The 71,767-nt window shown below is 43.7% G+C and overlaps 4 protein-coding genes and 1 pseudogene across 29 annotated transcripts; 3 read left to right on the top strand and 2 right to left on the bottom strand.

Annotated features, from left to right (window-relative positions):
• Positions 1–23,331: 23,331 nt before the first annotated feature.
• Positions 23,332–28,627, bottom strand: LOC125532406 (uncharacterized). Of its 26 annotated transcripts, none has more exons than XR_015610185.1 (9): positions 28,606–28,627; positions 28,324–28,494; positions 28,153–28,247; positions 27,909–28,041; positions 26,749–27,772; positions 26,620–26,655; positions 25,530–26,513; positions 25,382–25,448; positions 25,106–25,285 (listed from the first exon to the last, which is right to left on the bottom strand). XR_015610185.1 is itself a non-coding variant. In XM_087534258.1 (7 exons), the coding sequence occupies exons 5-7, from the start codon at positions 27,377–27,379 to the stop codon at positions 26,407–26,409; spliced, it is 774 nt and encodes a 257-aa protein (XP_087390384.1). In that variant the 5' UTR covers positions 27,380–27,772; positions 27,909–28,041; positions 28,153–28,247; positions 28,324–28,494; positions 28,606–28,627; the 3' UTR covers positions 25,106–26,406. The 26 variants fall into 26 exon arrangements, 3 of the variants coding, with proteins under 3 accessions (XP_087390384.1, XP_087390385.1, XP_087390386.1); XR_015610184.1 differs by having other exon boundaries at positions 25,382–25,427; XR_015610197.1 differs by lacking the exon at positions 28,606–28,627 and having other exon boundaries at positions 25,382–25,427; positions 25,530–25,636; positions 26,442–26,655; positions 26,744–26,963; positions 27,041–27,772.
• Positions 28,628–35,303: 6,676 nt separating this feature from the next.
• On the top strand, positions 35,304–37,223 carry LOC147959072 (uncharacterized; annotated as a pseudogene).
• Positions 37,224–37,958: 735 nt separating this feature from the next.
• Positions 37,959–38,576, top strand: LOC147959071 (uncharacterized). The gene has a single exon (XM_087532448.1). The coding sequence runs from the start codon at positions 37,959–37,961 to the stop codon at positions 38,574–38,576; it is 618 nt and encodes a 205-aa protein (XP_087388574.1).
• Positions 38,577–42,470: 3,894 nt separating this feature from the next.
• LOC125530584 (damage-control phosphatase At2g17340) lies at positions 42,471–47,773 on the top strand. Its single transcript, XM_048694967.2, has 12 exons — positions 42,471–42,846; positions 42,926–42,991; positions 44,956–45,022; positions 45,095–45,163; positions 45,276–45,416; positions 45,640–45,768; positions 46,344–46,430; positions 46,802–46,876; positions 46,945–47,022; positions 47,123–47,200; positions 47,278–47,340; positions 47,476–47,773. Exons 1-12 carry the CDS (start codon positions 42,677–42,679, stop codon positions 47,548–47,550), a joined length of 1,098 nt encoding a protein of 365 aa, XP_048550924.1. The 5' UTR covers positions 42,471–42,676; the 3' UTR covers positions 47,551–47,773.
• A 1,488-nt stretch (positions 47,774–49,261) lies between these two features.
• Positions 49,262–50,410, bottom strand: LOC125530586 (uncharacterized). The gene is made up of 2 exons (XM_048694969.2): positions 50,227–50,410; positions 49,262–49,971 (listed from the first exon to the last, which is right to left on the bottom strand). The coding sequence occupies exons 1-2, from the start codon at positions 50,324–50,326 to the stop codon at positions 49,526–49,528; spliced, it is 546 nt and encodes a 181-aa protein (XP_048550926.2). The 5' UTR covers positions 50,327–50,410; the 3' UTR covers positions 49,262–49,525.
• Positions 50,411–71,767: the final 21,357 nt, after the last annotated feature.

The raw sequence follows: 71,767 nt of genomic DNA, 5'->3' as shown, positions 1-71,767 counted from the left end.
TCTTCCCCGACACTTTGCTGGATCGGAGTCCGGGGATCGTCATCGAGCTGAACGTGTGCTCGAACTCGGAGGTGCCGTAGTTTCGGTGCTTGATCGGTTGGATCGTGAAGACGTACGACTACTTCCTCTACGTTGTGTCAACGCTTCCGCAGTCGGTCTGCGTGGGTACGTAGACAACACTCTCCCCTCTCGTTGCTATGCATCACATGATCTTGCGTGTGCGTAGGAAATTTTTTGAAATTACTACGAAACCCAACAGTGGCATCCGAGCCTAGGTTATTTATGTTGATGTGATATGCACGAGTAGAACACAAGTGAGTTGTGGGCGATATAAGTCATACTGCCTACCAGCATGTCATACTTTGGTTCGGCGGCATTGTTGGACGAGACGACCCGGACCAACCTTACGCGTACGCTTACGCGAGACCGGTTCCCCCGACGTGCTTTGCACATAGGTGGCTTGCGGGCGACTGTCTCTCCAACTTTAGTTGAACCGAGTATGGCTACGCCCGGTCCTTGCGAAGGTTAAAACGGAGTCTATTTGACAAACTATCGTTGTGGTTTTGATGCGTAGGTGAGATTGGTTCTTGCTTAAGCCCATAGCAGCCACGTAAAACTTGCAACTACAAAGTAGAGGACGTCTAACTTGTTTTTGCAGGGCATGTTGTGATGTGATATGGTCAAGACATGATGCTGAATTTTATTGTATGAGATGATCATGTTTTGTAACCGAGTTATCGGCAACTGGCAGGAGCCTTATGGTTGTCGTTTTATTGTATGCAATGAAATCGCGATGTAATGCTTTACTTTATTACTAAGCGGTAGTGATAGTCGTGGAAGCATAAGCTTGGCGAGACGACAACGATGCTACGATGGAGATCAAGGTGTCACGCCGGTGACGATGGTGATCACGATGGTGCTTCGAAGATGGAGATCACAAGCACGAGATGATGATGGCCATATCATATCACTTATATTGATTGCATGTGATGTTTATCCTTTTATGCATCTTATCTTGCTTTGATTGATGGTAGAATTATAAGATGATCTCTCACTAAATTATCAAGAAATGTTCTCCCTGAGTATGCACCATTGCGAAAGTTCTTCGTGCTGAGACACCACGTGATGATCAGGTGTGATAGGTTCTACGTTCAAATACAACGGGTGCAAAACAGTTGCACACGCGGAATACTCAGGTTATACTTGACGAGCCAAGCATATACAGATATGGCCTCGGAACACGGAGACCGAAAGGTCGAGTGTGAATCATATAGTAGATATGATCAACATAACGATGTTCACCATTGAAAACTACTCCATCTCACGTGATGATCGGTTATGGTTTAGTTGATTTGGATCACGTAATCACTTAGAAGATCAGAGGGTTGTCTATCTAAGTGGGAGTTCTTTAATTAATTTGATTAACTGAACTTAAATTTATCATGAAACTTAGTACCTGATTAGTATCTTGCTTATTTATGTTTGATTGTAGATAGATGGCTCGTGCTGTTGTTCCGTTGAATTTTCATGCGTTCCTTGAGAAAGCAAAGTTGAAAGATGATGGTAGCAATTACACGGACTGGGTCCGTAACTTGAGGATTATCCTCATTGTTGCACAGAAGAATTACGTCCTGGAAGCACCGCTGGGTGCCAGGCCTGCTGCAGGAGCAACGCCGGATGTTATGAACGTCTGGCAGAGCAAAGCTGATGACTACTCGATAGTTCAGTGTGCCATGCTTTACGGCTTAGAATCGGGACTTCAACGACGTTTTGAACATCATGGAGCATATGAGATGTTCCAAGAGTTGAAGTTAATATTTCAAGCAAATGCCCGGATTGAGAGATATGAAGTCTCCAATAAGTTCTATAGCTGCAAGATGGAGGAGAACAGTTCTGTCAGTGAGCATATACTCAAAATGTCTGGGTATAATAATCACTTGATTCAATTGGGAGTTAATCTTCCAGATGATTGCGTCATTGACAGAATTCTTCAATCACTGCCACCAAGCTACAAGAGCTTCGTGATGAACTATAATATGCAAGGGATGAACAAGACTATTCCCGAGCTCTTCACGATGCTGAAAGCTGCGGAGGTAGAAATCAAGAAGGAGCATCAAGTGTTGATGGTCAACAAGACCACTAGTTTCAAGAAAAAGGGCAAAGGGAAGAAGGGGAACTTCAAAAAGAATGGCAAGCAAGTTGCTAATCAAGAGAAGAAACCCAAACCTAGACCTAAGCCTGAAACTGAGTGCTTCTATTGCAAGCAGACTGGTCACTGGAAGCGGAACTGCCCCAAGTATTTGGCGGATAAGAAGGATGGCAAGGTGAACAAAGGTATATGTGATATACATGTCATTGATGTGTACCTTACTAATGCTCGCAGTAGCACCTGGGTATTTGATACTGGTTCTGTTGCTAATATTTGCAACTCGAAACAGGGACTACGGATCAAGCGAAGATTGGTTAAGGACGAGGTGACGATGCGCGTGGGAAACGGTTCCAAAGTCGATGTGATCGCAGTCGGCACGCTACCTCTACATCTACCTTCGGGATTAGCATTAGACCTAAATAATTGTTATTTGGTGCCAGCGTTAAGCATGAACATTATATCTGGATCTTGTTTGATGCGAGACGGTTATTCATTTAAATCAGAGAATAATGGTTGTTCTATTTATATGAGTAATATCTTTTATGGTCATGCACCCTTGAAGAGTGGTCTATTGTTGTTGAATCTCGATAGTAGTAACACACATATTCATAATGTTGAAGCCAAAAGATGCAGAGTTGATAATGAAAGTGCAACTTATTTGTGGCACCGCCGTTTAGGTCATATCGGTGTAAAGCGCATGAAGAAACTCCATTCTGATGGACTTTTGGAACCACTTGATTATGAATCACTTGGTACTTGCGAACCGTGCCTCATGGGCAAGATGACCAAAACGCCGTTCTCCGGAACTATGGAGAGAGCAACAGATTTGTTGGAAATCATACATACAGATGTATGTGGTCCAATGAATATTGAGGCTCGTGGCGGACATCGTTATTTTCTCACCTTCACAGATGACTTAAGCAGATATGGGTATATCTACTTAATGAAACACAAGTCTGAAAAATTTGAAAAGTTCAAGAATTTCAGAGTGAAGTTGAAAATCATCGTAACAAGAAAATAAAGTTTCTGCGATCTGATCGTGGAGGAGAATATTTGAGTTACGAGTTTGGTGTACATTTGAAACAATGCGGAATAGTTTCGCAACTCACGCCACCCGGAACACCTCAGTGTAATGGTGTGTCCGAATGTCGTAATCGTACTTTACTGGATATGGTGCGATCTATGATGTCTCTTACTGATTTACCGCTATCGTTTTGGGGATACGCTCTAGAGACAGCCGCATTCACGTTAAATAGGGCACCATCAAAATCCGTTGAGACGACGCCTTATGAACTGTGGTTTGGCAAGAAACCAAAGTTGTCGTTTCTGAAAGTTTGGGGCTGCGATGCTTATGTGAAAAAGCTTCAACCTGATAAGCTCGAACCCAAATCGGAGAAATGTGTCTTCATAGGATATCCAAAGGAAACTATTGGATACACCTTCTATCACAGATCCGAAGGCAAGACTTTTGTTGCTAAATTCTGAAACATTCTAGAGGAGTTTCTCTCGAAAGAAGTGAGTGGGAGGAAAGTAGAACTTGACGAGGTAATTGTACCTACTCCCTTATTGGAAAGTAGTACATCACAGAAAACTGTTTCTATGACACCTACACCAGTTAGTGAGGAAGCTAATGATGATGATCATGAAACTTCAGAACAAGATACTACTGAACCTCGTAGATCAACCAGAGTAAGATCTGCACCAGAGTGGTACGGTAATCCCGTTCTGGAAGTCATGCTACTAGATCATGATGAACCTACGAACTATGAAGAAGCGATGGTGAGCCCAGATTCCGCAAAGTGGCTTGAAGCCATGAAATCTGAGATGGGATCCATGTATGAGAACAAAGTATGGACTTTGGTTGACTTGCCCGATGATCGACAAGCAATTGAGAATAAATGGATCTTCAAGAAGAAGACTGACGCTGACAGAAATATTACTGTCTACAAAGCTCGACTTGTCGCGAAAGGTTTTCGGCAAGTTCAAGGGATTGACTACGATGAGACCTTCTCACCTGTAGCGATGCTTAAGTCTGTCCGAATCATGTTAGCAATTGCCGCATTTTATGATTATGAAATTTGGCAGATGGATGTCAAAACTGCATTCCTGAATGGATTTCTGAAAGAAGAGTTGTATATGATGCAACCAGAAGGTTTTATCGATCCAAAGGGAGCTAACAAAGTGTGCAAGCTCCAGCGATCCATTTATGGACTGGTGCAAGCCTCTCGGAGTTGGAATAAACGTTTTGATAGTGTGATCAAAGCATTTGGTTTTATACAGACTTTTGGAGAAGCCTGTATTTACAAGAAAGTGAGTGGGAGCTCTGTAGCATTTCTGATATTATATGTGGATGACATATTGTTGATTGGAAATGATATAGAATTTCTGGATAGCATAAAAGGATACTTGAATAAGAGTTTTTCAATGAAAGACCTCGGTGAAGCTGCTTACATATTAGGCATTAAGATCTATAGAGATAGATCAAGACGCTTAATTGGACTTTCACAAACAACATACCTTGACAAAATTTTGAAGAAGTTCAAAATGGATCAAGCAAAGAAAGGATTCTTGCCTGTGTTACAAGGTGTGAAATTGAGTAAGACTCAATGCCCGACCACTGCAGAAGATAGAGAGAATATGAAAGATGTTCCCTATGCATCAGCGATAGGATCTATCATGTATGAAATGCTGTGTACCAGACCTGATGTGTGCCTTGCTATAAGTCTAGCAGGGAGGTACCAAAGTAATCCAGGAGTGGATCACTGGACAGCGGTCAAGAACATCCTGAAATACCTGAAAAGGATATGCTTCTCGTATATGGAGGTGACAAAGAGCTCGTCGTAAAAGGTTACGTTGATGCAAGCTTTGACACTGATCCGGACGATTCTAAATCGCAAACCGGATACGTGTTTACATTAAACGGTGGAGTTGTCAGTTGGTGCAGTTCTAAACAAAGCGTCGTAGCGGGATCTACATGTGAAGCGGAGTACATAGCTGCTTCGGAAGCAGCAAATGAAGGAGTCTGGATGAAGGAGTTCATATCCGATCTAGGTGTCATACCTAGTGCATCGGGTCCAATGAAAATCTTTTGTGACAATACTGGTGCAATTGCCTTGGCAAAGGAATTCAGATTTCACAAGAGAACCAAGCACATCAAGAGACGCTTCAATTCCATCCGGGGTCTAGTCCAGGTGGGAGACATAGAGATTTTCAAGATACATACGGATCTGAATGTTGCAGACCCGTTGACTAAGCCTCTTCCACGAGCAAAACATGATCAGCACCAAGGCTCCATGGGTGTTAGAATCATTACTGTGTAATCTAGATTATTGACTCTAGTGCAAGTGGGAGACTGAAGGAAATATGCCCTAGAGGCAATAATAAAGTTATTATTTATTTCCTTATAATCATGATAAATGTTTATTATTCATGCTAGAATTGTATTAACCGGAAACATAATACATGTGTGAATACATAGACAAACAAAGTGTCACTAGTATGCCTCTACTTGACTAGCTCGTTAATCAAAGATGGTTATGTTTCCTAACCATGAACAATGAGTTGTTATTTGATTAACGGGATCACATCATTAAGAGAATGATCTGATTGACATGACCCATTCCATTAGCTTAGCACCTGATCGTTTAGTATGTTGCTATTGCTTTCTTCATGACTTATACATGTTCCTATGACTATGAGATTATGCAACTCCCGTTTGCCGGAGGAACACTTTGGGTGCTACCAAACGTCACAACGTTACTGGGTGATTATAAAGGAGCATTACAGGTGTATCCAAAGGTAGATGTTGGGTTGGCGTATTTCGAGATTAGGATTTGTCACTCCGATTGTCGGAGAGGTATCTCTGGGCCCTCTCGGTAATGCACATCACTTAAGCCTTGCAAGCATTGCAACTAAATGAGTTAGTTGCGGGATGATGTATTACAGAACGAGTAAAGAGACTTTCTGGTAACGAGATTGAACTAGGTATTGGAATACCGACGATCGAATCTCGGGCAAGTAACATATCGATGACAAAGGGAACAACGTATGTTGTTATGCGGTCTGAGCGATAAAGATCTTCATAGAATATGTAGGAGCCAATATGGGCATCCAGGTCCCGCTATTGGTTATTGACTGGAGACGTGTCTCGGTCATGTCTACATTGTTCTCGAACCCGTAGGGTCCGCACGCTTAAGGTTTCGATGACAGTTATATTATGAGTTTATGCATTTTGATATACCGAAGGTTGTTCGGAGTCCAGGATGTGATCACGGACATGACGAGGAGTCTCGAAATGGTCGAGACATAAAGATTGATATATTGGAAGCCTATGTTTGGATATCGGAAGTGTTCCGGGTGAAATCAGGATTTTACCGGAGTACCGGGAGGTTACCGGAACCCCCCGGGAACCATATGGGCCTTGATGGGCCTTAGTGGAAAGGAGAAAGGGGCAGCCCAAGGTGGCCGCGCACCTCCCCCCTTCCCCTAGTCCTATTAGGACTAGGAGAGGTGGCCGGCCCCCCTCTCTCTCTCTCTTTCCCCCCTCAAGGAGTCCTATTCCAACTAGGATTGGGGGGGGGGGGGAATCCTACTCCCAGAGGGAGTAGGACTCTCCTGGCGCGCCTCCTATGGCCGGCCAGCCTCCCCCCTCTAGTCCTTTATATACTGAGGCAGAGGCACCCCAGAAACACACAAGTTGATCCACGTGATCTATTCCTTAGCCGTGTGCGGTGCCCCCTGCCACCATAGTCCTCGATAATACTGTAGCGGAGTTTAGGCGAAGCCCTGCTACTGTAGTGCATCAAGATCGTCACCACGCCGTCGTGCTGGCGGAACTCTTCCCCGACACTTTGCTGGATCGGAGTCCGGGGATCGTCATCGAGCTGAACGTGTGCTCGAACTCGGAGGTGCCGTAGTTTCGGTGCTTGATTGGTTGGATCGTGAAGACGTACAACTACTTCCTCTACGTTGTGTCAACGCTTCCGCAGTCGGTCTGCGTGGGTACATAGACAACACTCTCCCCTCTCGTTGCTATGCATCACATGATCTTGCATGTGCGTAGGAAATTTTTTGAAATTACTACGAAACCCAACACATTATGCTAGTAAGACTCTAGACAATGCTCAAAGAAATTATGCTACTACTGAAAAAGAGCTTTTAGCAGTTGTATTTGCTTGTGATAAGTTCAGATCTTATATTGTTGATTCTAAAGTAACTATTCACACTGATCATGCTGCTATTAAATATCTTATGGAAAAGAAAGATGCTAAACCTAGACTTATTAGATGGGTTCTCTTGCTACAAGAATTTGATTTGAATATTGTTGATAGAAAGGGAGTTGAGAACCCCATTGCAGACAACTTATCTAGGTTAGAAAATATTCTTGATGACCCACTACCTATTAATGATGACTTTCCTGATGAACAATTAAATGTTATAAGTACTTCTCGTAGTACTCCATGGTATGTTGATTATGTTAATTATATTGTTGCTAAGTTTATACCACCTAGTTTCACATACCAGCAAAAGAAAAAGTTTTTCTATGACTTGAGACATTACTTTTCGGATGACCCACATCTCTATAAAGAAGGAGTAGATGGTGTTATTAGGCGTTGTGTACCTGAGCATGAACAAGAACAGATCCTACGCAAGTGTCATTCCGAGTCTTAAGGAGGACACCACGCTGGAGATAGAACTGCACATAAGGTATTGCAATCTGGTTTTTATTGGCCTACTCTCTTCAAGGATGCCCGTAAGTTTGTCTTGTCTTGTGATGAATGTCAAAGAATTGGTAATATTAGTAGACGTCAAGAAATGCCTATGAATTATTCACTTGTTATTGAACCGTTTGATATTTGGGGCTTTGATTATATGGGACCTTTTCCTGCCTCTAATGGATACACACATATTTTAGTTGTTGTTGATTACGTTACTAAGTGGGTAGAAGCTATTCCAACTAGTAGTGCTGATCATACACTTCTATTAAAATGCTTAAGGAAGTTATTTTTCCGAGGTTTGGAGTCCCTAGATATTTAATGACTGATGGTGGTTCACACTTTATTCATGGTGCCTTCCGTAAAATGCTTGCTAAATATGATGTTAATCATAGAATTGCATCCCCTTATCACCCACAGTCTAGTGGTCAAGTAGAGTTGAGCAATAGAGAGCTCAAATTAATTTTGCAAAAGACTGTTAATAGGTCTAGAAAGAATTGGTCTAAGAAACTTTATGATGCATTATGGGCTTATAGAACTGCATACAAAAATCCTATGGGTATGTCTCCGTATAAAATGGTTTATGGAAAAGCATGTCACTTACCTCTCGAACTAGAACATAAGGCATACTGGGCTATTAAAGAACTCAACTATGATTTTAAACTTGCCGGTGAGAAGAGGTTATTTGATATTAGCTCACTTGATGAATGGAGAACCCAAGCTTATGAAAATGCCAAGTTGTTTAAAGAAAAAGTTAAAAAAATGGCATGACAAAAGGATACAAAAGCATGAGTTTAATGTAGGTGATTATGTATTGCTATACAATTCTCGTTTAAGATTTTTTGCAGGAAAACTTCTCTCTAAATGGGAAGGCCCCTATGTTATCAAAGAGGTCTATCGTTCCGGTGCCATAAAAATCAACAACTTCGAGGGCACAAATCCGAAGGTGGTAAATGGTCAAAGAATTAAACATTATATCTCAGGTAATCCCATAAATGTTGAAACCAATATTATTGAAACCATAACCCCGGAGGAATAAATAAGGGATACTTTCCGGAACATTTCAGACTCCGAAAAGGAATAGGTATGTGGTACGGTAAGTAAACCGACTCCAAAACAATTTTTAAGGCAATATTTCTCCGTTTTGGAATATTTAGAAAAATAGAAAAATAAGTAGCAGTCCGGGAAGGACACGAGGGCCCCACGAGGGTGGTGGGCGCGCCCTATCCCCCTGGGCGCGCCCCCTACCTCGTGAGCGCCTCGTATGCCTTCCGGACTCCGTTTTCTTCCACGATACGTATTTTGGTCGGTAAAAATTCATTATATATTCTCCCGAAGGTTTTGACTCCCGTATCACGCAAAAATCTCCTGTTTTTGTTTCGAGCTGTTTTTCTGACAGATCTAGGTTATCATGACGGCCCCAAGCGCCAAGGACAAGTTCTTCGAGAAGGTCATCAACCCTTACCTCGCGGAGGTGCTACGACACCCTCAAACCATTGAGATGCATGATGGGTTGCTGCACATCCGCGATGAAGAGGGACCAAAGGGGACCGAAAGCATGGAGACGAGGCTCGAAGCAGTGGAGCAACAAGTTTTCAAGTGCCAAAGGATGGTGGAGCGTGGAATCAACGCTAGCCACATGATGCTTGCGGAGTTCACTAACAACTACAAGTCGGATGCCAAGAACACCGAGGAGGCCATCTTCAAGCTACATGAGAAGATCGAGCACCTCCAAGCCCAAGTCTATGACCTTCAAAACCAAAACTGTGAGTATGAATATAGATTCAGGATAATGAGCTTGGCTGCAGATTTGAGGATTCCGGAGACTCGATCATCTTTTTATGATGGTGAACCTATGCCTTGGAAGATGGATGACAAGCCCGCATCATCAACAACACCTCCACCGTCTCCTCCAACAAAGAAGAATTGAGTATCTGGGTATGGGCACTCCCCTTGGCAACTGCCAAGCTTGGGGGAGGTGCCCCGGTATCGTATCACCATCACAACTCCTACCTTTACCATTTTTCTTAGTTTGATCCTATTAGTAGTATCTTTATCTAGTAGAATAAAGTTTATGGCATGATCTATTTTTGAGTTTTGCTTTATGATCTCTCTATGAAATCGAGTCCGTGAGTTATATATAATAAAGATTAGTGTTGAGTCAAGGGCTTGATTATTTTGCCATAATCTTGGGTGAATAAAAGAAAAGAGAAAAGGAATAAAAAGAAACAAAAAGTTCATATTGATCTTATTGAGAGTAATGACTTCACATAGAAAGAGTATGATGATTAAAACTTGTTGGGAATTGGCAGACATAGCTTTGGTCATTGTTGCAATTAATAGGAAGTAATAAGGAAAGAGAGGTTTTCACATATAGATATATTATCATTGACATCTTTTATGATTGGGAGCACTCATTAAAATATGACATGCTAAAGAGTTGATGTTGGACAAGGAAGACAACGTAATGAGTTATGTCTTTCTTATATCTGAGATAAAGTATGTTGTCATGGTTCCTCTAACTTGTTGAGCTTGCCTTTCCCCCTCATGCTAGCCAAATTCTCAGCACCAAGTAGAAATACTACTTGTGCTTCCAAATATCCCTAAACCAGTTTTGCCATGAGAGTCCACCATATCTACCTATGGATTGAGTAAGATCCTTCAAGTAAGTTGTCATCGGTGCAAAGCAATAAAAATTGCTCTAAATATGTATGATTGATTGGTGTGGGTGCAATAAGCTTTATACAATCTTGTGATGTGGAAGTAATAAAAGCGGCGGACTGCATAATAAAGGTTCATATCACAAGTGGCAATATAAAGTGACGTTCTTTCGCATTGAGATTTTATATATCCAACCATAAAAGCGCATGGCAACCTCTGCTTCCCTCTGCGAAGGCCCTATCATTTATTATTATCTTCTACCTTATGCAAGAGTCGCGGTGATCTTCACCTTTCCTTTTCATTTTATCCTTTGGCAAGCTCAGCATGTTGGAAAGAACATGATATATATATATATATATATATATCTAATTGGATGTAGGGGAGCATGAACCATTATTGTTGACATTACCCTTGAGGTAAAAAGTTGTGGGGCAAAACTATAAGCCCCTATCTTTCTCTGTGTCCGATTAAAACTCTGTAACCACAAGTATTGTGTGAGTGTTAGCAATTATGGAGGACTAAATGATAGTTGAGTATGTGGACTTGCTTTTTAGCTCTGACATAGACTCTTTCCAATGTTATGATAAATTGCAATTGCTTCAATGACTGAGATTATAGTTTGTTGGAGCCCAATAAATTTTATGATTTATACTTTTGCATTGTGAATAGATCATCACTTGAACATAAGTAATCATATGACAAAATCTATATATGTTGTTGTTATAAGAATAACCATGATGCCTTCATGTCCATATTTTATTTTTATCGACGCCTCTACCTCTAAACATGAGGACATATTTATTGTTATCGGCTTTTCGCTTGAGGACAAGCGAGGTCTAAGCTTGGGGGAGTTGATACGTCCATTTTGCATCATGCTTTTATATCAATATTTATTGCATTATGGACTGTTATTTCACTTTATGTCACAATACTTATGGCTATTCTCTCTTATTTTACAAGGTTTACATAAAGAGGGAGAATGTCGGCAGCTGGAATTCTGGGCTGGAAAAGGAGCAAATATTAGAGGCCTATTCTGTGCAACTCCAAAAGTCCTGAAACTTCACGGGACATCTTAAAAGAAATAAAGAAAAATCGTCGCCAAAGATGAAGGCCAGGGGGCCCACACCCTTCTCACGAGGGTGGGGGCGCCCCCCCCCCTCCTAGGGCGCGCCCCCCTACCTCGTGGGCCCCCTGGTGGCTCTCCGATACCCATCTTCTCCTATATGAGGTCTTTCGATGAGAAAAAAATAAGGGGGAACTTTTTGGGACGAGACTCCGCCGCCACGAGGCAGAACCTTGGCGGATCCAATCTAGAGCTCCGGCAGAGCTGTTCTGCCGGGGATACTTCCCTCCCGGAGGGGGAAATCATCACCATCGTCATCACCAACGCTCCTCTCATCGGGAGAGGGCAATCTCCACCAACATATTCACCAGCACCATCTCATCTCCAAACCCTAGTTCATCTCTTATATCCAATTCTTGTCTCAAAGTCCGGGATTGGTGCTAGTAGGTTGCTAGTAGTGTTGATTACTCCTTGTAGTTGATGCTAGTTGGTTTAATTGGTGGAAGATCATATGTTCAGATCCTATATGCATATTATTACCCCTCTTATTATGAACATGAATATGCTTTGTGAGTAATTACGTTCGTTCCTGAGGACAAGGGAGAAGTCTTGCTATGAGTAGTCATGTGAATTTGGTATTCGTTTGATATTTTGATAAGATGTATGTTGTCTAGCCTGTAGTGGTGTTATGTGAACGTAGACTATATAACACTTCACCATTATTTGGGCCTAGAGGAAGGCATTGAGAAGTAATAAGTAGATGATGGGTTGCTAGAGTGACAGAAGCTTAAACCCTAGTTTATGCGTTGCTTCGTAAGGGGCTGATTTGGATCCATATGTTTCATGCTATGGTTAGGTTTACCTTAATACTTTTGTTGTAGTTGTGGATGCTTGCAATAGAGGTTAATCATAAGTGGGATGCTTGTTCAAGTAAGAACAGCACCCAAGCACCGGTCCACCCACATATCAAATTATCAAAGTATCGAACGTGAATCATATGAACGTGATGAAAACTAGCTTGACGATATTCCCATGTGTCCTCGGGAGCGCTTTTCCTATTATAAGAGTTTGTTCCGGCTTGTCCTTTGGTACAAAAAGGATTGGGCCACCTTGCTGCACTTTATTTACTTTTATTATTTGTTGCTCGTTACAATTTATCCTATCACAAAACTATCTGTTACCACTTATTTCAGTACTTGCAGAGAATACCTTGCTGAAAACCGCTTATCATTTCCTTCTGCTCCTCGTTGGGTTCGACACTCTTACTTATCGAAAGGACTACGATAGATCCCCTATACTTGTGGGGCATCAGGCCGACTCCCGCGGCCGGCTTCTCCGGAAGCCGCCAGGCGGAGTCGGCCGGTCTTGACCTCGCCTCTAGGACTCGGATGCATACAGGCAGCCGACTGTTCCTTCAGCCGTCCTCCAGAAGGCGGCTCTTCATCTGTCGTCTTGAGGGGCGCAGTCAGCCCCGATGTCTTGAAAGGTTTTGGGCCTCGGGTTAGCCTACCCGTGGCCCATTACTCCGACAACTATGTTTTTCAATTTTTTGGGAAACACATAAGCCTAGTTTGTGCTTGACACGAAAGAACAAGTGTACTTCATCCCAAAGCACAATTGTTTTTCACCATGAGTACAAATTGTGCTTTTTATGCTTCACGTGAAAAGCACTGCAAGAAACAAAGAAAGCAAAGAATAAATAGAAAGAAAAAAATCAGAGAATAAAGAAAAAACCTGGTAAAATTGAAAAACCCAAAATCCGAATAAAAATAAAAAAAGGCCCAAAACGCCAAAAGCACATGCTGAGTGCCTCCATCGCGCGACGCGTGATGGGTGGAGCACCCATGCGCGCATTCACTAGGAAGCCCCCCCCCTCCCCAAGGGCGGTACCCATGAACTAGTTGCTCCCAATAAGCATCGACTAGGGATTGCTCCTAATTGGCTCCTTAGCTAAGACTAGTAGAATGCCCATGTGTTGCCATGGGCTTTTAGCTTTTTCCTGATTGTACGACATTGCCTCGGGACCATTGTCGATGGATTCTTTCTGAACATCGACATAATCCATCTCTACCTCTCTTATACTCTGCAAAAGTAAACATATATAGAAATACACCTTTTGTATTATCATGTGCAACATATATATATATAAGGAACAATAATTATCTTTATGCATCCCCTTGTGTAAAACTTGATGAGTTTTGAGTTTAGTCGATCATAGGTACGTCCATGACTTTGTCAATCAACATTTTTTATGCCATCTGTTTTTATCTCTAACCTATAAAAGTGAACATATAAACATATATTAAAAATATAAAAGACAAAGTGTCATCTCACCCTACCATTGCTTGGCATTTTTTCTAAACTTTAGCAAATCTATGAAAAGGTCCTCACATACTTCGAAAGATGATGGTGTACTGTATATCTGATTGGAAAATGAGACGGTTATCACTACCTCGAAGGATGATGGCGTATTGAATTTCTTATTTGCTATTAATGAAAGATGCATGTTGTTTTATGGAAAGTTTATCTCTCCTTATTCTTCAACCTCAACAAATATAATGTTTTTATGCCCAGAAGAAACATGAAGAGAAACACTCATTCGTGAAACTTCTCCCAATTAATTGTGGTATTCCCACTTGTTTCTACCAAATAATAATGTGGGCATACAAATTCTAGTAAGATAACTACGTGCTGATATATAGAGTAAAAAGGACATAAAATGACGGTAGTTAAACAAACATTCTCTCATGACTGTCATGCCACCCTGAGAGAACCTTCATCTCTGCCGCATGCCTCTGCTCTCAATATAGCGCATGACTTTGACTTCCCAACAAACTTACATTTGGAAATGGTAGTGAAGTTACAAGTCTTGAGTTATCCGTCTTTGATCATGCTATATAATGTTTAATGCATGTGCATTGCCATGGAATAAACAAAACTACAGACCCAAATGTATGTCGTTCATGATGGCATAAGGTTTCATTTACATAGGGACACATACCGTTATCTAATTTGGTTTTATCTGTGACAATCATCATGTCTCCTTACAAACCAACTCCTTGTAAACAAGGCAACCCTTCCAACCCTTGGCTTCCTCACTTCACACGCTTGCTCTACCATTATTTTAGCTTCAAAAGTCTTATCATTTCGTGAAATATGATACAATGTTGTATCTCTGATTTTAAAATGAAATGTGCCTCACCTGTCATCAGAGATGTCTTATTTACAAGATGCCTATAGCGCAATAACATTATTGTTCTCTCTTATTATTCGCCGGCAAGAAATATAATATTTATGTGCTTGCAAGAAACGTGAAGGAAAAAATATATTGTGTATATACGAGAAAATCAAACTGAAACAAAGGCCTGCTTAACTAAAATATGTGTACATTAGTCATAGCTGGGCGTTAACTTAAACGACAACCTAGTTCGTCTCCACGGTGGCCTCCTCATGGTGGTTCAGTAACAAAGTTGTAGTCCTCAACCCATGCGCTAGAACTGGATAGCTACCTTGGGAGAGACAAATATATCATTATTTGGTTACATTCTCTTTTAGTTTGTAAGTATATACATGGTAGAATCTAAATATTTTTTTAGCTTGAATCTGAATAATTTTATTTACTACAGTCGCATGCTGCAGAAGTGATTTAATCTAATAATGGAGAACGTTCATATGTTTGAGTAATCATTAAGAAACTGTTATCAAACTATCCAATAAAGGAACTGGTCCAAAATAGAAGCCTTGACTTGTTCCTCCTGACCATTTAAAATAAGAAAGAGTGCATCAAATTATTTAATAGTGTATGAGCCAATTCCCTAATTTTCTAGAAGAGAAAGGCTTGCACTTCTCAGTATTCGTAATTTGAATATATGGAAGCCTTACACACATTTCCAAATTCAATAACAAAAGGATAAACAATATGAACATGTCAGTAAACAAATGAACTTTAGTTCATGACAGTCTGCTCGGGTTTCCACCCCCTCCCACCACAGACCTCCCAATCCCCCCCTCTGATTTCCTTGTTTGTTGCAGCCTAAGATTGGGATTGGCCTACTCTTCTTCTATAACCGGGATCTTACGACTCTCGTGCTTAATAAGTTGGCACCTCGCATCCTGCCAAAACCTAATCCTCTTATTCTCTAGCTAGAGTTGGGATCGATAAATGGCTTTTTTTCATTTGGGACTGCCCTCTTCCAAGAGTTCATCCACGAAAGGAATGGGATATTTTTATTAATGGTAAGGCTATTTAGTTTCCTGTAGTCTATACACAATCGCCAACTCCCACCCATCCTACCTACAGGTACAGGACTTGAAAAGGGCAAAGGGCTTGAGCTTGGCCTAATCACAGCAGCTGCTAACATTTCATCGACCAACTTTTCAATGGCTGCCTTTTGATCGTGCGAGTATCTATACGGCCTGAGATTAATCGGCCCAGCTCCCTCCAGAAGAGGTATTACATGATCATGGGTCTGGTGGTAACTCTTTTGGCTCATTGAAAATGTCAGAGTCTCGGGTAAGTAACTTATTCATACTGTTAGGTATTCTGGTTTCTTTGCTGGTGGCATTCACTGGAAAAGCTTGCACGAGCATACAAATCTCTCCTTGTTGTAACTGCACCCTTCCTCTATCTACTGACCTCCTTGTCTAATCCTGAATTCCCTTTCAAACTACTTTCTTGCCTTCCTTGACCAATGTTATGGATGGTGCACTGGTTGAGAAAATAATTGGCCCTTCCTTCTTATAGCAACAAAATCCAATCTCCCCCTCATACGAACCTACCTCCATGACTTTCATGTCAAACTGAAACTCCTTCCCTTGCATTACCCATAGCATGCCATCACATTTGTGCTCACAATACATCTTAGCGTTATTTGCTACTGTGATTTCCATAGGTTTATACGGAGTTGAGTCGTAACCAGCCCGCTTCACAATCTTTGGGGTCTACAAAACAGTGCGTGCTGCCACTATCAACCAAGGCAATCACTGGCACTCCGTTTACCCGGTATCTCTGTCCATAGTCATCTCCTATTTTGGAAGACTGAGACTTGCGACACAGCAGCAATATTATTCAAATAACATGTCATTCAAACGCAGCGCGCCTTGTTAATTGCTCATCACGTAATTGAATTTACGAATAGGGAGCCCAGGTGCCCAACAAGTGAACTATTTCCTCCTCCAGGATTGTTGCTTTCCTTCTATAGCCTCACGTATGAAAAACGTGTGCCTTATAGAGGGCTAGGCCACAAATACATAGCATAGATAACAAGGGTTTCGCCAAAGTAGACGCTCAAGCGAAACATTCCACTTATCGAAGAAGGGATACAGGTATTTCAAGTTCAAGAAGTAGGCATTGATCCCAAAGAATGTAGTGAAAATCTAGGCTAGGAGGAATGCGTCAGAGCCGAGGTCAGGCAAAAGGTTGCTGGATCTTTATGTTGGCCGGAAGTTATTTCTTTTCAATGAGGTTCAATGTTCTCTAGATTGCTTAGAAGTAGCCTGCCTTACTCGAGCCAACTAGGATCAGAAGGTGTTGATAGGGCTAGACTTTCTCTCATGGGCGTGACTTTATTAAATAAAGGGTCTTTTCATCGCTTTGGCCTGGAGCCGAGTAAGTAAGGACTTTGCCAGGTTTGAACTCCAAAGTCATTTACGCCCAGTATTTCCTTTGATTCTTATAGCCTTCGTGTCAAGGAGCGATGCGAGCGGTCCAATTGCACATCAATAGCAGCTGCTTTTATCTCCGCATTCACTAAACGAAATGCTGAACCCATGTTGGTAATTCCCTCTGTGCTCTACTGTCTTGAACTATTTTCTTTAGTTGACATGGAGGCTTTAGTGCCACGTTCAAGCTAAAAGCTGTGAAAGCAAGTCAAGCAGTGCCAGATGATGATAAAATAGCGGCGCATCCTTCTTTTGAAAAGTGACCAAACGGGACTTTTCAGCATAGTATCAGATGCCTTATTTTGTTAGTTAGGATCTCCTTCTCACTCCAAAGTATGGTTGGTGTATACTCGGCCTTTCCCACTGTAGTTTGGAGCTCACCCTTTATTTACACCGACCCAATCTACAATCAACAAAATGTAATTTTATAGGAAAGAAATCAAGCGAAAGCTAACTGTCAGCTATAAATAAATGCTTTTGCTTTCTATCCAGCAGCTGATGCTTTATGTAGTAAAGAAGGAAATTCTTGGAGTTAGCACGGTACTGAGGTCTCTGGAGCGAGTGACGGATTATATCTTTTGGAACATTAGAGGTTGTGGACAGCACTCATAGCTCCTCTATTTCTCAAGGATCTATGCTTCCTGTTTGCACTCTTTCTAGGTCCAATGCGATAGAGAAGCAGGCAGTGAACGGATTCATCCTGCAAAAGTGGCCATACTAAGAGCTCTGGCTAGTCCTTGCTTCATGAGGTACATACTTCTTCCGGTCTGCTCTGTTGCCGAGCTTCCATTCTCGGACACCTACATTCCCAAGAGGCTAGGGCAGGGCAAATACATGAAGTCGGAATGATTCCCACACCTGGATTGAATGCTCCGCCAAAGTAAACCTAAACAATTAATTGAAGGAAGTGTAGCCCGGCATCGATTTCACGTGTCGGTTGCCCAACCCAATAATTAGTAGTTTTTGAATGATTCGCGTTAGCCGGGAGTTAGAGATGTACTTTCTATTTCAATGAAGTAACCAACCAAAAGAGAGTGCTAAAGGAGTCATTCAGAAGTGAGTGAAGGGGCGCAGAAAAAAGCTGGTGAGCAAAGAAAGCTAAAATTGTTAATTAAACGGGCCTTGTTAATGAAGTATTTCGTTACCTTCCTTTATTCTGATTTTGACCATTTAGTTGAACTGACTCTGTTAATTCGCTCTCACGGTAATTGGATTGCGATTTCCTCTGGATTCAATCTCAATGACTGCTAGGATTTCTTTCTACTTCTATTTGTGGCATATAGAATTTTACGATAGATGAAGCGGAAGAAGGAACAAGGCTTGAAGGCGGATTAGCAAGGGAATGAATCTGATGAAGCTGTTCCTCCGCTAGAATAAGGGGGGCATGATCGCTGATTTGACCGGGCAGACCAGATGAGTGAGATTGATTGAAAGCGCTGTGCCAACTTGCGTACAAGATTTTTAGACTCTAGTAAATCCTCTTCACAAGTTATTTCGTATAGGCTATTCAAGGTCTATTGGCTTTATTGCTTATGTGGTACTTCGACCGCGAAGCCTCGCTTATGCACCGAGAAAGATCGTAGATAGGAAAGATCTGTTATGCACCAACGACGGCCCCTTCTCTTTACCTTTATCGTCTCATACCTCAGTCCATTGCTGGCTTGAATGTTGTCTCTCTTCTTCTTTGCTCGCGAGAGTGAATAAGAGGACGACCCACCGGGGGGAGGATGGAATGAGTCGGCAAGGGGATCAACCATCTTCTTTCAGTAAAGGCCCACACATTATCCTTAATATTGGGATAAAAGGACTCTGAAGAAGGAAACTCTCTTCCCGTCTTGCGTAACTGACCACTGCAAATCAAGTCGAAAGTGCTTATATGCTTAACACGTTTTTGTCTCAATGACAGGCCGCTTGAACATTGTCTGATTTTTTTTAAGAGACTCGATCTTATGTATCTACTTATTGTCTTTTTGCCTTTTCTCGGTAGTTCCGTAGCCAGTTTTTTCGGACGTTTTCTAGGATCTGAAGGAACCGCTATAATGACCACCATGTGCGTTTCATTTTCTTCGATCTTATCTTTTCTTGCCTTTTATGAAGTCGCACTGGGAGCTAGTGCTTGCTATCTCAGAATAGCTCCATGGATCTCATCGGAAATGTTTTATGCTTCTTGGGGCTTCTTTGGCGACCGTGAAGTCACCGGATGAATTGCCGAGTAGATAGATCAGATCCGGACGCTGCAGTTGTTCCGCGGTGATACGGACTCGACCCGCTCCTACCCACCCTGGGGTATCATAGCATGTCGGGAATCGAGGGGGGACATACTGGACGTAACTACTCCCATCGGTTGGGGGCTCTGCCGCCCTGCCTTTCGATCGATACACAGTTGAGGAGGCCGATCACGAACTTGACAGGTGTGGGAGCGATCCTGGGAAGGCAAGGCTAAGACGGCGCCTTGCATATGGGTAGCAAGAGGGCGCTTATGCCCCGACGGTGGGGCCTTATGGGGAAGGGCCCAGCCCAATAGGGACAGCACACCCCCCACTTTAAGCGCATCTCTGTATCGACTGAATAACTCTATCTAAGGGTGACGTCGGTGGAACCGGTGAACCACGCGAGCTGGTTAGATGCGTGGGGCAGAGGGCTCGTAGTACCCCCCCCCCTTTTCTTGATCCAGCCTTTTCTTTGCTTCGGTGGTTAATCACCTAAAATCCAAGGGAGGCTGGCCTGCACGCCATACCTATACCCATACAATGCCAGGCAGGCGGTGGACTCATTTTTGGATTAGGGAAGGGAAGAAGGGGCCTAAGCACGGCGGATGTCGTACACTTGAGTGGCAAAGGAAAGCGAGACCGTACTTCTTTTGACAGGCCTGTTCTGACATAAGGTTCCCGCAGAAGATCAAGTTGGTGAGCCGTGTGATGGGAAACCTTCCCGCACGGTTCGGAGAGCACTGAAGACGAATGAGAGGTTCACCACCACATCATTGCAAGGGGAGCTCGCTCGATTCGCAGATTGGCCTGACTCGTAATTCACTTTTGACTCTGTGTTCGATAGCCTGACCGTAGTGATGTTAATTGTGGTTACATTCATAAGTAGCTTGGTCCATCTTTATTCCATTTTATATATGTCTGAGGATCCGCATAGCCCTCGATTTATGTGTTATTTATCCATTTTTACTTTTTTTATGCTAATGTTGGTGACTGGAGATAACTTTCTTCAATTATTCCTGGGATGGGAGGGAGTAGGTCTTGCTTCATATTTGTTAATTCATTTCTGGTTTACATGACTTCACGCGGATAAAGCTGCTATAAAAGCTATGCTTGTCAATCGAGTAGGTGATTTTGGATTAGCTCTTGGGATTTTTGGTTGTTTTACTCTCTTTCAAACAGTAGACTTTTCAACCATTTTTGCTTGTGCTAGTGCTCCCAGAAATGAATGGATTTTTTGCAATATGAGATTGAATGCCATAACTCTGATTTGTATTTTACTTTTTATTGGTGCTGTTGGGAAATCTGCACAGATAGGATTGCATACTTGGTTACCCGATGCAATGGAGGGTCCCACTCCAGTATCTGCTTTGATTCATGCAGCTACTATGGTCACTGCTGGCGTTTTCATGATAGCAAGGTGCTCCCCTTTATTTGAATACTCACATACGGCTTTGATTGTTATTACTTTTGCAGGAGCTATGACGTCATTCCTTGCGGCAACCACTGGAATATTACAGAAACGATCTAAAGAGGGTCATAGCTTATTCAACTTGCAGTCAATTGGGCTATATGATCTTTGCTTGCGGCATCTCTAACTATTCAGTTAGCGTCTTTCACTTAATGAATCATGCGTTTTTCAAAGCATTACTCTTCCTGAGTGCGGGTTCGGTGATTCATGCCATGTCGGATGAGCAAGATATGCGGAAGATGGGGGGGGCTTGCCTCCTCCTTTCCTTTGACCTATGCCATGATGCTCATGGGCAGCTTATCTCTTATTGGATTTCCTTTTCTAACAGGATTTTATTCTAAAGATGTGATCTTAGAGCTCGCTTACACAAAGTATACCATCAGTGGGAACTTTGCTTTCTGGTTGGGAAGTGCCTCTGTCCTTTTCACTTCTTATTACTCCTTTCGTTTACTATTTCTAACATTTCTAGTACCAACTAATTCATTCGGGCGAGACAGATTACGATGTCATGATGCGCCCATTCCTATGGCCATTCCTTTAATACTTTTGGCTCTCGGGAGTCTCTTTGTAGGATACTTGGCCAAAGTGTGACATGTTAGCCCATAAGTCAGTACTGTGACGAAGCGGCTGTTGCTCACCCGATACGATCGTACGAGGTCACAATTTACCCAACACGATCATCCGGGGTGAACAAGAATTGGGGATCGGATGCGGGCGAAATTCCCACCAATGGCTGAGATGTTCAGTCGACTCCCTCCCCCTTTGTGAGGGTCTGGACCCCTACGAGTGAGCAGAAAAGGGAGGAGGAAAGAGGCCCTGGTGAACCGTCATAATAAGTGAACAAGTGTAAGCTTTGCTGCCCGACAGTATGGAGTACTGACCACACCGATGGACAGGCCCTGAAGCGAAGGACAGGAACGAGCGGAATCAATGTGTTCCAATTTCTGGCCTTGCACCGACCATCCAACGGACCATGGACTAAACGGCCACTGCCTGAAAGGACTATGCTATGTCCAGGGGACCGCCGCCCTCCACAAGGTACATCTTGCGCCTATGGGCCGCTATAACTATCCAAGAAGACACTCGAAAAAGGAAGGATAAACAAACCTACCCGGTGGACTGCCGAGCTACAAGTCCTACGACACAGGAGCGGGATTCTCTAAAAAGCCAAGGTCTTAGGTGGCCAAGAGGGCCCACTTGGAGACTTGGGATCTCAGCAGGAAATGTGAAGGTTGTTTAAAGCCGGCCGATAGGCGAAAGAGAATCCAAAAGTTTTGTGAGCACAAATGTACCTCTTCTGAGCCAAAAGAGTTACCACCAGACCCATGATCATGTAATACCTCTTCTGGAGGGAGCTGAGATTGGGATTGGGATTGGCCTACTCTTCTTCTATAACCGGGATCTTACGACTCTCGTGCTTAATAAGTTGGCACCTCGCATCCTGCCAAAACCTAATCCTCTTATTCTCTAGCTAGAGTTGGGATCGATAAATGGCTTTTTTTCATTTGGGACTGCCCTCTTCCAAGAGTTCATCCACGAAAGGAATGGGATATTTTTATTAATGGTAAGGCTATTTAGTTTCCTGTAGTCTATACACAATCGCCAACTCCCACCCATCCTACCTACAGGTACAGGACTTGAAAAGGGCGAAGGGCTTGAGCTTGGCCTAATCACAGCAGCTGCTAACATTTCATCGACCAACTTTTCAATGGCTGCCTTTTGATCGTGCGAGTATCTATACGGCCTGAGATTAATCGGCTCAGCTCCCTCCAGAAGAGGTATTACATGATCATGGGTCTGGTGGTAACTCTTTTGGCTCATTGAAAATGTCAGAGTCTCGGGTAAGTAACTTATTCATACTGTTAGGTATTCTGGTTTCTTTGTTGGTGGCATTCACTGGAAAAGCTTGCACGAGCATACAAATCTCTCCTTGTTGTAACTGCACCCTTCCTCTTTCTACTGATCTCTTTGTCTGATCCTGAATTCCCTTTCAAACTACTTTCTTGCCTTCCTTGACCAATGTTATGGATGGTGCACTGGTTGAGAAAATAATTGGCCCTTCCTTCTTATAGCAACAAAATCCAATCTCCCCCTCATACGAACCTACCTCCATGACTTTCATGTCAAACTGAAACTCCTTCCCTTGCATTACCCATAGCATGCCATCACATTTGTGCTCACAATACATCTTAGCGCCATTTGCTACTGTGATTTCCATAGGTTTATACGGGGGTCTAGAAGAGAAAGGCTTGCACTTCTCAGTATTCGTAATTTGAAGATATGGAAGCCTTACACACATTTCCAAATTCAATAACAAAAGGATAAACAATATGAACATGTCAGTAAACAAATGAACTTTAGTTCATGACAGTCTGCTCGGGTTTCCACCCCCTCCCACCACAGACCTCCCAATCCCCCCCTCTGATCTTTTCTGTTTTCTACCCTCCCCCTCGGCAAAAGAAAATGCTTTAACCCTGCATGTTCACTGCTTCTACCGGAAATAATAAATACACAAGGAGGCCCTCGGCCAACCCGGAAAGGAAATCTTGCCTCACACGCACTCTGAAGGCGAGCTCGTCCAATCTCGCCGCCGCTCCGTCTCCTCGGCTGCCATTCACCACCCAATCATCCCTCACCACCCACCTTCCCCATCCCCGCGCCGCTTTCCTTGACAACCACCCGTTGCCGCTGCCTTCATCCAAGTTACTTTCCTCGCTGTCAGCACAGCGTGATGCCTTGCCATCACCTCCATGCCCCATGGGTTGCATCCATTGATCAAATAGCAGGACCTGCGAACTGGTTATACACCAAAAACCGAGCAAGCAAGATCAGTGTAAACCCAAACCAGCAAACTGAACCACATACAACACCCAGGCAAAGAAGAGTACCTCTGCATCAGCTCCAAAGCGAATCACATGATAGAGAACAAACAGATTTCCATCAGATGAGTAGACAATGTTGCAAACCTCCCCAGACCATTCCGCAAAGGCTTACCAAATGGTGGAAGGAAAATTGGGAAAACATTTTATGTCCTCACCCAGGGTGATACTATTCATCCGACGTTATATAGTGATACTATTCATCACCCAGGGTGCAGAATAAGTTATTCTTCACCCGACGTAATCTTACGACCGCTTCATAAATAAATTACGTTTGAAATACAATTAGTTACATTTATATTGATTCACTACGTAAAATTTGATATAAGAAAACAAAAAAATACGTTATAAGACCAGAAATATCGCATTTTATGTATGTTTTACACTATGTTTTGCGTTTGTAATTTTACGTAACATAAAATATTTTTTACGGGGATTATACATTTTCTTACGTTCTCTTTTTACGTATGAAATAAGCCAAAATTTATGGAACCTAAAAATACGGTGCATTGACGTCAAAATAGAGAGGGTGAAGAATAACTATAATAACTATTCCTCACCCAGGGTGACGAATAGCGCGATATATATATATATATATATATATATATATATATATATAATGTCAAGAAATTTTGTTAGCAACATGCCAGCAGAAGGCATAAAAAGTGAGGTCACAAGTACACACGATTAGAATAAATATACAACCTGTGTGTTCATGATCATGTTAACAGAAGCAATTTTGAACAATAAACAGAAAAATGACGGGTTAAATAGTCTTCCAAGCAGGGTTCTAAGGTTCTCAGAAGGAAAAACAAAAATAAAGAGATGTGATGTTAAGTTTAGTTATCTAATAGGAAATACTCTTCAATAATATTATTACAGTTATCAGTTATGAATCTATAAACTAAAAGGCATTGTGTTATGCATAAAAGTTCTCTTGACCTACTACTACAAGAAAGCGCATTCCAATGACAACAATAGCCAATGCCCATTAATACAGACCAAAAGTCAATTTTAGTAAACCCATTGATCACAAGTTTTCCCGACAGAAACATGATAGATTTCGTCCTAGCTAGACTTTCATTAGCATCCAGATTAAATTCACCGCTATAAGAAAATCACTAACCTCAACATTGGGAACATAACTACAGATGTAAATCAACACTTTGAGTTGCTCTTAGATGCAATTCAAGGAAAACGAGAGCATGAGCTTGCTAAGTCGGATGCCTCATTTGACTTGTTGTACGAATCCACCCAAAAAGTGCATGATAATATAAACCATGAGTAAGGGGGCAAAGGGTAGTGCTCCAACATAAACTAATGCTTATACATAAATCCACATATAAAATCGAATCATTCGAGAACCAAGCATAAATCACCAAATTAATCATCCCTAAACTGTGCAGCGCACTAAAAGCTAGAGTCCGGTGAACACACAACCCGTTTGATCCTCCCAGCCTGGCCAGTGGCCACTGGCAGCCTGTGTTGGTATCCATCAACAAATATGCGATTAAGTCTATTTCTTCTTGAGGGAAAGAATTCAGTAAGCTAATTAATACATGCAATGGGAACTTACCTTTTTCTTTTCTTCTAAGGCACTTATGTTCTTACAAGATCTCTCCCTGCAAAAAGAAATCAATGTACTGTTGGGAACAGTCAATTTTATATCTAAACAAATCTATGTGAGAAAAATTACGAATACATATTATGATCAAATTTATTACCAGGGGAACCTCAGATTGTAAACTTTTATTCAAGGGTGCTCATGGTGTTGACATAACTGACTCTTTCTCATTTATCAAGAACTCTGTGTGTTTCAATAAGAGAAAGCCTGAAATTTTATATTCACAACAAAAAGAGAAAGAAAAAATATAAAAACTATTTCAGAGAATTTTATGATCCTAGAATATACGCCATGATTATAAGAAGTTATGTGACACCACTATTTCAAATATTTCAAAGCCACGGACTACACTAATACTGTTCTATTTCACTAACACGTGTGTCATGCATCGTTTTCAATTATCGATATGCAAAGTCAGAAAATCAATTATCTGAATTGAATGAGGCACAACTTTTTACATATACATCACATATGTTTTCTAACTACTTACCAAATCAACATTGTGAACTATACATCATAACTGGGACGCTCCTATGCGTGCTTCAACTACACAATGGAAAGTATAAATGTTGACAAATGAACATGGCTAGTCTGCATCCTGCCATGTGCTAACTAATATATATTGAGCTTGCTATGTTGTGTTAAACTAAAATAAGCCGGTCTTTTCTCTGTCCTGCAAAAGGCCAGTCTTTTGCCTTCCTCAAACAAGTTTGTGACAGGACTATGATTGCACTTCACATACACCAAGTAACAAAGAAATAGTTTCAACTTAGAAAAACAGAGATCAGTAAGAAGGATATATGTTCTCATTGTGCATATGGCAGAGCATCATAAATCAAAGAATTGAATCTCAAAATGCAACTTTTATCACCGTCAGGTATGAGTATCAATGCGCAAGTAGGCACTACAGGTTTTAACATGATTCGTGCACACTAATTAGACATCTTTTTAGATGGTCAGTACTGAAGCATGTTGTACTAAAGCAGTACTTTCATTTGATGTGTATACTTACTTGCTACTCCAACTTGCAGTACTGAAGCATGTACCACACTAATTTGACATCTTTTTAGATGGTCAGGTCCTTCTGACTTGCACATAGACATGGTGTCATTTATGTCAGAATAATGTACACGACAGCTAACCAAGTATAAGTCTCAAGTAATAGGACTGTAAGTAGTCGAGCAACTGACTGAGTATAATATTCAAACGTTGCAGACTTGGTTTGCCTACAAAAAAGATAGTAAAACATATATAAATTCCAATTACATGATTTATTCCAAATTAATAATTACAAGATGCAACAATGGATATAACCTTACGTGGCGGCGGAGCTCCCTGCTCCTCTCCACCATGCATGGCGGCGGGGCTCCTTGGAGCCGACGAGTGTGAGGGAGGAGCTCCCTTCTCCTCTCCTCTGTTTTTGGGGGTGAGACCGCGAGACGAACCAGTACATTTAGCAGAGGGTGAGCATTTCCCTACTTTTCTCATAGTAGTATTGAATAACGGGTGGAATTCATTCCTGAAAAACATCAAACTGCCACCGAATGGTGTCCATGTGTCATCATCTATTCCCCAAAGACAACAAAATTGGGTGACATGTAGGTCCAGTACCACCAGCGCGTCGATGTCGCCCACCACCCTACAGTCCGCCGCCGGGAATGCCTTCACCGTGCTCCACACCTTCGACAGCAGCGCCGGTCCGTGGAGTCTGGTTGCGGAGGAGGCGCCGTTGTCGTCGAGGTGGAGGAGGACGGCAAGGATTTCTTGCGTGAGGTGGAAGAGGAGCTTCCGGTTCCACCGGTGCCGGAGCGGGCCTTGGCGCCGGTCGTCGGAGTCGTCCGCGGGGAGGTGGAACACGATCAGGTCCACCGGGGATGACATGGAGTGGCCCTTGAACGGCCAGTTCGGCGGCGGCATTGCGCACATTAACCCGCCACGCTCTAGCACCATCCGCAGGTAACCGTATTCAGGGTCGTCCTCCACCGACGATGATGACGAGGTGGCGCGGCGGTAGGGAGTAATCTGCGGCGGTGGTGCTGGTCGACGACGCGCGCGTGCGAGCTCGCCGCCAGCGCGGTGGCTGCGAGTTTGAAGGGAGGCGACGGTGGTGCCGCCTTTTCAATCGTTGTCTTAGGTGGTGGCTTCTTGACCTGCGTCGCGAAGCGCTTGCCCGTCCGGTGGTCTCTTGCACTGGACGGCCTGCGATGATAGCGGAGCCACTCTGGTCGACGTGGTTGGAATTGGATCCCGAAGATATAGCTTCACTTAGCAGTCATAATGATTGTTCATGTCCGTAAGACACTTGTCAAACGTCAAGCATCTAACGAGAGCTAAAACAGTGTTCTACATGTAGAAATCACACTGTGAATTAATTTAAGAAAATAGCAATCTTATAACTGGCAGTGCACCCACAAGATTGCTAGAAAATGATGCATATTCAAAAATATAGAGAGGTAAAAGGCAAGGGAAGAAGTATCACCTTAGCTGTGTTAATACTATCACCCAGTTTTAATGATCTGCACTGAGCTGTATCAGTTATCTCCACAAGCTTCCAGACCTTTGACTTATGCATTGACTCATCAGCTATTCCAGGTTTTACATCAACCAAGTTTCTGTTGTCCCCATTCCATCAAAAAAAGTACAGAGTAAGATCAAGTTAGTTGGGATCGCAATGTAAATTGTTTATAATAGAACAGACCAAATGAATCTGGATCAAAACAAACCATTGCAGTTATAGCTGATGGAGCAGCAGTTCAGAACTGGTTGCACCGGCTGCGGCGGCTTCCACGGCACCAGCAGTCAGTGGATTTATTAGAGGCTGCACCAATAAGAAACGATTGATCCATGCATGTGGGGAAAACAATCTCAAGTTGTTTCTTGGGAAAAGTAACTACATTTGTTACAGTGTCAGATGCACTACGAGAAGCATCGATAGAACGATCTTCCAGTGTGCGCAATAACCGAAGACCATCGGCATTTGCTAAAACTTTGGTACCATTATCAAGTATCAACAGTAGAGACAGCCAACAGAGTACCCTCCTTGTTAAAGCGAATACACGGCTTGCCTGGTAATTATGGGACCAATCACCAAGTTAGAACAAGAGAGAGGTTGGTATTACATTAGTATCAAATCAGAAATTCACCAACATAAGCACATACAAACGAAAAGAACTCACATGTAGGTGCAGATTAGATGGGTGGGCTAGGTGCTGATATAGGAATCGTACAATCGATCAAAACTGTCGGCGACGTTCTTGTTCTCCCTGAGACATTGCAGGTGCCTTTGGTGACGATGCTCCTACAGAACTTCTCCCGCGTCTCCTCATGGCGACCCAAACCCCCGGCGTGATGGCGAGGACCACAAGATCTGGCGGAGGGGATTCACGCAGTAGCGAGAGGGGATTCACGTAGTGGCGAGGGGTGTGGCATCCGGATTGGACGTGAGGGCGGGAGATGGTGAGGATGCGGGAGGATGGCACAGATGCGGAAGCAGCGGTGCGACCGTGGCAGATCTTGCTGCGGCCGAAGCTCGTACGGGGAGAGAATGGGAGGGGAGGGAAGGGGGCGCCGGCAGAGGAGTAGAGGGCGGAGGCCGGGGTTGGGGGAGACGAGGTGGGCGGTGGGGTTGGAGGCCGGCGGCTGCTTTGGAGGAATCGGGAGAGGAGGAAGATAGCGGCGGCGGGCGGCTGGTTTGGCGGACAGTGCGAGGTGAGACAAAAAACCAAACCAACGGGATGGTGGAAGGCTAGATGAAAATAAAGCGGACGAAAATAAACGTTGAAGTGAGATTACCAACTGCTCGAGTAGAGATACCTAACAGTCACGTATGGGAGTATATGGGTCGACCCAGCTGTGCTTTGCTTTAAATCTGTTAACTGATGACATGTGACCGCTGATTGTTGACCGGCCGGCCAGTAACCTTGAACCTTGACCATTGAGAGTTGACCGTTGACTTTTCAAAAAAAGAAAAAGTTAACACATAATGAAAAAGCTCGAAATGTGAAAAAGGTTCATGAAATTTAGAAAAAAGTTCACAAATTTGAAAAAAGTCCTTAATTTGAAAAAGGTTCACAAAATTTATAAATAGGGAAAATATAAATAAATAAATAAAAAGACAACTAAAAATAAGCATGAAAATGAAAACAAAAATGAGGAAAACCAGCAAAACCAGTGCTGGGGAAAAACTAGAAGAAAAACGCCCCCAAAATGAGGGTGTACATGGGCCGATTGGGGGAGGGGGGGGGGGGGGTGCGTCGGTTTGCAAAATGCACTCTAACCCACGCTTAAGGTGCCAAATAGAAATTGAGCAGAAATAGTCTTAGAGCAACACCAATAGCTCCTCTATCTCTAAACTAACCATTTTTTTTTCGAAACGGCTCTAAACTAACCATTGTTTATCAGAAGTTGGGGCAGAGAACCTCTCCAACAGTTTCCGTAAAGTGTTCATAACTTTAGAGGATCCCGTAAAAATGATATTTTCTTCCGACAAGTTTATGAAAAGATAATCTTTTCGTCTCTTTCTGGCGGGCCAGTAACCACCTTAAACTTCATCGTTTGCCGCATGGAATGCCGTCGTACAGCCATGCTGAAACGCCCATGCCGCTTGCTGCCAGACCACCTTGCGGCCGTACCGCCGCCCACCGCTCATGCCGACGGCCCGCACACCGCCTCGCCCGCTGTCACATGTGCCAGTAATTGACGGGTCTTGGGCAATTATCTTTTTTAATTAAAAAATAAAAATAAATTAGGGGAAAAATAAAAGTTGCTCCCAGACAACTTCCTCTAACTTTTTTATTAGGGTATCATCAAGTTTTATTGATCATAATCCACATGCAGTGGGATACAAATAGGATCATAGGGTTGGATCAGCAGATATGTCGTCCCTGATCAAGAGAATGAGAAAACTTGGCTAATCTATCGGCATCACCATTAGAGGCTCTGCCTTCAAAAATAAAATTACAATTAAAATGTAAAGCTCTATGCTTGATCTCACTACAGATATTTCCATACGCCCCTTGTGTTCCAGCATGGATGTCCTTCACTACTTGCTTCGAAAGACAACTTCCTCCAACTTTTTTTTTTTGAGTTGAACAACTTCCTCTAATCCCTTCGTGCGATGAGACCCCATGTCTGATGTCCCCTCAGCCTGCCAGCAGAAGTTGGGCTGGCTCATATGAAGCGTACAGAGCCCAAACTTCGGCACATTGCAGCCCAATCTACATCAGCAGGCAAGAGCATCTGTAGCAAATGTGCGAAAAAAAGAGCACATTTTTTTAATATTACAAAAAAAATTTAATTTAGTGAACATTTTTTAATATTACAAAACAATTTTTTAAACCACGCATACATATTTTTTTAATTGAATAAACCTTTTTGAATGGAGTTCTCTAGATCATGTGAACATTTTTTTTGCACTGTATTAACATTTAAAAAATGTCAAGGACATATTGTTGAAATGCTTGAACATTTCTTTAAAATTTCATGTACATTTTGAATGGCATGAAACATTTTTTTGAATCACATTAACTTTTTATTACATTGTATAATTTTTTTCTAAAATCGTCACGGTTTTTATGAACCCATGATTTTTTTTGAAATGTCACCAATTTTTTTTGAAATATTATGGACATTTTTTATAACTTGAACGAACATTGTTTCACTGCATGATTTTTTTCAATGTACGATGAACAATTTTTTAAAAAATTAAGCAAAATGTATTTCAATTTCAGAAATATAAATAAAAGTAATAAACAAGAGCTGTTCAATAAGGCCAACAACATGTAGATGGCGGTATTGTGAAGCTTAACTGCTACTCAAGCAATCAGAAAGAAAAGTAACCAAACGATTAATGGGCTAGGCCAACAAGGCGCACCTGTAGGCACGGACGCACTCTGCCTCGCCGAAAGCGAGAGATAAGGACCTCCTATGTGCCGCTTGGTGGAGCAGCTAGTCACTCCTTGTGCCCGACTGCGTCGACCCATTAGCACCGCAGTGCAGAGAATAGGAGGAGTAGGTACTTCATCAATATGACGAGTTACTGCAACAAACCACATGTGGTGAACCGACAATGTGGCACATGTTTGATAATCCGAACAATTTTTTAAAACTGAGATTTTTTTTTGTTTTTTTAACTTGCAAACAATTTAGAGATTTTGTAGGTTTTTCTGAAAATACTTTAAATTTTTGAATTTCCCAATACTTTTTGCAAATCGTGAACAAAATTTAAATTAGATCATTTTTGTAAACTCTGAATAATTTTAAACTTTTTGAACATTCGAAAGTTGTATACAATTTTTGAATATCCTATTTTGAAAAATATGAATAATTTTTGAAAATATGAGCAACTTATACAAGATATTCAACATTTTCGAAATTTGTGAGTTTTTGAAAAAGGACAAGAAATAGTAAACCATATTTTTTGAAAAACAGAGAAGAAAGCCGAAAAAAACAATGAAAAAAAATTGAAAAATGAAAACATGTTGAAGAACCTTATAGAAGGTGAACAAAACCGACAAGAACCCGGGCTAGAACCTTCGAGAACATTCTTAAAAAACAGAAAAACCATCCAATCTCCAAAGCATTAGGTTGGACGGCCCAAAGCAACCACTAGCGTGCTCATTTGTGTGAAGTGGCAACAACTTGTCACGGTAAGCGCGAAATAACTAGTCAAGGGGGTGCCCCTTATAAAGGTCACACCCACTTCCTCTGATGGTGACACGTGGCACACTGCTTGTGCAACACTTCTCGTGATCCAGGAGTATTGTATTTATTCGCAAATTCTTTTTTTGCAAAACGTTTTATCTCTTGAATTGTGCATCCAAATAACGAATTATTTTTACTGTTGCATTTCTCGCATCGAGATATTCAAAACCAGATCTCATGTTAATAGATTTGGATGGACTTTCTTTAAAAAAACATGAAATTGACCCCTTCCCCCCCCCCCCCACACACACAAACAAATGAAAACTAAAATAAAAAAAGGAAGCACAATTGTGCTTCAACTTTTTAGGGAAGCACAATTATGGCTTACATGGAAGCACAATTGTGTTTTTCATTCTTAGGGGGAAGTAAAACTGTGCTTCACCTGAAGCACAACTGTGCTTCACCTTTCGAGAAAGCACAATGATACATTCATTTTGCATCATGCTTTTATATCAGTATTTATTGCATTATGGGTTGTTATTACACATTATGTCATAATACTTATGCATATTCTCTCTTATTTTACAAGGTTTACATAAAAAGAAAGAATGCTGACAGCTGGGATTCTGGGCTGGAAAATGAGCAAATATTAGAGACCTATTCCGCACAGCTCCAAAAGTCCTGAAACTTCACGAAAGCTATTTTCAAAATATATAAAAAATACCGAGCGCAAGAAGTTCCAGAGGGGGCCCACACCCTAGCCACGAGGGTGGGGGCGCGCCTTACCCCCTGGGCGCGCCCCCTGCTTCGTGGGCCCCCTGGTGGCCCTCCGATGCCCATCTTCTGCTATATGGAGTCTTTCGTTGGAAAAAAAATCATAAGCAAGCTTTCGGGATGAGACTCCGCCGCCATGAGGCGGAACCTTGGCGGAACCAATCTAGGGCTCCGGCGGAGCTGTTCTGCCGGGGAAACTTCCCTCCGGAAGGGGGAAATCATCACCATCGTTATCACCAACGCTTCTCTCATCGGGAGGGGACCAATCTCCATCAACATCTTCACCAGCACCATCTCCTCTCAAACCCTAGTTCATCACTTGTATCCAATTCTTGTCTCTAAGTCTGGGATTGGTACCTGTAGGTTGCTAGTAGTGTTGATTACTCCTTGTAGTTGATGCTAGCCGGTTTATTTGGGGGAAGATCATATGGTCAGATCCTATATGCATATTAATACCCCTCTGATTATGAACATGAATATGCTTTATGAGTCGTTACGTTTGTTCTTGAGGACATGGGAGAAGTCATGCTATTAGTAGTCATGTGAATTTGGTATTCGTTCGATATTTTGATGAGATGTATGTTGTCTCTCCTCTAGTGGTGTTATGTGAACGTCGACTACATGATACTTCACCATTATTTGGGTCTAGAGGAAGGCATTGGAAAGTAATAAGTAGATGATGGGTTGTTAGAGTGACAGAAGCTTAAACCCTAGTTTATGCGTTGCTTCGTAACGGGCTGATTTGGATCCATATGTTTCATGCTATGGTTAGGTTTACCTTAATACTTCTGTTGTATTTGCGGATGCTTGCAATGGGGGTTAATGATAAGTGGGATGCTTGTCCAAGTAAGGACAGCACCCAAGCACCGATCCACCCACATATCATATTATCAAAATACCGAACGCGAATCATATGAACGTGATGAAAACTAGCTTGACGATAATTTTCATGTGTCCCCGGGAGCGTTTTCTTCTATATAAGAGTTTGTCCAGGCTTGTCCTTTGCTACAAAAAAGATTGGGCCACCTTGTTGCACTTTATTTATTTTTGTTACTTGTTGCTCATTACAAATTATCTTATCATAAAACTATCTGCTACCTATAATTTCAGTGCTTGCAGAGAATACCTTACTGAAAACCGCTTATCATTTCCTTCTGCTCCTCGTTGGGTTCGACACTCTTACTTATCAAAAGGACTACAATAGATCCCCTATACTTGTGGGTCATCACAGAACTATGCTATTCAATTTTGTTGGGAAACATATAAGTATAGTTTGTGCTTGACACAAAAAAAACAATTATACTTCACACGAAAACACAACGGGTTTTCACCATGAGCACAATTGTGCCTTTTATGCTTCACGTGAAAAGCACTGCCAAGAAACAAAGAAACCAAAGAATAAATAAAAAGAAAAAAACATAGAACATAGAAAAAAAACCTAGTAAAATTGGAAAACCCAAAATCTGAATAGAAACAAAAAGGCCCAAAATGTCGAAAGCACATGCTGAGTGCCTCCAATGTGCGACATGGGTGAAGCGCCCGTGCGTGCGCATTCACTGGGAAGCTGAGGGTGGTACCCATGAACTAGTTGCTCCCAATAAGTGACGAATAGGGATCGCTCCTAATTGGCTCCTTAGGCGCCAGTTTTTGTTGTTTTTTTTTGTTTTTGAGAAACCTCAAGTGCCAGCTAATAAGACTTACAATCACGCACGAGAGTATATGGATCAAAAACTTTCCAAAAGCCTCATCTTCCCAGCTCTAAACCAAAATATTGGGCTGCAGTCCCCTCCCACCCCCAGCCGCGCCCATGGCTGGGACAGCCAGTCCAGATCTGGATCGGTTGCTGCAGACACCGCCGCCGCCGCCGCCGCTTGGCCGGCCGCCGCGCCCCGTTGGCGATGTGGACTGCGTGCTCGAGACCCCCCCTTCGCAGTTGGGTCTTGGGAACGCGGGGCCAGCTGCACCAACCGCCGGGGCTGCCTTCAATGCGCGCCTGGGTTCCTGCCGCATTGATGCTGAGCGCCTTAACTCCAGCGTGCTGGGTGGGTGGCTGACGTGCTTCAAGTCTCCTGCAGAGTCTGCCGCACCTTCAAGCCCGCGCGACGTGGGTATGGCTGGCACTGCGGGGCTCGAGGCCGAGGTGACGGCGGGATGGGAGACGGTGAGGTCGCGTCGGCCGCGCCGGCCGGCTTTGCAGCAGGAAGAATTCAAGGCGCGCGCCCCTCCCCCGGACTGGCTTTTCAACCTCTGCTTCCATTGCCTTCATCCAAGGCATAAGGTCGCTACTTGCCGCAATCCAGTCACCTGCAAGCGCTGCTTCCGCTCCGGCCATCGCGCGCGTGGCTGCACCAACCCGCCGGCTCCACATCTATGTCCGCGGGCGCCTCCTCGCCGGCAGGCGCTGCCTGCACACCAGCGCCCCGCGCCTCCCCTGCCTCGGGCTCGCTCCCCACCTCCCGCCCCCGCAAGGGCCATGGCTGCGCCTGTTGCTGCGGCCTGGGCGGGTGACCACACGGCCCGCCCTGCTGAGGTCTTCACGGTGGTGCACTCCACCCCCGCCATGGTCCAGGAGGCAGCTCTGCTCGAGTCAAACTCCGCGGTGGCGTGGCTGGAGCGCGAGATGAGGGCCTCCTCTGAAGAGATCGCTGCTGCGGTGGTGAGAGAGATCGGCTGTCTACGCCCCGATGTCAACGTCGTCCGCCACTTCCCGGAGGCCTTCCTCATCAGGTTCTTCCACCGCCATCACTGCTCTAAGGCGATCTCGCGCCCGGCGCTGCCGTTCCGGGGCACCCGCATCCAGCTCCGGCCATGGCGGATCGAGTCCCACGCGGAGCACGTCGACATGCCGCACCATGTGCGCCTTTGCCTCGAGGGGCTGCCGCTGCAGGCATGGGACGCCCAGGCTGTGGCCTCTGCGATCGGCACCAACTGCTCAATAGACTACATCAAGCCGGCGTCTTGCCTGAAGACGGACACAGAGGCGCTTTGCCTGTGGGCGTGGGTGACGTGCCCCAGCAAGATTCCGAGGGTCAACTGGATCACCCTACCGGCGCGCGAAGGCGGCGAGCCGGTGTATGGTCGGCGTGGTCTGCAGCACAGGGTCCTGCTTCACCTCTCCATCCTTGAGCAGAAGGTGGGCGGGCGCACTGTTTCAGAGGGCTTCACCTGGCGTCGCAACATCGTCGATGGCGAGACGGTGCCCAGGGACCGTAGGGAGCGCATCTCCCGCCCAGCGCCACGTCATGACAGGCGCGGCAGTGACGATGACGAAGACCGTCGCCGTGGTGGAGATCGGCGCGACTGTGACGCCGCCGCCGGCAGGAGCAGCTTGGGCGCGCGCATAAGGCGCAGCCTCTCCTGCAATCACCGCGAAGAGCCGCGGAACCAAGACAGAGGCCGGGGCGACCACGACAGGAGGGAGGACCGCGGCAACCGTCGCCGTGATGTCGTGGGCGTGCCGGCCGTGGTCCTGCAGGGCTCAGGCTCCGCCTCCTCGGCTGCGGCCCGCAGCCTGGAGGACGACCCTACGGTGCCCGCACAGCAGCAACTCCTTCTTGGCTCCGCCCCGATGGTGGTGGACGGTCCGGTGCAGCCGGTGCTAGCTGTGCGGAGAGGGCGCAGCCCGGCCCGGGCACGCTCACCTGGCATGATCCGGCGTCGCTCCCAGGACAACCGGACGCCGCCTTCATCACCACCTCTATCACCAACGTCCGTGCTCCCGCCGGTACCACGTTCAAAGCGGGATGAGGCCAGACGCTCCGCGTCCATCGGCTTCATTCCGTCCCACGCAACTCTGGAGCTTTGCTCCCCCTCCGTGCTGCTGCTGCCTTTGGCTTCGCCAGCAAGGCCGCCGGGGTTCGAGAGCTCGCCTACGCCGCCGCTCGTCCCCGCCGGGCCGGTGCACCGCACACCTTCTCCCCCGCCCAGGCGGGTTGTGGTGGTGGCCGATGCCGACCTCGAGCCGCTCTTCAAGGAGAGGGTGGAGGCCCTCCTCCCAACGCCTGCTTCTAGGCCTACAATAGCGCGCCGCAAAACGATGGCTGGGGTGACTATCAGCCGCGCCGGTGGGTTCACGCTGCAGAGGACAACCGCCAGGCTGCGAGTTGCTGGGTAGGCCAAGGTCACTCCGGTCGCAAAGGCGGCGGGGGCCATGGTTTGTCGCGGTCTCGGCATCACCAAGAACGGCCAAGATGTCACGGTGGAGATGCTCAACGCTTTCACAGACCGTTTCAAGGAGCAACTTCCACCGGAGGTGATCATAGCCATGAAAGACATCTTTAAGCTGGACGATGTCGGAGCGACTGCTGTTGAGGATGCTCTTCTGCAGCACGGAGGTGCAGGAGCGCTGGATGTGGACAATGGCCAGGACGCCATTTGAGCAGTCCCTGGATGGCTGTAGGGTAGCTAGTTTAAGATGATAGTGCAACCACTGTTATGTAATGCGGGGGTGTGGCGGAGTCTACCCATGGCTAGCCGCTGGCCATGTATCAGGTTGTTATGCTTGAACTATTTGTGTTCCATGGGCTGGTGTAGAACCAGTCTGATTGCTACAAGGTTGTCTGTTCTCTCCTAGGCAAATTATAGGGTTATGCATGTTTCCAAATGACCGAACAAGCCATCAACACACTAAGCTGGTACGTCCGCGACCTCAACTGTCCAAACCGTAGGGCCACTGTGAGCGCAATGATCGCGTCTTCGTCGTGCCACATCGTTTGTCTCCAGGAGACGAAGCTGACCATCGTCGACCAATTCACGGCCGCATTTCTTGGGGGCAACAGACTTCGTAGTTTCACGCAGCGACCGGCAGAGGGGACCAGAGGTGGCATCCTTATTTTATGGGATGATCACCTAGTTGAGCTAACGAATATCACCTACACCAGCTATTGTATTTCGGCAGTGGTGCGGATTAGAGAAACTGAGTTGATTTTCAAGCTCACATCGGTGTATGGCCCCACTGATTATGCATGCAAAGATGCTTTCTTTGATGAGCTTGCTAGTCAAAAGCCGCCGGCAGGAGTGGCATGGCTCGCTTCTGGCGATTTCAACCAAATATATCGGGCAAGGGACAAAAACAACAGAAACATCAATAGAAGTCGTATCACCCACTTCCGGAATGCCCTACAAGCTTGCGAACTCAAAAATTCATCTGCAGAATCGGAGATTCACTTGGAGCAATGAGAGAGCGAGCCCTACTCTCTGCAAACTTGATTCGTTCTTCTGCAACGCGGACTGGGACACAACCTTCAACAACCACGTCTTGCATGCTCTCTCATCATCATTGTCCGACCACTGTCCGCTCTTGCTTGCCGATGCGAGGGGGCCTCGGAGGCCTAGAACCTTCAGATTTGAGAACTTCTGGGCCGCCATGCCTGGATTCAATGATGTTGTCCTCAAAGCTTGGAATGAGCATTGTGAGCACTCAGAACCGTATCAGCTGTTGTTCCATAAACTAAAGAAGACGGCCACCCGTCTCACCGAATGGAGCAGGAGGCTTTTCTCCAAGGCAAAGATCCTCCTTCATGCGGCCCTCCTGGTCATTCTACAGCTTGACATGGCTCAAGAAAATCGGCCATTATCCCTTGAGGAGCTAGACTTGCGTGCTAGACTGAAGAAACGAGCTGTAAGCCTGGCAGTTCTTGAGAGGGCCCGAAAGAAGCAATGTGCCAGAGTGGCCAACCTGAGGGAGGGAGACGCAAACACCAAGTTTTTTCACCGTCGCATAAATTCGTGAAGACAAAAGAACCACATCCATCGGATAAAGCACGAGCATGGTTGGGTGACCGAGCACGAGGCGAAGGAGAAAATCCTTCATGAGCACTTCTCTGATGTCATGGGAAGGGGAGACACAAGCACCAAGGACTTCAATTGGGACGAGCTTAACATTGTGTCGCATGATCTGCACGAGTTGGGGGCGGCCATCACAGAGGAGGAGGTCAGAAATGCCATTAATGAGATGCCTAGTGACAAGGCACCTGGGCCGGATGGATTCACAAGCATGTTTTTCAAGAAGTGTTGGGACATCATAAAAGGGGACATCATGAGGGTCATTCATCTATTTGACTCCCTCCACACATCAAACCTTCACTGGCTCAACTCCGCCAACGTGATCCTGTTACCCAAGAAGGAGGGTGCGGAGGGCGTCTCCGACTACCGACCCATTAGCCTCATCCATGCAATTGCTAAGATTATTGCGAAGGTGCTCTCCATTCGGCTAAGTCCGCACATGAATGTCCTTGTTTCCAACGCCCAGAGTGCCTTTATCAAGAGGAGAAGTATTCATGATAATTTCATGTATGTCCGGAATTTTGCGAGACGACTGCACAGGTGCAAAACTCCCGCACTCCTATTCAAGTTGGACATCCGGAAGGCCTTCGATTCGGTCAAGTGGGAGTTTATTCTCGAGCTTCTCCAAAAAAGGGGTTCCCAAGCAAGGTCCGGAATTGGATCGCCGCACTTCTCTGCACTTCCTCTTCACGGATCCTTTTGAATGGGGTGGCTGGGCCGACGATTGTACATGGCCAGGGCCTCCGCCAAGGCGACCCGCTTTCGCCTCTCCTTTTTGTGATTGCAATCGACCTCCTGCAACAGATCCTGAAACTCACAACACGAAAGGGCCTCTTCCACAAGATTCGTGGTAGGAGGGCCATGGCGAGAACATCCCTCTACGCGGACGATGCAGCCGTGTTCATGGCCCCTATCAAGAGCGATGTCGACAACCTGGCGGCAATTCTAAAGGGATTCGGGGAGGTGACTGGTCTTTGCACCAACTTCCAGAAAAGCTCAGTTGTACCCATCTGCTGCTCCCGTGTCCGATTGGGCCATGTCCTACAGAGTTTGCCTGCAACTAGGACCTCCTTCCCGATGAGATACCTGGGCCTCCCGCTCTCGATCTGGCAACTCAAGAAGGTGGACCTACAATTCCTAGAGGACAAGGTTGCCAACAAACTGGTTACTTGGGAGGGCCAAAACATCACTACCATTGGCCGCACGGCCCTTGTCAGGTCTGTGACCACCTCCCAGGTGATATACTTTATCACACCGCTTGTCGTCCCTCCGGGCACACTGCACAATGTCAACAAGCTGGAGCGGGCATTTCTATGGTCGGGTTCAGACAAGACCACCGGGGCTAAGTGTAAGGTCAACTGGGAGGTGGTTTGCCGTCCAATCCAGTATGGAGGACTAGGGGTGCTGAACACTGACAAATTTGCTCGGACTCTGAGATTGCGCTGGCCTTGGTTTGAATGGAAGGAACCAAGCAAGATGTGTGTGGGCACAGAAAACCCATGCGACGAGGCCGACCTTGACTTCTTCTACGCTTCCACCACCATCATTTTGGGGAATGGTGCTAAAACGCCATTCTGGGACTCCCCATGGTTGCTAGGGCGCAAGCCTAAGGAGATTGCACCGCTCATTTACGAGGCCTCCTCAAGAAAAAACTGGAAGGTGCGGGAAGCTATTAAGGACAATGCTTGGATTTTAAAGATAAGGTCAGACACTGTGGTATCCATTGACCACATAAGGGAATTTTTTACCCTTTGGATGCTTTTACTTGACGTCATTCTTGACGAGCACTCCGAAGACGACATCGTCTGGAAGCACACAACTAACGGGCAATACTCGGCCGCCTCCGCTTATAAAGCACAATTCTTGGGCATGGTTAATTCTCCCATGGAGCAAATGGTGTGGAAGGCTTGGGCACAACCAAAAGTCAAGTTTTTTGCTTGGCTTGCTTTACAAGACCGGATCTGGACGGCGGATAGATTGGACAAGCGTGGGTGGCAAAACTGTGGTCACTGCCCTCTTTGTGGGAGGGAGCAAGAAACAGGGGCTCACCTTTTCTTCAAGTGCCGCTTCACCAATAGGTTGTGGAGGCTGGTCATCGACAAGCTAAGTCTGGACCATATGGACCCTTCCAGTTGGCACCTTGAAGCCTCTGTCAAGGAATGGTGGGCGGACATGACCGGCATGGGTATTCCCAATAGGAAGGTCATGGCCTCCCTCACAATGCTTGTTTCATGGACCGTCTGGAACGAGAGGAACACACGCATCTTCCGTCACAAGAGCGCGCCGCCGCCGATCCTAGTCAACAACATTCTTACCGACGCTAGACTATGGGTGACGGCAGGAGCTAAAAAACTAGGGGACATTCCAGTACGTGAGTAGTTGCCATGTGGCGTGTTATCGTGGGTTGTAAACAATCAAACTCTATTCTCCTCTTAATTAAATGATGAGGCAAATCTTTTGCCTCCGTTTCCAAAAAAAAGAGTATATGGATCCGGCCCAGCTGCGCTTGTTTTAAACCTGTTAACTGATGACCTATGACCGTTGATTGTTGGCTGGCCAACCAGTGACCTAGATCATTGACCACTGAGAGTTGACTGTTGACTTTTCAAAAAAGGAAAAGGTTCACAAATAATGAAAAAAACTCAAAATGTGAAAAAGGTTCATGAAATTTGGAAAATAGTTCACAAATTTGAAAAAAGGTCTTTTGTGAAAAAAGGTCACAAATTTGATAAAAAATATAAATAAATAAATAAAAATACAACTAAAAATATAAATAAAAATGAAAACAAAAATGAGGGAAGCCGACAAAACCCGTGCAAGAAAAACCCAGAAGAAATACGCCCCAACAGTTCCCTTAAAAGTGTCTTAGAGCAACACCAACAGCTTCCCTATATCTAAACTAACCACTGTTTACGAAAAGTTGGGGGCAGAAAACCTCTCCAACAGTTCCCTTAAAAGTGTCCATAACTTTAGAGATCCTGTAAAAGTGGCATTCTTCCCGCAAGTTTACGGAAAGATAATCTTTTCGTATCCTTTTGGCGGGCTAATAACTGCCCGAAACTTCATCGCTTGCCCCGTTGGAACCTCGCCGGAACGCTGCAATACACCTGTACCGCCACGCCTGAACGCCCACGCTGCCTGCTACCAAACCGCCTTGCGGCCGTATCGCTGCCCGCCGCTCACACCGACACCCCACACACCGTTTCGCCCTACCCCTCGCCGGCAGGCACCGCATCGCCCGCTGTCACATGTGCCACTAATGGGCGGGTCTTGGGCAATTATATTTTTTAATTAATAAATAAAAATAAATTTAGGGGAAAAACAAAAGTTGCTCCCAGACAACTTCCTCTAACCTTTTTTAGGGTGTCATCAAGTTTTATTGATCATACTTCACGCGCGATGGAATACAAATAGGATCGTAGGGTTGGATCAACCAGATGTGTCATCCCTGATCAAGAGAATGAGAAAATTTGGCTAATCTATCGGCATCACCATTCAATGCTCTACCTTCAAAAATAAAATTACAATTAAAATTTAAAGCTGCATGCTTGATCTCACTACTGATATTCCCATACGCTCCTTGTGTTCCAGCATGGATGTCCTTCACTACTTGCTTCGAAAGACAACTTCCTCTACCCCGCAAAAAAGAAAGACAACTTCCTCTAACTTTTTTTGTTGTTGAGAATCCAACTTTTTTTGAGTTGAACAACTTCCTCTAACTCTCTTTGCGATGAGACCCCCTGTCCCTCAGCCCGCTAGCAGAAGTTGGGCTGGCTCATATGAAGCGTACCGAGCCCAAACTACGGCACATTGCGGGCCTATCTACATCAGGAGGCAAGAGCATCTGTAGCGAATGTGCGAAAAAAAAGATAGCATCTGCAGCGACTCTCTGCAATTGCCAAGCGGCACTTCGCTTCCTTCATCTTCCCGGCCGGTGCGGTGCGTACGGCGCAACCAGATCTCACGGCGAGGCCGAGCTAACCGCCTCCGAGGATCCGCACAAACCCCCAGCCACCGTACGCACCGCAGCAGCGGCGGCGGAGGGGCATGGAGAGCTCGTCGCCTTCGGTGCCGTTCCCGCTGCTGCAGGCGCCAGTGGAGAGCACGTACCGTGCCTGCACCATACCCTACCGCTTCCCCTCCGACAACCCCCGCAAGGCCACCCCCGTCGAGATCCAGTGGATCGACCTCTTCCTGAAGTCCGTGCCATCCTTCAGGTACAGTCCCGGCCCGGAATTTGAACTCCGTAGCGCTCCACTGATTCTCACTTCAGTTCGTCTTCTGACCCTTTTCCAGGCAGCGGGCGGAGAATGACCCCACGGTGCCGGATGCCCCCGCCAAGGCCGAGAAGTTTGCTCAGAGGTACGTATGTATCAGTGACCAGTGTCTGATTGATCGATCATGTTGCTTCGTTATGACTCAAGTGGTGGTGGTGGTAAAGACAAGTTAGTGTCAGATTCATCAGATATTAGCAACTATTGGCAAGAGGTCGATTTCTTTGCAGATGTAGTATGGGCTATCAAATATCTGCTCCTGAAAAAAGGCCATGATTAATTTGGAGTGGACACATACTACACAATAGCTAAATTCCGTTGGTACTTGCAGACAGTAATTGGTGTGTCAGGCAATTTTTGGTTTGGCACCTGCTCGAGCAGGTGCAAAACCAATTACTGATGGCACGGTTAAAAGTTTCTGCCAGTTCTGTTGTCAGCCACCACAAGATTCACCTGATGTACTTGACAGCGGCAGACTTCATTTTCAATTGCTGAACCAAAAAAATAAAATAAAAATTGAAACAACTCACTTGAACTAGGCAGGCGGAGCTTTGCGAGGGCTGATCATTGGGAGGAAGTATCAAATGAAAAAAAACTAACTTCTGTTGTGTTCATGAACTGTTAACTGTTCGCAAGACAAGTGTCCTAATCCTGATAGAGATATTTCAATCCCAATTGTTAGCTTGCACCAAAAAAACTTCTGTTATTGTGAATATTAAGAATTTTGGTGTGGCGTTTTGAACAGTAACAAGCAAACACGCAGCACCTTAGTCTAAAAGTTAACTCTCTCACTAAATTTCTTGGGCGTTACAGCTTCAAAGCTCGGAAGGGCCGCCTTCGCTGATATTATGATATGGGTGCCATGTGGAAGTAGCTGGCCAAGTTAGTTTATATTTGTAATATTTATTAGATCAATTATCTTTGAGGTGAAAGCCATAAAGTTGAACAGCTGGATATTACCACTTGGTGATTCATATGCCTAACAGTTCTGCTTGTGCACATAAACGAATGCCATTTCACCTCAGAGTATTTTGGGATATTCTATTTTACGAAGAAAGGGTCAAAGAGCCTATATCTTTGACAGTCACTTGATTGGGATGTTTTGGTCAAAAGAGTACGGATGTGAGAAGGATAAGCCGCTAAGGCTAAGTTGATATCAAGCAGGTGTAAGCACTCAGCTTTGGTTCATCAACTGGCAGTCTAACTAGTGATAAATTTGACAGACTAGGTTTGCACTTAGTATTCCTTGATTTATGCCCACAAGCAACTTATTAGCAGTTCTAGCATTAACCTGTCGCAGTTTATCCACGCAGAATGATCTCAGTAACTAGCAATGTGAGGTAATGCTGAGACCTAGTTAATTCTAAGAATTACTATACCAAATATTTGAAATGAAGCGTGAGATCATGTATGTCTTTAACTGTACCATGCTCTTTCATCCTTTCGATGTATTGTACATTGTTCTTAAGGCGGTAAGGTGACCTAAGGTGAGCACCCACTGTCCTGACGCCTATGCAGCTAAGGCAGGCACAATTGCAAGGCGCTGCCAGGGCACCTTGCCACCTAAGTGTCCAAGACGGGATGCCTTAACAACAATTGTATCGTGTATGCTACTAAGCACCAAAAACTGTACGATTCCGGAAATGATTCGTGGGATTCACTTTCATGGTTCGGATGATGATTTCTCTTGTTTGTTATTGGGTGTCATGGGCAGATATTTGCCAGATAATGTTTGGCTGCGAAATTAGATCTGCAAATCACTCCAAACCATGTTGTTATTTTTATATGTTAAGGTGCTTTAGTCTTAGGTTCAATGCTTTCATTGCGACATATTACATGTATGTGTGGCTTAATTTACACCAGTCAACATTTGCATTGCTTTGTTAAAAAAAAGTGCATTACACGTTCATGATTGCTTCTCTAAGGTTAAGCGCTGACATGATGTGCATCAACGGTTACTCAAATATTATCACAATGTTACTCTGTTCATATTATGAAGCCTTCTAGATGCATTCTTACATTTTGTTATGTACATATTGTTGTGTGGTGAAGGTACACTGATATGCTTGAGGAGTTGAAGAAGAACCCAGAGAGCCATGGAGGACCTCCTGATTGCATAGTAAGATGAGTTTTTCATTGGATCATGAAAGAAAATTTTCAACTACTTCTAACTCTTGCAATGGATCTCAAGCTTCTTTGTAGGCTTCGTGAGCTAATCCTTAGAGAATTGGGGTTTCATGACATCTTCAAGAAGGTTAAGGTAAATTGTAACAAGGTTTTCCTACCTGGCATAATTTTGTTATTCATTGTTGTGATAATTTCTGGTCGTAACTGTTTCTGCTCCTTTGATTATTTTGATTCTTTACGAGTAGGACGAGGAGAACGCTAAGGCTATGTCACTGTTTGAGGGAGTTGTTCAGCGGAATGATGAAATAGAAGATGGTGAGAAACGAGCAGAGAACTTGATCCGTGGAATCTTAGCAGGAAACATATTTGACTTAGGGTCTGCACAGGTATGTAGTCCCAATTGCATTAATTTTTTATTGGTCTTTTACTCCCATGGAGCTTCGAAGGGCTTACCTTAGGTTGCTTTGAAACATCACCGCCTTAATATGAAAGACCATTCAACCTGAAGTCCTGAAAGTGATGAAATCAAATTTCGTTAGTTCTTTGTGAATCCTTCTGAGATCTCTCTTTGTTATTGACAAAATATTCTTTTTATTGCAAAACTTGAAGCTTGCAGAAGTTTTTGCTAAAGATGGTATGTCCTTCTTGGCGAGTTGCCAGAATCTTTTATCTCGACCTTGGGTTATTGATGACCTAGATGCATTTAAAAGCAAATGGACAAAGAAATCTTGGGAAAAGGTAAATTTTATTGTTTTACTGTATTCTTGTTGAAACTGTACAAAATGCCAGACAGAGCCTGCTGTCCATCCTATGGCAAGAGACTGTTTTAGTTTGCATATGTGGCAATGTACTGTTTTATATGTCATTTTAGTGTATATCTGCAGTTCTATGGTTTTATATTTTGGAAGAAAAAAAGTGCTAATATCATTAGTATTCTGGTTCCATGTCTATCTCCAATAATTATGGTTCTTATTTGTTAATAACCCATTTATAAATTGTTTTGATATGTACTATGTACATTATTAGAAATCAATAACTCGCTCAGTGATATTTAGTGTATTCCTTTCTGTATCTCCTGGTAGCTTTGTTGGTGGATTTGACTTATGTATCTGTGGTTGTTACTGTTGGCCTAGTAACAGTTCTGGACCATCCATGCATCAATTACGGGTGAAATCATTACTGGGCAGTTGCATATAAACTATGTTTACTCAGTGGCATTTTCTTTCAGCTGTGTATATGTTTACAATGTTGATTCTGTACAACCAACCTTAAGTTTGTACCTAGCTGAATCAATCTTCTATCATATGCTGTAGGCAGTTATTTTTGTTGATAATTCTGGTGCTGATATCATATTGGGCATATTACCATTTGCGAGGGAGTTGCTCCGACGTGGCACTAAGGTTTGTCTTAATCTTTTCATATTGCTCTTATTCATTCGGAACTACTGGAAAGCATGGACAAGGGTTTGCTTGTCATTTCTACATGAGTTTGTTTTCGGTAGTAACGTATCGCTCCTATTCAGCTTTTAAGTAACTGAATGCAAGAAATTATCTATGAAAAATGGTTCACATTGAAGTCTATGTCTATCCATGACTTCTCAATTAAGCTGAAAGTGTGTTCGTGCTTATGTGCGCGCTTGTGTTGTTGTACATGTCCAACTTGGAATCACTGTGATCGATGCATAAATTGTCTTGTGATTTATGATTTCTTTTCTTTCTTTTTTAGTAAAGAGTAAAGAATATCAATAGTTATCTTTCTTTGGTTGGTGCAGGTGATACTTGCTGCCAATGACATGCCTTCCATCAATGATATCACTTACCTAGAGTTGGTTGAGATTGTAAACAAGGTAACTAAAAAAAATCATATATCATTTATGATACAACAATGTGACTCATGTTCTTCAATTGTTTTCAGCTCAAGGACGAAAATGGAAAGCTTGCTGGTGTGGATGTATCTGACCTCATTGTTGCCAACTCCGGGAACGATCTGCCAGTAAGAATATCTTGAACCTGACTCTGCCATCCACTATGGTGGCTTCGTAAATTCTATTGATTGTCTCAGATGCTTAAATAGACAACCCACCTCGTCTCAGGTAATAGATTTGTCTAGCGTCGCACCGGAACTAGCCTATATGGCAAGCGATGCTGACTTGGTCATCCTAGAAGGCATGGTAAGGGCATTCACAAGTTGGCACATCTTTTTGTTTGAAGGCCATCACTAATTGCACCCTACCTGTGTCATTTACAGGGAAGAGGAATCGAAACCAACCTATACGCACAAATGAAATGTGACTCGATCAAGATTGGAATGGTGTGTTGTTTTATGTCCATTATGATTATGTGATTTATTTATATCAAAGATTATCCAGATTAGCTGCAGACTGTATGATTTAACACAAACTGGTTACTGAAGTTCACAAACTACTGTTTTATTGCTCTGTTCCAGGTCAAGCATCCCGAAGTGGCGCAGTTTTTGGGTGGAAGGCTTTACGATTGCGTCTTCAAGTTCAACGAGGCCTGAAGCACTCTGAAGCCCCTGCATGGCACCAACCACATTGCATTCATTTTAAACATTGATTACTGATGCAATCCTACACTGAACGTATGCATCCATGATGATAGCAAGTGGAAGAAATTACAATTCGCTTGTTGTAGTGTGAGGGAGAACAATTTTTTATGGCAGATGTGTCAAAACACCCCTTTCTATGCTTCAGGTTAATAATATAAGTGTAAATTGAGGTGCATTTTGGAATTCCCTATTTGCCGCATATTGCGGCAAATTGCTGGTGCTTTGCAGAGGGCGAGCGGCGATGGGCTGGCTTGTGTAGATAGTGTAGGTACTACACCATCTGGTTTTGATTCTTTTATCGGTTTTCCGGTTTCTTTTGGTTTTTTGTTCCTAAACATTATGAAAACAATGAATCTACGAAAAAGATACAAACCAATCTGTGCCTACCGTGCATGGGTACTGTGTTATTGAAGCAATCTACGAAAAAGATACAAACCAAACCAATCTCATGTCTCATTGGGTAATACTCCCTCCGTTCGTCTAGATACATCCATTTCTGTGACAACTAACTCCGAACGGAGGGAGTAATAGTTTTATCTATTTAAATACCACATGTGTATTGAAGCAAGAATTACAACAACAACATTTGCTTGACAAGTCAAAGAGGGTACCCAGCTCGCCGCCGAATTCATATGGCGCCACGTCAACTTGTGGCTGATCGGCAAATGATTGCACATATTTTGCGTTTCGGCTTGCTGTTGCCCGAATGCTGTGCTGACGATGATTTCCTGGTAGCTGGAGATTTACAATTGGAGAATTCGATCATGAAATGGTTGGGCGTCTATTCTCTGCTTTCTTCAGCCGCTGCCTTGGCCTCCGTGCTTGTACACCTACGGCTGAGCATGAGCACACACGCGCAAAGGACTCTTGATGCGGCATCCATGGATCTTGATATTAAAAAGAAATCGTAAGTATGGTTTTGGTTGAGTTTGATGGGGAGATTATAGTTTATGTCAATTCAATGTACTAGATATGCAGGTCAGAAAATTGTTTTGCCTGCCAAACTACTGTGTCATGTATTCATGTTACACCTCTTGTCATTCATTTTCTTTATGTCAACCCCTATATCATTCCTAAATCCTAGTGGTGTAGTCATATGTAGATATGTTGATGATATCATATTGTTTTTAAAAGATGATAAATATGTTAGGAATTTCAAGTCGACACGTTTGAAACAATGGTCCGGTTGAAGATCGATTAAAAAAAAGTGAGGTGCAGTGCTTTTGATCCAAGATGACTATGATTTCCATAGTTTTTTACTTGTCAAATGACATCCTTCACTAGATCGTTCTTGGGCTCTCGCCCATCTTGCCCTAATGGTGAATGATTCTATCCTTCAATGGTGGACCTCTTGGCAACTGTCCATCCCGCCAAAGCTTCGCAAGGGCGTCAACTCGGTGGTGATTTCCTCGCTACAATGCACTTGGCTTGAGAGGAGCCGGCGTGTCTTCAAGCACACCACTTTGCTCCCTACTGCGGTAGTTGATGGAGTGCGTGATCATTGCCGTGAGTGGCGGACGGTAGGAAACAATAATTTAAGAAGAATAGTACCATAAGTCCCTTGTTGTACACCGCTTGGGCTGCCACCTTTGTTGGCGCCATGGAGCTACTCTTATAAATCATAGATACTTTTTATCATAATATATAGGCACATAGATCTCTCTGTGTTTAAGAAAAATCAATAATCAAAGCCCACTTACAATTTAAAACATATCTTCTATTTTATACATAATAAGAAACAACACAAGGTTGGCTTGCTCGCCTGACTTCTCAACCTTATAGACCTTGCTCCTATAACGCGACCATAAGGACCATTTTTTTATTTAACCACATCACATAACAACACAGATGCTTAATTAAAACACAAACACATATCTAGTGTTGTTTTCACAGTTCCAACCATTGTGACCTCTTGCAAATATCCATATCAAGGATAGCCACCGCCACCATATCCTCCACCGTAACCTCCACCGCCACCGCCACCGCCACCGCCACCGTATCCTCCACCTCCACCATATCCGCCGCCACCACCATATCCCCCGCCAAAGCCGCTGCCAAATCTACCATTTCCACCGCCATTGCCATACCCGCCACCATATCCAGGTCCATAGCCTCCACCGCCGTAACCATGCCCATAACCGCCACCATGCCTAGAATTGCCGTATCCTCCACCATACCCACCACCATTGTTTCCATAACCTCCATAGCCATAACCTCCACCACTATTTCCATATCCCCCACCGTTACCGTATCCGCCACCGCCATACCCTCCACCGTCTCCGTATCCTCCATCATGCTTGTTTCCACCTCCCCATTTCTCTTCCTTAGGCAGGCCCGACCCTCTTGCAGGTTTCACATTCTTCTCCTTGGACTCTGCATGAACAAAATTCCTTAGTGAACATTGCTTGAGGTAGACAAGGGACGTGGATTTTTAGAGCACTTGCACCTAGGCCCTGCTATCTTAGCTCTTCAATATCGCTTTAAGATCCGTGCGGCACAACTAACTTTCTATTTTCGGGTAGACAAATAGTGAACATTGCTTGAGGTAGACAGGGTAGCCGTGCATATATAGGATGAAGTATGAGTTGTGTAGTCTACTGTGTTAGTAAATACATATAAGTTACAAACCTTTAGCATCTGTAAGCTCTCTAGCATCCGCTACATCCTCGGAGAGAAGCAGGAGCGAGGCTAGTACGACACCAAGAAGAACTAGAGACTTGACCGCCATTGGCGATGATCAGTTTGATCGAGTTATAATAGCTACCTTAGGATGAGATGATATCGCTGCTAGAATTGCCGTACTTATAGAAGAGGCAAGACATGAATGCATGCACGCCTATGCCTATCTCCATTTTTAAAAGTTTCAACCTTCGATAACTCCATGCACCGGTATGGTTGGCTGTTAGCTAGGATATGATCAAACCGGGACCGAGCTTTGGTATATCTCGTTGTCACATTTGATTAGCTACCCCCAGAGTGTAGAACTACTTGCTAACAAGAACGCTGTGGCGCATCAAGCCATCCATTGGTAGACCAAAACTGAATAACGCCGTTCGATCCACCAATCGCCCAAAGGTCGGCCGGCAACTGTCGTCCTTACCGCAATTTCGTCTAACAAAATAGAGATTGTCCACTTTTGTGCACCCGTGTATTAATTATTATTATCGTATTCATTGATCGATTATATCCTGTCTATTAATTTGACCCGTGTATGTTAGCACGGATTCATCGATCGATTACACCCCAGACCTGCCCAAAAACCGAGTCCGCGCCCGCTCCCTCTCCCGCACGAACCGGTTGCTGCATATTCATGCCGGTCAGCACAGCTCTAGAGTGCTAGCTTCACATTAATGTCGGCTCGGAGTGGACACGATCTCTCACTGGAGCCAGCATTTTAGCGGCATGTGGGCCAAGAAGGACGCCCAGTCTTCGTGCATGTTCTGATGCAGAGATGCGTGACCGGAAATGACTGGAGCGATATGGGAGATCCTTTCGATGGAGCATTCGAACCGGGCCCTACCCATCCGCCCACCGACATTAAACAGGCGCGGCGTCCGAGAAACCAACTCTGGCGCCCGCATTGATATAGCCCGCTGCTTTGCCTGGCCGATACCCAAATGCCGCGTCCTCGCCTGGCACCACCCACACCACAACACGTCCGCTATAATCGTGAGCTCTAGAGCGATGTGGGAGAGCCTCTCAGCAAAGCAGAAGTAGGAGTTGGCCGGCATTGCGATTGACTGGCATGCCCATCGTGTGCGACGGACTGAGGCTGGCTTGCTAGTGAGCGCGTCGGAGGTCAGCGACGAGACGACGGAGGAGGCATCCGACGATGAGCCGATGCCACCGCCTGTGCAGACGCACTTTAACACTGTCATGGTGGAAAAGCAGTCGGCTCCGCATATGTCGGCATTCTGACATGCGCAGGAGGATCAACGCTACAACCTCTCGCTCCTTGATGAGCACCGGCTCACAGAGGGGCAAATCGTTGGCGAACAAGCAAACGACGATGTCGTCGTGGCCATGGTCACGAAGGATTCATGCTTCCTTGATGAGCAGTGGGCGCTGTACCAGTCCATGTGCAACTCTTGTGATGTCTGTTGCAATCGATGGTGGCTGCATGTCCTGCGGGCAAAGAGAGATACCCTCTTCTCGGATATCGGTGTCGAGGCAGACGAAGAGGAGGCACAGACAACCAGGATGTAGCCAGCTCCCTGTTGGACGTGCCACCCATGTGGTTTGCTTCCCGTCGCAACGACCATGAACTTGGTCCGTCCACAACCGGCGTCGAAGACACGACGAACACCGCCGAGGAAGAGTAGAACATGGGACGTTTGAATGCTTGGTGTCGCATGTGGGTTGTGCCCTCACGTCTTATTCTTCCCCTCTCACAACTTCACTTCCAAGGGCTCACGGTCGGTGAGCTTGCTGAACATGGGGAAGACATGACATGGGACACGGTCGCCGCCATGGCCGGCAAACATTTAGACTACGTTAAAAAAGTGTCACCCACTTTTGTTTAGTGAAATATGTTGAAAATGTAATGAATTCGATTATGTTTAAATGAAAATTGTACGATTTGCATGAAATTTGCCCGATTTGTTCCAATTTCTTTTGAAATGTGTCCGGACGTTTGATGTTCAGGGTTTGGATAGCCGGCTCTTGTTATCCATGGATGCGTCGACAAACAAATAGCGTGTCTGTTTTAAGAGTCGCGTTGGAGATGTCCTTACATAGAAATATCAAAATATCTGCTTACACGTACACACTAAAGTGGCACCCGTAGCTTTAACGTGAAAATGCTTATACTCTTTGCTTTTGGTACTCTAATGAACTAATTTAGTTAGCTAATTAATTCATATTTTTCATAACTACACATTTTAACCTTTTCATTAGTTCAATGAAACCGATCTCAATAATTTTTAAGAATAGACGACTATGCTCTCTTTAGGGTCGACTCCTCGGATGAGGACAAAGAGGACTATATGGCCCATGTGCAACTCGCGGCCGAGCATGCCAGTGAGGACTACGTGGCATCACTTGTTCAGGTGGACCCATAGCTCTCTGATGAGAACCATGCTCTCCTCGAGTCCATCAAGGACGAATGGGAGGTCGAGGCCAATCGCTAGGAGATGGCACAATGTCGTGTCGAGAAACACAAGATTTCGCCGAGTTCGACAAGTTCGTCGACGAGCCGAAGGTCGTTGCCATGGATTCGGTCCACCGCCAATGATCACGAGGTGAGCCCCTCTAGCTAGCCTGGGGGGAGGGGGGTGCTACCCGTCCCCTCCGACTCTGACTACTCGTTGCCTGGCTTCTCCGACTTCGATTTGGAGTAGAGCTCCATTATGAGAGTAGTCTAGCTAGATAGTTTGATATCGATGTAGTGTTGATGTAGTAGGTAATGGAGTGTATTAGTGACTGCACTATTTAATTAAGATTTGTATGATGTTAATGTGGTACCATGCTCTACTTATGCAATGAAGTATTTATCAGTGCTTGTGCATATGGTATGTGCTTGCGTATGTGATATGCGCCACAACAACTCCTTTTTCATGTTTCTTCTTATTTGAATTGTTTAATCCAAAGACTTTAGGGATGGGATTGTTAACCTAATTTTTTCCTAAAATTTTGGATGTGAACTTAGAAGCATATGCACTCATGATTTACCTTGCATATTTGGTTTTTGAAACTAGCAAGACCGACATTGAATTCAAATTCATTTTTGAGTTTATTTGGAGGTCATGAAAATTTCACCAAAAAGTTGATTTTCAAAAAACTTGTATAAGGGCAGGAAAGAAATATCCTAAGATTAATATTTGCCCTATTTATTTTGTGTTAACAAAGGTTTGAAAATAGTTTAATTTGGGAAATTAAACTATGAATAAAACTTTGGATAAGATAAACAAAACAGAAAACGGAAAAAGAAAGGAAATAACTTTGCAAATAGGCCCACTAGTTATGACAAAAATAGTTTGTCAAAATCCTTTGAGAAAAAGTTCAAGCTGCTAGGAATATTCCCAAAGGATTTTAGGAAGAATTTTATTTTTGAAGAAAATTCAGTTTTACATTCAGATGTGAAGACAGAGATGAAAACAGAAAAATAGAAATAGAAAAAGAAAATAAACAAAATGGGCGAGGCCAGCCAGCCAACCGGGCCAGGCGCGACCCAGCTAGCCAGCTGGCCTAGCCTCCCACCCCCCTCTCTCTCACTGACGAGCAGGCCCCGCGCGTCAGCATCACCCACAACCTCCTGCAACCGCCGCCCACGGCCACACCATGAATGTGCACGCGCCCACGACCTCCACTCCACAATTTGGTGGAATATTAATGGGTTAATTAAAATTAATAAGTCAATTGTCATGACGCAGGAGAAATAGATTTGAAACTGAAAGTGAAACTTAGGTCAAATAAATTCAGATAGTGCAAGTCAAACCTCAAATTCAAATCAAATTGCATTAACAAGTGAGGGATTTAATTTAGTTAGGGTTCTTAAATATTGAACTAGGTTTGCCAAGTTGAACCTGTTAGGAATTTGAACCAAGTCAACTAACCCTAGTTGAATGTTGTGATGAAGTCAAATACCAACCAAACTAGAAACACAATGGGAAGACCAAAATGAATGAAATCATACCAAACAAACTAACAACTTGTGCTATGTGATTTGTACCTTTGCATTCATGCAAGTTTTCCCTTTTCATGAATTGTGTTCTTATGATTGCTATGTGTTACTTTCTGTCTATGTTAGATTACGAGGAGTGCAACCCCTGCAACTATGTGGAGTGCACCGGTGACAACAACAACAACAACCAAGGCAAGTTCCACTTTGACCATGTACCCAGTATTTTATTGCATTGTTGTTTTGCCATGATAAGTGTGTGGGTTTAGGATGCTAAATTCTGTACCATCTCATAGTTGACAACTTCGGTCCAATCATACCCTGACCTGTAACTACTACTATGAGTTGTGTTGGGATTTCCTCGAAGAGAAGAGAATGATGCAATACAGTAGAGATAAGTATTTCCATCAATTAAGAACCAAGGTTATCAATCTAGTAGGAGATCCATGCAACACCTCGTTAGCAGCACCTACACACAAAATAACAAATACTTGCACCCAACGCAAACAAGGGGTTGTCAATCCCTTGGCGGTTACTTGCAAGGATCAAATCTTGTAGTGATAGATAGATTAAAAAACACAAAATAAAATAAAGTAAATAAAATTACAGCAAGGTAATTTTGGATTTTAATATATGATAAAAATAGACCCGGGGCCATAGTTTTCACTAGAGGCTTCTCTCTTGAAAATAGCATACGGTGGGTGAACAAATTATTGTTGGACAATTGATAGAAAAGCAAATAATCATGACGATATCCAAGGCAATGATCATGTATATAGGCATCACGTACGAGAAAAGTAGACCGACTCCTGCCTGCATCTACCACTATTACTCCACACATCGACCGCTATCCACCATGCATCTAGAGTACTAAGTTCATAAAGAACGCAATAACGCCTTAAGCAAGTTGACATGATGTAGACAAAGTAAACTCAAGAAATATGAATAAACCCCATCATTTTATCCTTAATGGCAACAATACAAATACGTGTCTTTTCCCCTTCCGTCGCTGGGATATAGATCACCGCAAGATTGAACCCATCCCAAAGCACCTCTCCCATTGCAAGATAAATCAATCTAGTTAGTCAAACCAAATCAAAAGATCGGAGAGAAATACAAAGCTATAACAATCATGAATAAAAGAGTTTGCAGAAGACTCATGGATAATCTGATGATAAACTCACAATTCATCGGATCCCAACAAACACACTGCAAAAAAATATTACATCGAATAGATCTCCAAGAACATCGAGAGAACATTGTATTGAAGATCAAAGAGAGAGAAGAAGCCATCTAGCTACTAGCTATAGACCCGTAGGTCTGAGGTAAACTACTCACACATCATCAGAGGGGCAACAAGGTTGATGTAGAAGCTCTCCGTGATTGATTCCCCCTCCTGCAAATTGCTGGAAAAGGCCTCCAGATGGGATCTTGTGAAAACAGAAATTTGCGGCGGCGAAAAAGTGTTTTGGGTGGCTCTTTGTTGGTTTCCTGATTTTAGAGAATTTATAGAATCAGAGTTAGGTCAAATGGAGTAGAGGTGGGCCCATGAGGCACCAGGGCGCGCCCTGGTGGCTTGTGGCCACCTCCTTCGCCTTCTGACTTGCTCCCGAAGCTTCTAGTGTCTCTTATGTCTAGAAAAAAAATTGTCAAAAGTTTTGTGGCATTTGGATTTTGTTTGGTACTGATTTCCTGAAAAACCAAAAAACAGGCAAAAAACAACAATTCTTGGCACTAAGTTAATAGGTTAGTCCTAAAAAATGATATATAATTGCATATAAAACATCCAAGATTGATACTATAATAGCATGGAACAATAAAAAATTATAGATACATTGGAGACGTATCAAGCATCCCCAAGCTTAATTCCTGCTCATCCTCGAGTAGGTAAATGATAAAAACATAATTTTTGATGTGGAATGCTACTTAACATGTTCATCGTGTAATCTCTCTTTTGTGGCATGAATAATAAGATCCGAATGATTCAAAGCAATAGTCTATAATTTGACATAGAAACAATAATAATAAGGCATACCAAAAAACAATCATGCCTTTCAAAATATCAATGCTAAATAACGTTATCCCTACAAAATCATATAGCCTTGTCATGCTCCATCTTCTTAACACAAAATATAAATCATGCACTACCCCGGTGTTAGCCAAGCAATTGGTTCATACTTTTTAACGCGCTTAAAAATTTTCAACTCTCACGCAATACATGAGCGCAAGCCATGGATATAGGACTATGGATAAAATAGAGTACGGTGGTAGAGATTGATATGGAGAAGACAAAAAAGGAGAAAGTCTCACATTGGCGAGGCTAATCAACGGGCTATGGAGATGCCCATCAATTGATTTCAATGCAAGGAGTAGGGATTGCCATGCAACGGATGCACTAAGAGCTATAAGTGTATGAAAGCCAAAAAATAAAACTAAGTGGGTGTGCATCCAACTTGCTTGCTGATATCTCTCCAACAATCTATAATTTTGTTGTTGTTCTATGCTATTATTTTATCAACCTTGGATGTTTTATATACATTTACTAGCAACTTTATGTCATTTTTTGGGACTAACCTATTGACATAGTGCCCATCGCCAGTTGCTGTTTTTTTGCTTGTTTTTTACTTTGTAGAATATCAATACCAAACGAAGTCCAAATGCCACAAAACTTTTTGGAGTTTTTTTCTGGCGATAAGAGAGCCTGGAAGCTTCGGGAGGGAGCCAGAAGAGGCTTGTGGGGCCCATTAGGCACCAGGGTGCGCCGGAGCCTTGACCTACCTCCGCCTCTATAAATACTCTAAAATACCAAAAACCCTAGGGGAGTCGACTAAATACTTTTTCCGCCGCCGCAAGTTCCAGAACCATGAGATCCAATCTAGAGGTCTTTTCCGGCACTCTGCCGGAGGGGGCAAGGATCACGGAGGGGTTCTTCATCATCCTTGTTGCCCCTCCAATGATGCGTGAGTAGTTTACCATAGACCTACGGGTCCATAGTTAGTAGCAAGATGGCTTCTTCTCTCTTTTTGATCTTCAATACAATGTTCTCCTTGATGTTCTTGGAGATCTATTTGATGTAACTTGTTGGTGAAATATCTGTCTTCCTGTGTTTTGGAGATTGTTGACAGAAATAGGTATGGACTGATTTGTTTGCTAGTGCATGCAAAGAGAAATAGTCCATACAGAACCGAAGAGAATGGTGTCTCCGGTGCCATGTTCGGAGAACTTTACCGAAGTTTATCTGCGTTGTAGAGAAGAATGAGCTACATCTATTGAAGACATTTAGATGAGAAGATTGATGCGAAGGAGTTAACCCCTCGAAACTTTATTGCTAAAGTGAAGCAATTGGTTCGGAGTTGCTGTTTGAAGATATTGACTACAGTGAATGGAAGTTGAAGACAAAGTGAAGACGTAGTATTCATTTCGTTGTTCTTATTTCATTTATTTGAGTCATAGGACCTCCATACTATTAAGAGAGGTATAGGTTCTCTAAGCTTAGATCTGATGTGATGCTTAACCAAAAACCTATGGAAGATGCGAGAGAAATCTCTTTATGCTCCGAATGATTACCTGACAGTAGTAGACGTTGTTCTTCGTGCTACAGGCGATATCTTTCAGACTAAGGAGTTAGCTTTACTTGCTCCGCAAGTAATGTTACCGTTGTGCTCAAATTTCCGACCGTTAGACTCATGACGTTCGGCCATTTCGCTTCTCCACATGTCTAATTTGGTCTTTTCCCTTTAGGGAAGGCTGCGGCTATAAATAGCCACTCCGCTCCAACGTTGCCCGTTGGCTGCTCCGCTTAAGATTTCTGAGAAGATTGATTTGAGCATCCCCTCTCCGAGTGATTTGAGTTTAAGATCCACCAAGACAAAAATAAAGAGCCCAAACTTAGACAGTGGTTATGCATCACATTAGTTCTGAGTTAGAGTTCTTGTACCTATTACTCTTGAGAGCTGCACACTCTCTAGAGGATAGGTCTCGGCTCGAGTGTTGAAGAGTTGTTGTCTTCACCAAGCTAGATCTTCAACAACCAAGAGTGATTGTGGTTCTGGAAGGTCGATCGAATGATTGGTGATTGCCGACAAGTATCTACCATGAGTGAAATCAAAAGGAGTCTGACCAGCTCCGAGTCGAAGGAGAATAGGGCGAAGAGAGTTCATCTTCCGTGTTAAGTCACAACCCCTCCAACCAGACGTAGTCCTTTGGCAAAATGTCGAACTTGTCTACCAAATCCACCTATCGCCTGATACGTCTCCAATGTATCTAGAATTTATGAAGTATTCATGCCATGTTTACAATAGTTTTATATGATTTTGGTATGATTTGATTAGAACTAACCCGGACTGACGCTGTTTTCAGCAGAACTACCATGGTGTTGTTTTTGTGCAGAAATAAAAGTTCTCGGAATGCGATGAAAATCAACGGAGAATTTTTCTGGAAAATATACAAAATACAGGAACAAAAATCTACCGGAGGGGAGTCCCGTGGGCCCCACAAGGGTGGGGGGTGCGCCCACCCCCCTGGGCGAGCCCCTATGCCTCGTGGACTACCCATGGAGCCCCCTGACTTGTTCTCGATGCCAACTCTCCTATAAATACCCAAACCTCCAGAAATTAACCTAGATCAGAAGTTCCACCACCGCAAGCCTCTGTAGCCACGAGAAATCAATCTAGGCCCTCTCTGGCACCCCGCCGGAGGGGGCCATCATCACCGAAGGCTATGGAGGAGGATCCCGGATGGGCCATCATCATCATGAAGGCCAAGGACCAGAGGGAGAACCTCTCCCCATCCAAGGGGAGGCCATGGAGGAGGAAGCACAAGGGGGAGAACCTCTCCTCCTCTCTCTCGGTGTCACCGGAGTGCCATCGGGAGGGGAATCATCGCCGAGGTGATCGTCTTCATCAACATCACCATCATCATCACCACCCTCATCTCTTTTACGCGGTCCACTCTCCCGCACCCCGCTGTAATCCCTACTTGAACATGGTGCTTTATGCCACATATTATGATCCAATGATGTGTTGCCATCCTATGATGTTTTAAGTAGATATCCTTTGTCTTTGGGTTGATTGTTGATCTAGATTGGTATGAGTTGTATGTTTTATTTTGGTGCTATCCTATTGTGCCCTCCGTGTCACGCAAGCGTGAGGGATTCCCGCTGTAGGGTGTTGCAATACGTTCATGATTCGCTTATAGTGGGTTGCTTGAGTGACAGAAGCATAAACCTGAGTAAGGGGGTTGTTGCGTATGGGATAAAGGGGACTTGATGCTTTAATGCTATGGTTGGGTTTTACCTTAATGATCTTTAGTAGTTGAGGATGCTTGCTAGACTTCCAATCATAAGTGCATATAATCCAAGAAGAGAAAGTATGTTAGCTTATGCCTCTCCCTCATATGAAATTGCAATGACGACCATCAGTCTTGTTAACTATTGCCTAGGATAATTCCACACACCATCCCATCATTATTCCACACTTGCTATTTATAATATTTAGTATTATATTCTAACTTTATGATAACAACACCTACTTTTGTATTTTATCTCTCCGATACCATGAAAAGTTATCATCTTCATACCCACAACGTAGTTTTATTTCTCGTTTCTAGTTGGAAGCAAACGTTCGGTGTACGTAGAGTCGTATCAGTGGCAGATATGGCTTGAGAGAATATTGATCTTACCTTTAGTTCCTTGTGGGTTCGACACTCCATACCTATCACTGCCACCTTTGGGAATTGCTACAATGATTCCTTGCACTTGGGGATTATCATCGCCATCGAGCATCACTAGTTCATTCTACTTTACTGCATTATCTTCTGCAGTTTACTTTCATGCTCTACGACGATAGTTGATCGTCTCCAACGTATCTATAATTTTTGATTGTTCCATGCTATTATATTATCTGTTTTGGGTGTTTAATGGGCTTTAATATACCTTTTTATATTATTTTTGGGACTAACCTACTAACTAAAGGCCTAGTGCAAATTGCTGTTTTTTTGCCTATTTCAGTGTTTCGCAGAAAAGAAATATCAAACGGAATCCAAACGAAATGAAACCTTCCGGAGAGTTAGTTTTGGAACAAACGCAATCCAGGAGACTTGGAGTGGACGTCAAGGAAGAAACGAGGCGGCCACGAGGTAGGAGGGCGCACCCAGGGGGTAGGCACGCCCCCCCACCCTCGTGGGCCCCTCGCGGCTCCACCGACCTACTTCTTTTGCCTATATATACTCATATACCCCGAAAACATCAGAGAGCACCACGAAACCCTATTTCCACCACCGCAACCTTTTGTACCCTTGAGATCCCATCTTGAGGCCTTTTCCGGCGCTCCGCCGGAGGGGGAATCGATCACGGAGGGCTTCTACATCAACACCATGGCCTCTCCGATGATGTGTGAGTAGTTTACCACAGACCTTCGGGTCCATAGTTATTAGCTAGATGGCTTCTTCTCTCTCTCTCTCTCTCTCTTTGGATCTCAATACAAAGTTCTCCTCGATTCTCTTGGAGATCTATTCAATGTAATTCTTTTTGCGGTGTGTTTGTCGAGATCCGATGAATTATGGGTTTATGATCAAGATTATCTATGAACAATATTTTATCTATGAAAAATATTTTATTCTTCTCTGAATTCTTTTATGCATGATTTAATACCTTTGCAAGTCTCTTCGAATTATCAGTTTGGTTTGGCCTACTAGATTTATCTTTCTTGCAATGGGAGAAGTGCTTAGCTTTGGGTTCAATCTTGCAGTGTCATTTCCCAGTGACAGCAGTGTTGGGGAACGTAGTAATTTCAAAAAAATTCCTACGCACACGCAAGATCATGGTGATGCATAGCAACGAGAGGGGAGAGTGTGATCTACGTACCTTTGTAGACCGACAGCGGAAGCGTTAGCACAACGCGGTTGATGTAGTCGTACGTCTTCACGGCCCGACCGATCAAGCACCGAAACTACGGCACCTCCGAGTTTTAGCACACGTTCATCTCGATGACGATCCCGGACTCCGATCCAGCAAAGTGTCGGGGAAGAGTTCCATCAGCACGACGGCGTGGTGACGATCTTGATGTATTGCCATCGCAGGGCTTTGCCTAAGCACCGCTACAATATTATCGAGGATTATGGTGGAAGGGGCACCGCACACGGCTAAGAATATGATCACGTGGATCAACTTGTGTGTCTAGGGGTGCCCCCTGCCCCCGTATATAAAGGATCAAGGGGAGGAGGCCGGCCGGCCCCTATGGCGCGCCAAGGAGGAGTCCTCCTCCTAGTAGGAGTAGGACTCCTACTAGGAGGGGGAAAGAAGTGGGGAGGAAGAAGGAAAGGGGGGCGCCGCCCCCCCTCTCCTAGTCCAATTCGGACTAGGGGGGAGGAGGCGCGCGGCCCACCTTTGGCTGCCCCTCTCTCTCCACTAAGGCCCACATGGCCCATTACTTCTCCCGGGGGGGTTCCGGTAACCCTCCGGCTCTCCGGTTTTCTCCGAAATCACCCGGAACACTTCCGGTGTCCGAATATAGCCGTCCAATATATCAATCTTTATGTCTCGACCATTTAGAGACTCCTCGTCATGTCCGTGATCACATCCGGGACTCCGAACTAAGCTTCGGTACATCAAAACTCATAAACTCATAATATAACTATCATTGAAACCTTAAGCGTGCGGACCCTACGGGTTCGAGAACAATGTAGACATGACCGAGACACGTCTCCGGTAAATAACCAATAGCGGAACCTGGATGCTCATATTGGCTCCTACATATCCTACGAAGATCTTTATCGGTCAGACCGCATAACAACATACGTTGTTCCCTTTGTCATCGGTATGTTACTTGCCCGAGATTCGATCATCGGTATCTCAATACCTAGTTCAATCTCGTTACCGGCAAGTCTCTTTACTTGTTCCGTAATACATCATCTCGCAACTAACTCATTAGTTGCAATGCTTGCAAGGCTTATGTGATGTGCATTACCGAGAGGGCCCAGAGATACCTCTCCGACAATCGGAGTGACAAATCGTAATCTCGAAATACGCCAACCCAACATGTACATTTGGAGACACCTGTAGAGCACCTTTATAATCACCCATTTACGTTGTGACGTTTGGTAGCACAGAAAGTGTTGCTCCGGCAAACGGGAGTTGCATAATCTCATAGTCATAGGAACATGTATAAGTCATGAAGAAAGCAATAGCAACATACTAAACGATCGGGTGCTAAGCTAATGGAATGGGTCATGTCAATCAGATCATTCACCTAATGATGTGATCCTGTTAATCAAATAACAACTCTTTGTTCATGGTTAGGAAACATAACCATCTTTGATTAACGAGCTAGTCAAGTAGAGGCATACTAGTGACACTCTGTTTGTCTATGTATTCACACATGTATTATGTTTCCGGTTAATACAATTCTAGCATGAATAATAAACATTTATCATGATATAAGGAAATAAATAATAACTTTATTATTGCCTCTAGGGCATATCTCCTTCAGTCTCCCACTTGCACTAGAGTCAATAATCTAGATTACACAGTAATGATTCTAACACCCATGGAGCCTTGGTGCTGATCATGTTTTGCTCGTGGAAGAGGCTTAGTCAACGGGTCTGCAACATTCAGATCCGTATGTATCTTGCAAATCTCTATGTCTCCCACCTGGACTAGACCCCGGATGGAATTGAAGCGTCTCTTGATGTGCTTGGTTCTCTTGTGAAATCTGAATTCCTTTGCCAAGGCAATTGCACCAGTATTGTCACAAAAGATTTTCATTGGACCCGATGCACTAGGTATGACACCTAGATCGGATATGAACTCCTTCATCCAGACTCCTTCATTTGCTGCTTCCGAAGCAGCTATGTACTCCGCTTGACATGTAGATCCCGCCACAACACTTTGTTTAGAACTGCACCAACTGACAGCTCCACCGTTTAATGTAAACACGTATCCGGTTTGCGATTTAGAATCCTCCGGATCAGTGTCAAAGCTTGCATCAACGTAACCTTTTACGATGAGCTCTTTGTCACCTCCATATATGAGAAACATATCCTTAGTCCTTTTCAGGTATTTCAGGATGTTCTTGACCGCTATCCAGTGATCCACTCCTGGATCACTTTGGTACCTCCCTGCTAGACTTATAGCAAGGCACACATCAGGTCTGGTACACAGCATTGCATACATGATAGAGCCTATGGCTGAAGCATAGGGAACATCTTTCATTTTCTCTCTATCTTCTGCAGTGGTCGGGCATTGAGTCTTACTCAACTTCACACCTTGTAACACAGGCAAGAACCCTTTCTTTGCTTGATCCATTTTGAACTTCTTCAAAACTTTGTCAAGGTATGTGCTTTGTGAAAGTCCAATTAAGCGTCTTGATCTATCTCTATAGATCTTAATGCCTAATATGTAAGCAGCTTTACCGAGGTCTTTCATTGAAAAACTCTTATTCAAGTATCCCTTTATGCTATCCAGAAATTCTATATCATTTCCAATTAGTAATATGTCATCGACATATAATATCAGAAATGCTACAGAGCTCCCACTCACTTTCTTGTAAATACAGGCTTCTCCAAAAGTCTGTATAAAACCAAATGCTTTGATCACACTATCAAAGCGTTTATTCCAACTCCGAGAGGCTTGCACCAATCCATAAATGGATCGCTGGAGCTTGCACACTTTGTTAGCTCCCTTTGGATCGACAAAACCTTCTGGTTGCATCATATACAACTCTTCTTCCAGAAATCCATTCAGGAATGCAGTTTTGACATCCATCTGCCAAATTTCATAATCATAAAATGCGGCAATTGCTAACATGATTCGGACAGACTTAAGCATCGCTACGGGTGAGAAGGTCTCATCGTAGTCAATCCCTTGAACTTGCCGAAAACCTTTTGCGACAAGTCGAGCTTTGTAGACAGTAATATTACCGTCAGCGTCAGTCTTCTTCTTGAAGATCCATTTATTCTCAATTGCTTGCCGATCATCGGGCAAGTCAACCAAAGTCCATACTTTGTTCTCATACATGGATCCCATCTCAGATTTCATGGCTTCAAGCCATTTTGCGGAATCTGGGCTCACCATCGCTTCTTCATAGTTCGTAGGTTCATCATGATCTAGTAGCATGACTTCCAGAACAGGATTACCGTACCACTCTGGCGCGGATCTCACTCTGGTTGATCTACGAGGTTCAGTAGTATCTTGTTCTGAAGTTTCATGATCATCATAATTAGCTTCCTCACTAACTGGTGTAGGTGTCACAAAAACAGGTTTTTGTGATGTACTACTTTCCAATAAGGGAGTAGGTACAGTTACCTCGTCAAGTTCTACTTTCCTCCCACTCACTTCTTTCGAGAGAAACCCCTTCTCCAGAAAGTTTTCGAATTTAGCAACAAAAGTCTTGCCTTCAGATCTGTGATAGAAGGTGTATCCAATAGTTTCCTTTGGATATCCTATGAAGACACATTTCTCCGATTTGGGTTCGAGCTTATCAGGTTGAAGCTTTTTCACATAAGCATCGCAGCCCCAAACTTTCAGAAACGACAACTTTGGTTTCTTGCCAAACCACAGTTCATAAGGCATTGTCTCAACGGATTTTGATGGTGCCCTATTTAACGTGAATGCGGCCGTCTCTAGAGCGTATCCCCCAAACGATAGCAGTAAATCAGTAAGAGACATCATAGATTGCACCATATCTAGTAAAGTACGATTACGACATTCGGACACACCATTACGCTGTGGTGTTCCGGGTGGCGTGAGTTGCGAAACTATTCCACAATTTTTCAAATGTACACCAAACTCGTAACTCAAATATTCTCCTCCACGATCAGATCGTAGGAATTTTATTTTCTTGTTACGATGATTTTCAACTTCACTCTGAAATTCTTTGAACTTTTCAAATGTTTCAGACTTGTGTTTCATTAAGTAGATATACCCATATCTGCTTAAGTCATCTGTGAAGGTGAGAAAATAACGATATCCGCCACGAGCCTCAACGTTCATCGGACCACATACATCTGTATGTATGATTTCCAACAAATCTGTTGCTCTCTCCATAGTACCGGAGAACGGTGTTTTTGTCATCTTACCCATAAGGCACGGTTCGCAAGTACCAAGTGATTCATAATCAAGTGGTTCCAAAAGCCCATCAGTATGGAGTTTCTTCATGCGTTTTATACCGATATGACCCAAACGGCTGTGCCACAAATAAGTTGCACTATCATTATCAACTCTGCATCTTTTGGCTTCAACACTATGAATATGTGTGTCACTACTATCGAGATTCAATAAAAATAGACCACTCTTTAAGGGTGCATGACCATAAAAGATATTACTCATATAAATAGAACAACCATTATTCTCAGATTTAAATGAATAACCGTCTCGCATCAAACAAGATCCAGATATAATGTTCATGATTAACGATGGCACCAAATAACAATTATTTAGGTCTAATATTAATCCCGAAGGTAGATGCAGAGGTAGCGTGCCGACTGCGATCACATTGACTTTGGAACCGTTTCCCACGCGCATCGTCACCTCGTCCTTAGCCAATCTTCGCTTAATCCGTAGTCCCTGTTTCGAGTTGCAAATATTAGCAACAGAACCAGTATCAAATACCCAGGTGCTACTGCGAGCATTAGTAAGGTACACATCAATAACATGTATATCACATATACCTTTGTTCACCTTGCCATCTTTCTTATCCGCCAAATACTTGGGGCAGTTCCGCTTCCAGTGACCAGTCTGCTTGCAGTAGAAGCACTCAGTTTCATGCCTAGGTCCAGGTTTGGGTTTCTTCTCTTGAGTAGCAACTTGCTTGCTGTTCTTTTTGAAGTTCCCCTTCTTCTTCCCTTTGCCCTTTTTCTTGAAACTAGTGGTCTTGTTGACCATCAACACTTGATGCTCCTTCTTGATTTCTACCTCCGCAGCTTTCAACATTGCGAAGAGCTCGGGAATAGTCTTATTCATCCCTTGCATATTATAGTTCATCACGAAGCTCTTGTAGCTTGGTGGCAGTGACTGGAGAATTCTGTCAATGACGCAATCATCTGGAAGATTAACTCCCAATTGAATCAAGTGATTATTATACCCAGACATTTTGAGTATATGCTCACTGACAGAACTGTTCTCCTCCATCTTGCAGCTATAGAACTTATTGGAGACTTCATATCTCTCAATCCGGGCATTTGCTTGAAATATTAACTTCAACTCCTGGAACATCTCATATGCTCCATGACGTTCAAAACGTCGTTGAAGTCCCGATTCTAAGCCGTAAAGCATGGCACACTGAACTATCGAGTAGTCATCAGCTTTGCTCTGCCAGACGTTCATAACATCCGGCGTTGCTCCTGCAGCAGGCCTGGCACCCAGCGGTGCTTCCAGGACGTAATTCTTCTGTGCAGCAATGAGGATAATCCTCAAGTTACGGACCCAGTCCGTGTAATTGCTACCATCATCTTTCAACTTTGCTTTCTCAAGGAACGCATGAAAATTCAACGGAACAACAGCACGAGCCATCTATCTACAATCAAACATAAACAAGCAAGATACTAATCAGGTACTAAGTTTCATGATAAATTTAAGTTCAGTTAATCAAATTAATTAAAGAACTCCCACTTAGATAGACATGCCTCTAATCTTCTAAGTGATTACGTGATCCAAATCAACTAAACCATAACCGATCATCACGTGAGATGGAGTAGTTTGCAATGGTGAACATCACTATGTTGATCATATCTACTATATGATTCACGCTCGACCTTTCGGTCTCCATGTTCCGAGGCCATATCTGTATATGCTTGGCTCGTCAAGTATAACCTGAGTATTCCGCGTGTGCAACTGTTTTGCACCCGTTGTATTTGAACGTAGAGCCTATCACACCCGATCATCACGTGGTGTCTCAGCACGAAGAACTTTCGCAATGGTGCATACTCAGGGAGAACACTTCTTGATAATTAGTGAGAGATCATCTTATAATGCTACCGTCAATCAAAGCAAGATAAGATGCATAAAAGATAAACATCACATGCAATCAATATAAGTGATATGATATGGCCATCATCATCTTGTGCTTGTGATCTCCATCTTCGAAGCACCGTCGTGATCACCATCGTCACTGGCGCGACACCTTGATCTCCATCGTAGCATCGTTGTTGTCTCGCCAATCTTATGCTTCCACGACTATCGCTACCGCTTAGTGATAAAGTAAAGCATTACAGCGCGATTGCATTGCATACAATAAAGCGACAACCATATGGCTCTTGCCAGTTGCCGATAACTCGGTTACAAAACATGATCATCTCATACAATAAAATTTAGCATCATGTCTTGACCATATCACATCACAACATGCCCTGCAAAAACAAGTTAGACGTCCTCTACTTTGTTGTTGCAAGTTTTACGTGGCTGCTACGGGCTTAAGCAAGAACCAATCTCACCTACGCATCAAAACCACAACGATAGTTTGTCAAGTTGGTGCTGTTTTAACCTTCACAAGGACCGGGCGTAGCCACACTCGGTTCAACTAAAGTTGGAGAAACTGTCACCCGCAAGCCACCTATGTGCAAAGCACGTCGGGAGAACCGGTCTCGCGTAAGCGTACACGTAATGTCGGTCCGGGCCGCTTCGTCCAACAATACCGCCGAACCAAAGTATGACATGCTGGTAAGCAGTATGACTTATATCACCCACAACTCACTTGTGTTCTACTCGTGCATATAACATCAACATATAAAACCTAGGCTCTGATACCACTGTTGGGGAACGTAGTAATTTCAAAAAAATTCCTACGCACACGCAAGATCATGGTGATGCAGAGCAACGAGAGGGGAGAGTGTGATCTACGTACCCTTGTAGACTGACAGCGGAAGCATTAGCACAACACGGTTGATGTAGTCGTACGTCTTCACGGCCCGACCGATCAAGCACCGAAACTACGACACCTCCGAGTTTTAGCACACGTTCAGCTCGATGACGATCCCCGGACTCCGATCCAGCAAAGTGTCAGGGAAGAGTTCCGTCAGCACGACGGCGTGGTGACGATCTTGATGTACTACCGTCGCAGGGCTTCACCTAAGCACCGCTACAATATTATCGAGGATTATGGTGGAAGGGGGCACCGCACACGGCTAAGAATATGATCACGTGGATCAACTTGTGTGTCTAGGGGTGCCCCCTGCCCCCGTATATAAAGGATCAAGGGGAGGAGGCCGCCCGGCCCCTATGGCGCACCAAGGAGGAGTCCTCCTCCTAGTAGGAGTAGGACTCCTACTAGGAGGGGGAAAGAAGTGGGGAGGGAGAAGGAAAGGGGGGCGCCACCCCCCCTCTCCTAGTCCAGTTCGGACCAGGGGGGAGGAGGCGCGCGACCCACCTTTGGCTACCTCTCTCTCTCCACTAAGGCCCATATGGCCCATTACTTCTCCCGGGGTGGTTCAGGTAACCCTCCGGCTCTCCGGTTTTCTCCGAAATCACCCGGAACACTTCCGATGTCCGAATATAGCCGTCCAATATATCAATCTTTATGTCTCGACCATTTCGAGACTCCTCGTCATGTCCGTGATCACATCCGGGACTCCGAACTAAGCTTCGGTACATCAAAACTCATAAACTCATAATATAACTGTCATTGAAACCTTAAGCGTGCGGACCCTACGGGTTCGAGAACAATGTAGACATGACCGAGACACGTCTCCGGTCAATAACCAATAGCGGAACCTGGATGCTCATATTGGCTCCTACATATCCTATGAAGATCTTTATCGGTCAGACCGCATAACAACATACGTTGTTCCCTTTGTCATCGGTATGTTACTTGCCCGAGATTCGATCATCGGTATCTCAATACCTAGTTCAATCTCGTTACCGGCAAGTCTCTTTACTTGTTCCGTAATACATCATCTCGCAACTAACTCATTAGTTGCAATGCTTGCAAGGCTTATGTGATGTGCATTACCGAGAGGGCCCAGAGATACCTCTCCGACAATCGGAGTGACAAATCGTAATCTCGAAATACGCCAACCCAACATGTACCTTTGGAGACACCTGTAGAGCACCTTTATAATCACCCATTTACGTTGTGACGTTTGGTAGCACACAAAGTGTTCCTCCGGCAAACGGGAGTTGCATAATCTCATAGTCATAGGAACATGTATAAGTCATGAAGAAAGCAATAGCAACATACTAAACGATCGGGTGCTAAGCTAATGGAATGGGTCATGTCAATCAGATCATTCACCTAATGATGTGATCCCGTTAATCAAATAACAACTCTTTGTTCATGGTTAGGAAACATAACCATCTTTGGTTAACGAGCTAGTCAAGTAGAGGCATACTAGTGACACTCTGTTTGTCTATGTATTCACACATGTATTATGTTTCCGGTTAATACAATTCTAGCATGAATAATAAACATTTATCATGATATAAGGAAATAAATAATAACTTTATTATTGCCTCTAGGGCATATTTCCTTCAAGCAGGGGCAGCAAGGCACGTATTGTATTGTTGCCATCGAGGATAAAAAGATGGGGTTTATATCATATTGCTTGAGTTTATCTCTCTACTTCATGTCATCTTGCCTAATGTGTTACTCTGTTCTTATGAACTTAATACTCTAGATGCATGTTGGATAGCGGTCGATGTGTGGAGTAATAGTAGTATATGCAGAGTCGTTTCGGTCTACTTGTCGCGGACGTGATGCCTATATACATGATCATGCCTAGATATTCTCATAACTATGCGCTTTTCTATCAATTGCTCGACAGTAATTTGTTCACCCATCGTAGAATTTGCTATCTTGAGAGAAGCCACTAGTGAAACCTATGCCCCCCGGGTCTATTTTCCATTATATTATTTTCCTATCAACTTGCTATTTCTATCGTTGTTTAGTTTGCAATCTTTATTTTCCAATCTATTTTTAAGTTGAAGCTATTTCCTTTTTTGCTTAGAGATCGTGCTAAAACTTGGTTTTTGTCTTTGCCTAAACATAGTATTGATTCATGGAATAAGAGCAAAGATGCTTTTATCTCTAAGTATTTTCCTCCCGCTAAGATCATCTCTCTTAGAAACGATATTATGAATTTTAAGCAACTTGATCATGCGCATATTGCACAATCTTGGGAGAGGATGAAATTAATGATACGTAATTGCCCTACTCATGGATTAAACTTATGGATGATCATACAACTTTTTATGCTGGATTGAATTTTGCTTCTAGAACTCTTTTAGATTCGGCTGCGGGAGGCACTTTTATGGAAATCACTTTAGGAGAAGCTACTAAACTCCTAGATAATATTATGGTTAATTATTCTCAATGGCACACCGAAAGATCTACTAGTAAAAAGGTTCATGCGATAGAAGAGATTAATGTTTTGAGTGGAAAGATGGAGGAACTTATGAAATTGTTTGCTAATAAGAGTGTTTCTTCTGATCCTAATGATATGCCTTTGTCTACTTTGATTGAGAATAATATGAATCTATGGATGTGAATTTTGTTGGTAGGAACAATTTTGGTAACAACGCGTATAGAGGAAACTTTAATCCTTGTCCATTTCCTAGTAATTCCTCTAATAATTATGGTAATTCCTACAACAACTCTTATGGAAATTTTAATAAGATGCCCTCTGATTTTGAGACTAGTGTTAAAGAGTTTATTATTTCACAAAAGAATTTCAATGCTTTGCTTGAATAAAAATTGCCTAAGATTGATGAGTTGGCTAGGAACGTGGATAGAATTTCTCTTGATATTGATTCTTTGAAACTTAGATCTATTCCACCTAAGCATGATATCAATGAGTCTCTCAAATCTATGAGAATTTCCATTGACGAGTGCAAAGAAAGAATCGCTAGGATGCGTGCTAAAAAGGATTTCTTTATAAAAACATGTTCTTCTAGTTTTCATGATAATAAGGATGAAGATCTAAAAGTGATTGATGTGTCTCCTATTAAATCTTTGTTTTGCAATATGAATCTTGATAATGATGGGACTGGAGATGAGTCAACTTTAGCTAAAAGGTGTCCCAATGATTCAGAGTTTTTAGATCTTGATGCAAAAATTGGTAAAAGTGGGATTGAAGAGGTCAAGACTTTGCATAGAAATGAACCCACTAATTTGGATTTCAAGAAATTTAATTATGATAATTTATCTTTGATAGATTGTATTTCCTTGTTGCAATCCATGCTAAATTCTCCTCATGCTTATGATAAAAAAGCTTTTACCAAACATATTGTTGATGCTTTAATGCAATCCTATGAAGAAAAGCTTGAATTAGAAGTTTATATACCTAGAAAACTTTATGATGAGTGGCAACCTACTATTAAAATTAAAATTAGAGATCATGAATGCTATGCTTTATGTGATTTGGGTGCTAGTGTTTCCACGATTCCAAAAACTTTGTGTGATGTGTTAGGTTTCCGTGAATTTGATGATTGTTCTTTAAATTTACATCTTGCGGGTTCCACTATTAAGAAACCTATGGGAAGGATTAATGATGTTCTTATTGTTGCAAATAGGAATTATGTGCCTGTATATTTCATTGTTCTTGATATAGATTGCAATCCTACAT

The sequence above is a fragment of the Triticum urartu genome, chromosome 7A (assembly GCF_056163025.1).
Source record: "Triticum urartu cultivar PI428250 chromosome 7A, HENAU_Tu73, whole genome shotgun sequence".
Taxonomy (NCBI): domain Eukaryota; kingdom Viridiplantae; phylum Streptophyta; class Magnoliopsida; order Poales; family Poaceae; genus Triticum; species Triticum urartu.
The sequence above is the reverse complement of the archived record's forward strand: the minus strand, read 5'-3'. Positions and strand labels throughout refer to the sequence as shown.

Coding starts and splice junctions, on each gene's coding strand:
- LOC125530584 (XM_048694967.2), top strand. CDS start 42,677: ATGGAGAGCTCGTCGCCTTCGGTGCCGTTCCCGCTGCTGCAGGCGCCA. Junction 45,769..46,343: donor CAAAGAAATCTTGGGAAAAG/GTAAATTTTATT, acceptor CATATGCTGTAG/GCAGTTATTTTTGTTGATAA. Junction 46,431..46,801: donor TGCTCCGACGTGGCACTAAG/GTTTGTCTTAAT, acceptor TGGTTGGTGCAG/GTGATACTTGCTGCCAATGA.
- LOC125532406 (XM_087534258.1), bottom strand. CDS start 27,379: ATGGTGCTAGAGCGTGGCGGGTTAATGTGCGCAATGCCGCCGCCGAAC. Junction 26,656..26,748: donor GCAGGGAGCTCCGCCGCCAC/GTAAGGTTATAT, acceptor TCTTTTTTGTAG/GCAAACCAAGTCTGCAACGT. Junction 26,514..26,619: donor ACGTTTGAATATTATACTCA/GTCAGTTGCTCG, acceptor TGTGCAAGTCAG/AAGGACCTGACCATCTAAAA.
- LOC125530586 (XM_048694969.2), bottom strand. CDS start 50,326: ATGGCGGTCAAGTCTCTAGTTCTTCTTGGTGTCGTACTAGCCTCGCTC. Junction 49,972..50,226: donor AGAGCTTACAGATGCTAAAG/GTTTGTAACTTA, acceptor TTGTTCATGCAG/AGTCCAAGGAGAAGAATGTG.
- LOC147959071 (XM_087532448.1), top strand. CDS start 37,959: ATGCCCTACAAGCTTGCGAACTCAAAAATTCATCTGCAGAATCGGAGA.